At 46.9% G+C, this 70399-nt stretch overlaps 4 protein-coding genes across 7 annotated transcripts; all 4 read left to right on the top strand.

Moving 5' to 3' along the window:
* The first annotated feature begins 24774 nt into the window (after positions 1 to 24774).
* LOC109779550 (protease Do-like 7) lies at positions 24775 to 39072 on the top strand. The gene is made up of 24 exons (XM_020338174.4): positions 24775 to 25276; positions 25412 to 25482; positions 25588 to 25722; positions 26776 to 26834; positions 26980 to 27016; positions 27176 to 27301; positions 27840 to 27929; positions 29196 to 29261; positions 29532 to 29588; positions 29708 to 29773; positions 30872 to 30979; positions 31138 to 31218; positions 32520 to 32569; positions 32991 to 33156; positions 33256 to 33753; positions 34345 to 34527; positions 34614 to 34716; positions 34873 to 35043; positions 35128 to 35207; positions 35606 to 35833; positions 35980 to 36195; positions 36285 to 36442; positions 38401 to 38512; positions 38635 to 39072. Exons 1-24 carry the CDS (start codon positions 25039 to 25041, stop codon positions 38809 to 38811), a joined length of 3276 nt encoding a protein of 1091 aa, XP_020193763.1. The 5' UTR covers positions 24775 to 25038; the 3' UTR covers positions 38812 to 39072.
* Positions 39073 to 39646: 574 nt separating this feature from the next.
* On the top strand, positions 39647 to 41443 carry LOC123494366 (uncharacterized). 3 transcript variants are annotated; one of them, XM_045229990.2, is made up of 3 exons: positions 39647 to 39701; positions 39818 to 40006; positions 40464 to 41443. In XM_045229990.2, the coding sequence occupies exons 2-3, from the start codon at positions 39952 to 39954 to the stop codon at positions 41114 to 41116; spliced, it is 708 nt and encodes a 235-aa protein (XP_045085925.1). In that variant the 5' UTR covers positions 39647 to 39701; positions 39818 to 39951; the 3' UTR covers positions 41117 to 41443. The 3 variants fall into 3 exon arrangements, with proteins under 3 accessions (XP_045085925.1, XP_045085924.1, XP_073358108.1); XM_073502007.1 differs by lacking the exon at positions 39647 to 39701 and adding an exon at positions 40178 to 40277 and having other exon boundaries at positions 39833 to 40006; XM_045229989.2 differs by lacking the exon at positions 39647 to 39701 and having other exon boundaries at positions 39735 to 40006.
* Positions 41444 to 43016: 1573 nt separating this feature from the next.
* Positions 43017 to 50227, top strand: LOC109779544 (GDSL esterase/lipase At1g28600). 2 transcript variants are annotated; one of them, XM_020338164.4, is made up of 6 exons: positions 43017 to 44309; positions 44344 to 48765; positions 48856 to 49071; positions 49201 to 49352; positions 49448 to 49724; positions 49836 to 50227. In XM_020338164.4, exons 2-6 carry the CDS (start codon positions 48504 to 48506, stop codon positions 50027 to 50029), a joined length of 1101 nt encoding a protein of 366 aa, XP_020193753.1. In that variant the 5' UTR covers positions 43017 to 44309; positions 44344 to 48503; the 3' UTR covers positions 50030 to 50227. The 2 variants fall into 2 exon arrangements, with proteins under 2 accessions (XP_020193753.1, XP_073358107.1); XM_073502006.1 differs by lacking the exon at positions 43017 to 44309 and having other exon boundaries at positions 48379 to 48765; positions 49448 to 50227.
* A 3098-nt stretch (positions 50228 to 53325) lies between these two features.
* Positions 53326 to 63127, top strand: LOC141026106 (uncharacterized). Its single transcript, XM_073502073.1, has 3 exons — positions 53326 to 53521; positions 61834 to 62100; positions 62196 to 63127. The coding sequence occupies exons 1-3, from the start codon at positions 53326 to 53328 to the stop codon at positions 62906 to 62908; spliced, it is 1176 nt and encodes a 391-aa protein (XP_073358174.1). The 3' UTR covers positions 62909 to 63127.
* The last annotated feature ends 7272 nt before the right edge of the window (positions 63128 to 70399 follow it).

Below are 70399 nucleotides of genomic sequence, written 5' to 3'. Positions count from 1 at the left end.
CAGATATGGATTGTATGAGTATACCGTTATGTCATTTGGACTGACCAACGCACCGGCCTATTTCATGAACCTGATGAACAAAGTGTTTATGGAGTTTTTGGATAAGTTTGTCGTGGTGTTCATTGATGATATTTTAATCTTTTCCAAGGATGAAGAAGAGCATGAGAAGCATTTACGATTGGTACTTGAGAAGCTCAGAGAACATCAGTTATATGCCAAGTTCAGCAAATGTGAGTTTTGGCTGAAGGAAGTTGGATTCCTTGGACATGTTATTTCTGGAGAAGGAATAGCAGTAGACCCTGCCAAGGTAGACACAGTGACCAGTTGGGAATCACCCACTACAGTTGGAGAACTCCGGAGTTTCCTTGGACTTGCAGGATACTACCGGAGATTCATCGAGAATTTCTCAAGGATTGCTAAGCCCATGACTGAGCTATTGAAGAAGGACACCAAATTTAATTGGACTGAGGAGTGTGAAGCTAGTTTCCAAGAGTTGAAGAAACGATTGGTTACATCACCAGTGTTGATTCTGCCAGATCAACGCAAGGACTATGAAGTTTATTGCGACGCTTCTCGTCGAGGACTTGGAGCAGTGCTTATGCAGGAAGGAAGAGTTGTTTCGTATGCTTCACGACAACTTAAACCCCATGAGAAGAATTATGCTACGCATGATTTGGAATTAGCAGCCGTGGTACATGCATTGAAGACATGGAGACATTTTCTCATCAGAAACCATTGTGAGGTGTACACGGATCACAAGAGTTTGAAGTACATTTTCACGCAGAAGGAGTTAAATCTCAGACAGAGGAGATGGTTGGAGCTCATCAAAGATTATGATATGAGATTGCATTATCACCCTGGAAAGGCTAACGTAGTAGCAGACGCGTTGAGCCGCAAGAGTCATGTCAACACCCTCATGACAGGAGAGTTACCTCAGGAGATAGCCGAGGACCTACGCGAGCTATGTTTGGAGATAGTCCCTAGAGGCTATTTAGCGACATTGGAGATTCAGTCTACCTTGATGGAAAAGATTAGAGAAGCTCAGAAGACAGACAAGGAGATTGAAGAGATAAAGGAGAAGATGAGCAAAGGAAAAGCCAAAGGATTTCGTGAGGATGAGCACGATACCTTATGGTTCGAGGACCGTGTATATGTGCCAAATGATCCGGAGATCAGGAAGTTGATTTTGCAAGAAGCCCATGATTCACCGTACTCAATTCACCCAGGAAATACCAAGATGTATTTGGATTTGAAGAATATTTTCTGGTGGACCGGAATGAAGAAGGATATTGCGGAGTTTGTAGCAGTTTGTGATGTATGTCAGAGAGTGAAGGCAGAGCATCAGAAGCCAGCAGGATTGCTACAGCCATTGCCGATACCCGAATGGAAGTGGGATAAAATAGGCATGGATTTTATCACGGGATTACCCAGGACTCGTTCAGGCTATGACTCGATATGGGTTGTAGTCGACCGTTTGATGAAAGTGGCTCATTTCATTCCAGTGAAGACCACTTACACCAGTGCTAAATTGGCAAAGATATACATGACCAGGATAATATGTTTGCATGGAGTTCCGAGGACCATTGTATCAGACAGAGGAACCCAATTTACCTCTAAGTTTTGGAAGCAGTTACATGAAACATTGGGAACAAGGCTGGAATTTAGTACAGCATTTCACCCGCAGACAGATGGACAGACCGAGAGAGTCAACCAGATTTTGGAGGACATGTTGAGAGCATGTGCACTAGATTATGGATCTAGTTGGGACGACAATTTGCCATATGCAGAGTTTTCATATAATAACAGTTATCAAACCAGTTTGAAGATGGCCCCTTTCGAAGCTTTGTACGGAAGGAGGTGTAGAACACCGTTGTTATGGGACGAAGTTGGAGACCGTCAGTTGTTTGGACCAGATTTGATTAAGGAGTCTGAACAGAAAGTAAGGTTGATTCGCGATAGGCTCAAGGTAGCCCAGTCCAGGCAGAAGAGTTATGCTGATTCTAAACGCAAGGAGACAGTTCATGAAGTCGGAGACAGAGTATATCTTCGAGTATCACCACTTCGAGGAGTAAAGCGCTTTGGAGTTAAAGGAAAGTTAGCACCTCGTTTTATCGGACCATACAGAGTGTTGGAACGTATGGGAGAGGTTGCCTACAAGCTGGAATTGCCCGAAGGATTGTCTGGAGTACATGATGTATTTCATGTTTCGCAGTTGAAGAAGTGCCACGCAGAGATGGCTGAGATACCACTAAGAGATACTGTGCCACTGGAAGCGATTCAGTTGGAAAGTGATTTGACCTATGAGGAGAAGCCAGTTAAGATTCTCGAGTATGCCAGCCGAGTTACCCGCAGCAAGGTTATCAAGTTTTGCAAAGTTTAGTGGAGTCACCACACAGAAGATAAGGCCACCTGGGAGCGAGAGGAAGATCTACGGAAAAACCACTCCCACCTGTTTTCTAGCCAACCCGAATCTCGAGGGCGAGATTCATCTTAAGGGGGGTAGGTTTGTAACATCCCAAATTTTCAATTTGGAATGTTATACATAGATCATCATTGCATATCATGTTTTGTTGCATTTTGACAAATCCTCGATAAATCCTAAGCAACTCAAGGACCCTCGGAGAGAGTTGGGGATTTTCTCGAATTTTTAAATTTGATTTTTCAAACGAGGATTGGAGTTTTAATTATTTTTCTCTCCGAAAAATATTTCATTTTAAATAAACGAGAGGAGAGAATATGACTTCTCCAAAACAATTGAAATACTGGAGGAAAAATGTTAAAATCATTATTTGGAATTTATTTGGATTTTATTTGCAATTTTTATTGCATTTAAAAAAATATGCATGTTTTCAAAACATTTATTTTTGATTTTAAAAATGTTCACCCTATTCTAGATTTTCTAACTAGACAGGGAAAATTTAGTTCATATTTTTCCGATTTTTATTTATTTTTCTATGCAATATTTTCCGCGGAACTCATTTTTTTTAAAAAAAACACGCGCCCGCGCCGGTTGGGCCGAGCCCAAGCCGACGGCCCGCCCCGTCGCCCCTCTCCTCTCTCCCCACGTCGCCGCCGCCGGAGTCCGTCCCAGACACGTCGTCGCCGCCGCCTCGGATGCCCCTTCCCCAAGCCTCCCTAGCCCCCCCTTCCATAAATAGCACCCCCCTCTCCGTTTTCTCTCACCGCCGCCGCCGTTAGCCCCGCCGCCGCCGCCGCCGTTTGCCTCATCGCCGCCGTCGCCTGGAGCGCCGGAGCCGCCGCCCCCTCGTCGCCGGAGCACCCCCCCCCGAGCCCCGCACCCCTCGCGCCCGAGCCCCTCGCCACCGGAGCCCTCGCCGGAGCCCGCCCCGTCGAGGTACTGCCGCCGGCCGTTTTTGCTGTTGACCGGTTTTCTGAAAAAAAAACCTTTTGTTTAAAAAAAACCCTAGATCGGTTTTTTTCGGTTTTCTTATTTCGCGAGCGTTCACCGAACCGTTCGTTTTAACGAACGCGTTCATCGGTTTTTTTCTGTTAACGAACGTCCGTTATTTAACCGTTCGTCCGTTTTTCTTTTTCATCGGATTTTCCCGTTTTTTTTCTCAGATTCGATTTCTGATCGAATTTTCGAATCTGTTTAACTTTTCGCTCGTTTATCGGAATCAGGCGATTCAAGCGCCTAGAGTTTTGTCTCGAAATTCTCTTTCCGTTTAACCTACTCAAACAAGTTTTTGCTACAGTAAAATTTGACCTAGATCCAGATTAGCAAACGAAGTTTCTTTCTTTCGCCGTTTGACTTTCGTTGCTTCTTTCGAGTTGATTCTTTTTGCAAACCGGAGTTCTTAAGTTGAACTTTCTGGTTGGATCTTTCATTCGAGTTTTACCTGTGCATTAGTTGAGTACTGATTGTATGCTTGTTTGTTTGCGATAGAGTACCCGGAGTGTGCCGCTTGTTACTTCGACTCGTTAGGTTTTGCGGATCATCAGCAAGGCAAGTAACACTTTGATCATACCGTTCATACCCAGTTTTATTGCATTAGATCTTTTTCCTCAAACACATTGCATGATTAGGATCTAAATAAACTGTGGGTATTGGGAAGTAGTTGAGGTAGTACCTATTACCTGCTTTACTATATCAAACCCTTGGGAGTTACTTCTACGTTGCTTTTATTATTGCCATGCTATGCGTAGACGTGGATTGGGTTTGAGTGATATCCATGACAGATGTGAGATGTTAATTAATGGTTCAACTTAAGGTGGCAACTAAAACTCACATCTGGGTGGATTGAGGCACCTGGAGAACCCAGTGTTGTCTGTATGTATAAGGACCGCCACCCAGGCTCAAAGGGATCATAAGATTATTCATGCTAGAAACTTCCGTGTGCAGCCACAAGCTATTATGGGCTCTAGCATAGCTGAGTAGGTTACAGGATCTCTTGAAGAGGTGGACTAGCAGATGTAGGGGAAAGTAGGTGTACCGGTCCATCCAGAGTAAAGAGTGACTGTTTCTGAAAGACTGTGTCTCGGTCATCCGTTTCTCAAACATCATGCAGTGCGAGAATCAAGCGGAGGCGATCGAGTCTTGTGGGGAAAAGTGCGCAAACCTCTGCAGAGTGTACAAACTGATCATGATTAGCCGTGTCCCCAGTTATGGACAACTTGAGTATCTAGTATCTGGATTATCATTTGAATCTCATCACTGTGATACGTATAATTAACTTTGTTGGGTTGATGAAGTTACTTAATTGGGATTGAGTTGGAGGTACCTTCTCAATGTTTCAACCACCATGATAGTTAATAAAATTTATTCCTTTGCAGTAGGATAAAATTGGCTTTTCGCAAAACTGTAACCATAGAGCCTTTCCACCAGCCATATATGCATATAGTATAGCATTATTATTGTTCATTGCTCTCTATGTGTTACTTTGCCAGCATATTCTATGTGCTGACCCATTTTCGGGCTGCAACGTTTCATGTTGCAGACTTTTCAGACGACGATTAAGGTGCCTTAAGTCGTGGTCTTATACTCAGTGATGCCGCTGGAGTTGATGGACTCACTTATCTTCCAGGTCTTCCGCTGTTATCGTTATTAGATGGCCTTAAGCCATGTTATTCATACTTAATCTCTTCGGAGGTATTCGATGTAATAAGTGTGTGATTGCCACTCTGTTATAAATCCTCCATTTGTATTGTGCGTGTCAGCATTACTGATCCAGGGATGACACTGGTGCACAGCAGCACAGGCCATTTGAGGTCTGGTCGCTACACTTTAGATCTTGCAATCGAATCTTTTAGTTTCTTGTTTTATCACTAGTTTAGTTTACAAAAGAAAACTACAAAAAAATGGAATTGAGGTTACCTCATATGCTTCATCTTTTTAATGTCTTTCGTGAAAATGATGGAAAGGAAAATTGTGCTCAATTGCTAGAGGAAGAATGCATTAGAATGTATGGCACTAAATCTTTGAATGATGAGCATGATTGTAATGTTGTTAGTACGAATTCCTTGAATATCCATGATGCTAATGATATGCAAAGCCACAAGCTTGGGGATGCTATGTTTGACGAAGATGATATTTTTTGTCCCCCAAGTTTTGATGAGCAAATTTATTATGATGATAGCATGCCTCCTATTTATGATGATTATATTGATGAAAGTGAGTTTGGAAGAGTGTCAACTTTAGGAAGTAATGATCCCACTATTTTGGAGGGTGTGGAAGATTATTGTGATAATTATGAAAGTGGATTTGGAGAGGTCATGACTTTATTTAGTGATGGATCCACTATTTTGGAAGAGGTTCCAATTGATTATGAGAACAAAGTTGCTATCTATGATTATTATTGTGATAACTTGTATGCTATTAATAATAATGATAACCATGAAACTTGTCATCATGATTTTAGTTTTCAATTGGATTATGCCTCACATGATAATTATTTTGTTGAGTTTGCTCCCACTATTATTCATGAGAAGAAATTTGCTTATGTGGAGAGTAGTAAATTTTCTATGCTTGTAGATCATGAAAAGAATGCTTTATGTGATAGTTATATTGTTGAATTCATTCATGATTCTACTGAAAATTATTATGAGGAACATATGCTTGTAGGAATTGCAATAATATCAAGTTTCCTCTCTATGTGCTTAAATTTTTTAAGTTATGCTTGTTTTGCCTTCCTATGATAGTTGATTATTGTTTCCATAAGTTGTTTGCTCATAAAATCCCTATGCATAGGAAGTGGGTTAGACTTAAATGTGCTAGTCATATTCTTCATGATGCTCTCTTTATGTTTCAATTCTTATCTTTTATGTGAGCATCATTGAAATCATCATGCCTAGCTAGGGGCGTTAAACGTTAGCGCTTGCTGGGAGGCAACCCAGTTTTATTTTTGTTCCTTGCTTTTTGCTGATGTTTAGTAATAAGTAATACATCTAGCTTCTGGTTAGATGTGGTTTTATGTTTTAATTAGTGTTTGTGCCAAGTAGAACCTTTGGAAAGACTTGGGTGAAGTCTTTTTGATCTTGCTGTAAAAAAACAGAAACTTTAGCGCTCATGAGATTAGCTACAACTTTTTACTGGAGAGTGCTATTTAGTTGATTCTTTTTGAAGATGATTAATAGATAAATTCCTCACGTCCAGAAATTTATTTTAGAATTTTTGGAGTTCCAGAAGTATGCGTTTGATACAGATTACTACAGACTGTTCTGTTTTTGACAGATTCTATTTTCATTGTGTTGTTTGCTTATTTTGATGAATCTATGAGTAGTATCGGAGGGTATGAACCATAGAGAAGTTGGAATACAGTAGATATTACACCAATATGAATTTATAATGAGTTCACAACAGTACCTAAGTGGTGGTTTTATTTTCTTATACTAACGGAGCTTACGAGTTTTCTGTTGAGTTTTGTGTTGTGAAGTTTTCAAGTTTTGGGTAAAGATTCGATGGACTATGGAATAAGGAGTGGCAAGAGCCTAAGCTTGGAGATGCCCAAGGCACCCCAAGGTAATATTCAAGGACAACCAAGAGCCTAAGCTTGGGGATGCCTTCCGGGCATCCCCTCTTTCGTCTTCGTTCATCGGTAACTTTACTTGGAGCTACATTTTTATATACCACATGATATGTATTTTGCTTGGAGTGTCATTTTATTTTGTTTTGCTTGATGTTTGAATAAAATACCAAGATCTGAAATTCTTAAATGAGATAGAGTCCTCACATAGCTAAATAATTATTCGACTACTCATTGATCTTCAATTATATCTTTTTGGAGTAGTTTGTCATTTGCTCTAGTGCTTCACTTATATCCTTGTAGAGCACGGCGGTAGTTTTATTTTGAAGAAATATATGAACTCTCATCCTTCACTTATATTATTTTGGGAGTATTTAGAACAGCATGGTAATTTGCTTTGGTTATGAATTTAGTCCTAATATGATGGGCATCCAAGAGGGATATAATAAAAACTTTCATATAAAGTGCATTGAATACTATGAGAAGTTTGATTCCTTATGATTGTTTTGAGATATGAAGATGGTGATATTAGAGTCATGCTAGTTGAGTAGTTGTGAATTTGAGAGATACTTGTGTTAAAGTTTGTGATTCCTGTAGCATGCACGTATGGTGAACCGTTATGTGATGAAGTTGGAGCATGATTTATTTATTGATTGTCTTCCTTATGAGTGGCGGTCGGGGACGAGCAATGGTCTTTTCCTACCAGTCTATCCCCCTAGGAGCATGCGCGTAGTACTTTGTTTCGATAACTAATAGATTTTTGCAATAAGTATGTGAGTTCTTTATGACTAATGTTGAGTCCATGGATTATACGCACTCTCACCCTTCCATCATTGCTAGCCTCTCTAATACCGCACACCTTTCGCCGGTATCATACACCCACCATATACCTTCCTCAAAACAGCCACCATACCTACCTATTATGGCATTTCCATAGCCATTCCGAGATATATTGCCATGCAACTTACCACCGTTCCGTTTGTTATAACACGTTTCATCATTGTCATATTACTTTGCATGATCATGTAGTTGACATCGTATTTGTGGCAAAGCCACCTCTATAATTCTTTCATACATGTCACTCTTGATTCATTGCACATCCCAGTACACCGCCGGAGGCATTCATATAGAATCATACTTGTTCTAAGTATTGAGTTGTAAGTAAATAAAAGTGTGATGATCATCATTATTAGAGCATTGTCCCAGTGAGGAAAGATGATGGAGACTATGATTCCCCCACAAGTCGGGATGAGACTCCGGACGAAATAAATAAATAAAAGAGGCCAAAGAAGCCCAAATAAAAAAGAGAGAAAGAGGCCATAAAAAAGAGAAAAGGCCCAAATAATAAAATAATAAAATAATAAAAAAATGAGAGAAAAAGAGAGAAGGGGCGATGCTACTATCCTTTTACCACACTTGTGTTTCAAAGTAGCACCATGATCTTCATGATAGAGAGTCTCCTATGTGGTCACTTTCATATACTAGTGGGAATTTTACATTATAGAACTTGGCTTGTATATTCCAATGATGGGCTTCCTCAAAATGCCCTAGGTCTTCGTGAGCACGCAAGTTGGATGCACACCCACTTAGTTTCTTTTGTTGAGCTTTCATACACTTATAGCTCAAGTGCATCCGTTGCATGGCAATCCCTACTCACTCACATTGATATCTATCGATGGGCATCTACATAGCCCGTTGATACGCCTAATTGATGTGAGACTATCTTCTCCTTTTTGTCTTCTCCACAACCACCACTCTATCCCACCTATAATGCTATGTCCATGGCTCATGCTCATGTATTGCGTGAAGATTGAAAAAGTTTGAGAACATCAAAAGTATGAAACAATTGCTTGGCTTGTCATCGGGGTTGTGCATGATTTAAATATTTTGCGTGCTGAAGATAGAGCATAGTCAGACTATATGATTTTGTAGGGATAGCTTTCTTTGGCCATGTTATTCTAAGAAGACATGATTTCTTTGTTAGTATGCTTGAAGTAGTATTGTTTTCATGTCAATATTAAACTTCTGTCTTGAATCTTATGGATCTGAATATTCTTGCCACAATAAAGAAGATTATATTGATGATTATGTTAGGTAGCATTCCACATCAAAAATTCTATTTTTATCATTTACCTACTCGAGGACGAGCAGGAATTAAGCTTGGGGATGGTTGATACGTCTCCAACGTATCTATAATTTTTGATTTATCCATGCTATTATATATATTATGTTTTGGATGTTTAATGGGCTTATTTATACACTTTTATATTATTTTTGGGACTAACCTATTAACCGGAGGCCCAGCCCAAATTGTTGTTTTCTTGCCTATTTTAGTGTTTCGAAGAAAAGGAATATCAAACGGAGTCCAAACGGAATGAAACCTTCGGGAGAGTTATTTTTGGAACGGAAGCAAACCAGGAGACTTGGAGTAGACGTCAGGGAAGCTTCAAGGTGGCCACGAGGCAGGAAGGCGCGCCTGCCCCCCTGGGGGCGCCCCCCACCCTCGTGGGCCCCTCGTGGCTCCCCTGACCGACTTCTTTCACCTATATATATATATCCATATACCCTAAAAACATCGGGGAGCAGAATAGATCGGGAGTTCCGCCGCCGCAAGCCTCTGTAGCCACCAAAAACCAATCGGGACCCTGTTCTGGCACCCTGCCAGAGGGGGGAATCCCTCACCGGTGGCCATCTTCATCATCCTGGCGCTCTCCATGACGAGGAGGGAGTAGTTCACCCTCGGGGCTGAGGGTATGTACCAGTAGCTATGTGTTTGATCTCTCTCTCTCGTGTTCTTGAGGTGATACAATCTTGATGTATCGCGAGCTTTGCTATTATAGTTGGATCTTATGATGCTTCTCCCCCTCTACTCTCTTGTAATGGATTGAGTTTTCCCTTTGAAGTTATCTTATCGGATTGAGTCTTTAAGGATTTGAGAACACTTGATGTATGTCTTGCATGTGCGTATCTGTGGTGACAATGGGATATCACGTGATTCACTTGATGTATGTTTTGGTGATCAACTTGCGGGTTCCGTGACCTCGTGAACTTATGCATAGGGGTTGGCACACGTTTTGTCTTGACTCTCCGGTAGAAACTTTGGGGCACTCTTTGAAGTTCTCCGTGTTGGTTGAATAGATGAATCTGAGATTGTGTGATGCATATCGTATAATCATACCCACGGATACTTGAGGTGCCATTGGAGTATCTAGGTGATATTAGGGTTTTGGTTGATTTGTGTCTGAAGGTGTTATTCTAGTACGAACTCTATGATAGATCGAACGAAAAGAATAGCTTCGTGTTATTTTACTATGGACTCTTGAATAGATCGATCAGAAAGAATAACTTTGAGGTGGTTTCGTACCCCACCATAATCTCTTCGTTTGTTCTCCGCTATTAGTGACTTTGGAGTGACTCTTTGTTGCATGTTGAGGGATAGTTATATGATCCAATTATGTTATTATTGTTGAGAGAACTTGCACTAGTGAAAGTATGAACCCTAGGCCTTGTTTCAACGCATTGCAATACCGTTTGTGCTCACTTTTATCATTAGTTCCCTTGCTATTTTATATTTTCAGATTACAAAAACCTATATCTACCATCCATATTACACTTGTATCACCATCTCTTCGCCGAACTAGTGCACCTATACAATTTACCATTGTATTGGGTGTGTTGGGGACACAAGAGACTCTTTGTTATTTGGTTGCAGGGTTGTTTGAGAGAGACCATCTTCATCCTACGCCTCCCACGGATTGGTAAACCTTAGGTCATCCACTTGAGGGAAATTTGCTACTGTCCTACAAACCTCTGCACTTGGAGGCCCAACAACGTCTACAAGAAGAAGGTTGCGTAGTAGACATCATAGTCACACTCGATTCAACTAAACTTGGAGAAACTGACACACGCCAGCCACCTGTGTGCGAAGCACGTCGGTAGAACCAGTCTCGCGTAAGCGTACGCGTAATGTCGGTCCGGGCCGGCTTCATCCAACAATACCGCCGAATCAAAGTATGACATGCTGGTAAGCAGTATGACTATTATCGCCCACAACTCACTTACGTTCTACTCGTGTATATAACATCTACGCATAAACCTGGCTCGAATGCCACTGTTGGGAACGTAGTAATTTCAAAATAAATCCTACGCACACGCAAGATCATGGTGATGCATAGAAACGAGAGGGGAGAGTGTAGTCCACGTACCCTCGTAGACCATAAGCGGAAGCGTTATGACAACGCGGTTGTTGTAGTCGTACGTCTTCACGATCGACCGATCCTAGCACCGAAAGTACGACACCTCCGCGATCTGCACACGTTCGGCTCGGTGACGTCCCACAAACTCACGATCCAGCAGAGTGTCAAGGGAGAGCTTTGTCAGCACGACGGCGTGATGACGGTGATGATGAAGCTACCGGCGCAGGGCTTCGCCTAAGCACTGCAACGATATGACCAAGGTAGATTATGGTGGAGGGGGCACCGCACACGGCTAAGAGATCAATGATCAACTTGTGTGTCTATGGGGTGCCCCCCTCCCCCGTACATAAAGGAGTGGAGGAGGGGGAGAGGGCCGGCCTCCTAGGCGCGCCCAAGGGGGGAGTCCTACTCCCGATGGGAGTAGGATTCCCCTTTCCCTATTTGGAGTAGGAGAGGGAAGGAAGGGGGAGAAGAAGAAAACGAAAGGGGGACTGGCCCCCCTCCCAATTCGGATTGGGCTTGGGGGGAGGCGCGCCCCCACCTTGGCTGCCTCCTCCTCCTTTTCACTATGGCCCATTAAGGCCATTGACTCACCGGGGGGTTCCGGTAACCCCCCGGTACTCTGGTATATGCCCGAACTCTCTCGAAACATTTCCGATGTCCAAACATAGTCATCCAATATACCGATCTTTATGTCTCGACCATTTCGATACTCCTCGTCATGTACGTGATCATATCCGGGACTCCGAACTATATTCGGTACATCAAAACACATAAACTCATAATACCGATCGTCACCGAACGTTAAGCGTGCGGACCCTACGGGTTCGAGAACTATGTAGACATGACCGAGACACTTCTCCGGTCAATAACCAATAGCAAAACCTAGATGCTCATATTGGCTCCCACATATTCTACGAAGATCTTTATCGGTCAAACCGCATAACAACATACGTTGTTCCCTTTGTCATTGGTATGTTACTTGCCCGAGATTCGATCGTCGGTACCTAGTTCAATCTCATTACCGGCAAGTCTCTTTACTCGTTCCGTAATGCATCATCTCGCAACTAACTCATTAGTCACATTGCTTGCAAGGTTTATAGTGATGTGCATTACCGAGAGGGCCCAGAGATACCTCTCCGACAATCGGAGTGATAAAACCTAATCTCGATCTATGCCAACTCAACAAGTACCATCGGAGACACCTATAGAGCACCTTTATAATCACCCAGTTATGTTGTGACGTTTGGTAGCACACAAAGTGTTCCTCCGGTATTCTGGAGTTGCATAATCTCATAGTCATAGGAACATGTATAAGTCATGAAGAAAGCAATAGCAATATACTAAACGATCAAGTGCTAAGCTAACGGAATGAGTCAAGTCAATCACATCATTCTCTAATGATGTGATCCCGTTAATCAAATGACAACTCATGTCTATGGCTACGAAACTTAACCATCTTTGATTCAACGAGCTAGTCAAGTAGAGGCATACTAGTGACACTCTGTTTGTCTATGTATTCACACATGTACTAAGTTTCCGGTTAATACAATTCTAGCATGAATAATAAACATTTATCATGATATAAGGAAATATAAATAACAACTTTATTATTGCCTCTAGGGCATATTTCCTTCACATATCATATCACAGCAAGCCCTGCAAAAACAAGTTAGACGTCCTCTACTTTGTTGTTGCAAGTTTTACGTGGCTGCTACGGGCTTAGCAAGAACCGTTCTTACCTACGCATCAAAAACCACAACGATTTTTCATCAAGTGTGCTGTTTTAACCTTCAACAAGGACCGGGCGTAGTCACACTCGATTCAACTAAAGTTGGAGAAACAGACACCCACTAGCCACCTGTGTGCGAAGCACGTCGGTAGAACCAGTCTCGCGTACGCGTAATGTCGGTCTGAGCCGCTTCATCAAACAATACCGCCGAATCAAAGTATGACATGCTGGTAAGCAGTATGACTATTATCGCCCACAACTCTTTGTGTTCTACTCGTGCATATAACATCTACGCATAGACCTGGCTCGGATGCCACTGTTGGGGAACGCAGTAATTTCAAAAAAAAATCCTACGCACACGCAAGATCCATCTAGGTGATGCATAGCGACGAGAGGGGAGAGTGTTGTCCATGTACCCTCGTAGACCGAAAGCAGAAGCGTTATGACAACGCGGTTGATGTAGTCGTACGTCTTCACGATCCGACCGATCCTCGCACCGAAAGTACGACACCTCCGCGATCTGCACACGTTCAGCTCGGTGACGTCCCGCGAACTCTAGATCCAGCTGAGTGTCGAGGGAGAGCTTCATCCGCACGACAGCGTGTTGACGGTGATGATGAAGTTACCGGCGCAGGGCTTCGCCTAAGCACTACGACGATATGACCGAGGTGGATTATGGTGGAGGGGGCACCGCACACGGCTAAGACAATTGTCAACTTGTGTGTCTTTGGGGTGCCTGATACGTCTCCGCCGTATCTACTTTTCCAAACACTTTTGCCCTTGTTTTGGACTCTAACTTGCATGATTTGAATGGAACTAACCCGGACTGGCGCTGTTTTCAGCAGAATTGCCATGGTGTTATTTATGTGCAGAAACAAAAGTTCTCAGAATGACCTGAAACTTCACGGAGATTATTTTTGGAAAATATAAAAAATACTGGTGAAAGAATCAAGGCCAGGGGCCCACACCCTTGCCACGAGGGTGGGGGGCACGCCTGCCCCCCTGGGCGCGCCCCCTATCTCGTGGCCCCCCTAGTGCTCCACCGACCTCGACTCCAACTCCATATATTCACGTTCGGGGAGAAAAAAATCAGAGAGAAGGATTCATCATGTTTTACGATACGGAGCCGCCACCAAGCCCTAAACTCTCTCGGGAGGGCTGATCTGGAGTCCGTTCGGGGCTCCGGAGAGGGGAATCCGTCACCATCATCATCGTCAACCATCCTCCATCACCAATTTCATGATGCTCACCACCGTGGTTGAGTAATTCCATCGTAGGCTTGCTGGACAGTGAGGGGTTGGATGAGATTTATCATGTAATCGAGTTAGTTTTGTTAGGGTTTGATCCCTAGTATCCACTATGTTCTGAGATTGATGTTGCTATGACTTTGCTATGCTTAATGCTTGTCACTAGGGCCCGAGTGCCATGATTTCAGATCTGAACCTATTACATTTTCATGAATATATGTGAGTTCTTGATCCTATCTTGCAAGTCTATAGTCACCTACTATGTGTTATGATCCGGCAACCCCGAAGTGACAATAATCGGGACCACTCCCGGTGATGACCGTAGTTTGAGGAGTTCATGTATTCACTATGTGTTAATGCTTTGGTTCGGTACTCTATTAAAAGGAGGCCTTAATATCCGTTAGTTTCCATTAGGACCCCGCTGCCACGGGAGGGTAGGACAAAAGATGTCATGCAAGTTCTTTTCCATAAGCACGTATGACTATATTCGGAATACATGCCTACATTACATTGATGAATTGGAGCTAGTTCTGTGTCACCCTATGTTATGATTGTTACATGATGAACCGCATCCGGCATAATTCTCCATCACCGATCCAATGCCTACGAGCTTTTCACATACTGTTCTTCGCTTATTTACTTTTCCGTTGCTACTGTTACAATCACTACAAAACCCAAAAATATTACTTTTCCTATCGTTACCGTTACTTCCATATTACTTTGCTACTAAATACTTTGCTGCAGATACTAAGTTATCCAGGTGTGGTTGAATTGACAACACAACTGCGAATACTTGAGAATATTCTTTGGCTCCCCTTGTGTCGAATCAATAAATTTGGGTTGAATACTCTACCCTCGAAAACTGTTGCGACCCCCTATACTTGTGGGTTATCAAGACTATTTTCTGGCGCCGTTGCCGGGGAGCATAGCTCTATTCTTTGAGTCACTTGGGATTTATATCTTCTGGTCACTATGAAGAACTTGAAAGACGCGAAAACAAAACTTTATCCCTCAACTACGAGGGGAGGTAAGGAACTGCCATCTAGCTCTGCACTTGATTCACCTTCTGTTTTGAGTAAGCTTGCGACACCTAAACCTGCTTCTGCTATTAATTATGATATGTCGCATGTTATTGATGACGCCACTTCTGCTATGCATGATACTTATGATGAAACTACTTCTATGCTTGATACTACTGTGCCACTTGGTGAATTTCTTGATGGACAACTTGCTAGGGCTAGAGAGAATGAAATTATTGAAACTGATAATATCGATGAAAGTGATGATGAAGATTCTCCCCCTAAATATGAATAGCCTGTTGTGCCTGAGGGCTATGTTATGGATGAAGAAACTGCTAGATATTTTCTTGCTTGCAATGATAGAAGTGATCTTAAGAAATTATTAGCTAAGCTGAAACAAAAAACTTTGAATGCTAGAATGAAATATGATCCTCCTTATGCTACTTCACCTATCTTTGTTACTGATAAGGATTATGAATTCTCTGTTGATCCTGATATAATTACTTTGGTTGAATCTGATCCTTTCTATGGCTATGAATCTGAAACTGTTGTGGCACATCTTACTAAATTAAATGATATAGCCACTCTGTTCACTAATGATGAGAAATCTCGCTACTATTATATCCTTAAGATATTCCCGTTCTCATTAAAGGGTGATGCTAAGATATGGTTTCATTCTCTTGATCCTGGTTGTGTGCGTAGTCCCCAGGATATGATTTATTACTTCTCTGCTAAATATTTCCCTGCTCATAAGAAACAAGCTGCCTTAAGGGATATATATAATTTTGTGCAAATTGAAGAAGAGGGTCTCCCACAAGCTTGGGGGAGGCTTCTCCAATTACTTAATGCTTTGCATGATCATCCTCTCAAGAAAAATGAAATACTTGATATCTTTTATAATGGACTAACCGATGCTTCCAGAGACCACCTGGATAGTTGTGCTGTTTCTGTTTTCAGGGAAAGAACACCAGATGAAGCTGAAATTCTATTGAATAATATGTTGACCAATGAAAATAATTGGACACTCCCTGAGCCTATTCTTAAACCAACTCCGAAGAAAAGGGGCGTCCTATTTCTCAGTCCTGAAGATATGCAAGAGGCAAAGAAATCTATGAAAGAGAAGGGTATAAAAGCTGAAGATGTTAAGAATTTACCTCCTATTGAAGAAATACATGGTCTTAATTTACCGCCTGTTGAAGAAATATATGATCTTAATTCATCACCTATTGAAGAAACACATGGTCTTGATAACCCGACACAGGTAGTAAAGGTAAATTCTCTATATAGATTTGATGAAGGTGATATCCCTCGTTATAAGTCTGCTAGCCAATGCTTAGATGAGTTTGATAATTTTATTGTCAAACAAGAAAACTTCAATGCTTATTTTGGTAGACAATTAAAACAAAATGCTTATATGATTGAACACTTGAGTGACTATATGTCTAGAATTAAAAGGTGAACTTAAACTCATTAGTAAACATGCTTCTATGGTTACCACTCAAGTAGAACAAGTACTTAAAGCTCAGAATGTTTTGCTCAATGAATTAAATAGTAAGAATAATGACTATGATGTTAGAGTTGCAACTAGAGGGGGTAAAGTAACTCAGGAACCTTTGTATCCTGAGGGCCATCCTAAGAGAATTGAGCAGGATTCTCAGAGAAATATTTTAGATGCACCTAGTCCTTCTAAAAAGAAGAAAAAGAAAAATGATAGGACTTTGCATGCTTCTAGTGAACCTGTTATTGACACACCTGAGAATCCAAACGATATTTCTATTTCTGATGCTGAAACACAATCTGGTAATGAACATGAACCTAGTGATAATGTTAATGATGATGTTCATGTTGATGCTCAACCTAGTAATAACAAAGATGTAGAGATTGAACCTGCTGTTGATCTTGATAACCCACAATCAAAGAATCAACGTTATGATAAGAGAGACTTTGTTGTTAGGAAACATGGTAAAGAAAGAGAGCCATGGGTTCAGAAACCCATGCCTTTTCCTCCCAAACCATCCAAGAAAAAGGATGATGAGGATTTTGAGCGCTTTGCTGAAATGATTAGACCTGTCTTCTTGCGTATGCGATTAACTGATATGCTCAAAATGAATCCTTATGCTAAGTACATGAAAGAAATTGTTACTAATAAAAGAAAGATACCGGAAGCTGAAATTTCCACCATGCTTGCTAATTATACTTTTAAGGGTGGAATACCAAAGAAACTTGGAGATCCAGGAGTACCCACTATACCATGCTCCATTAAAAGAAATTATGTTAGAACTGCTTTATGTGATCTTGGAGCCGGTGTTAGTGTTATGCCTCTCTCTTTATATTGTAGACTTGATTTGAATAAGTTGACACCTACTGAAATATCTTTGCAAATGGCTGATACATCAACTGCTATACCTATCGGTATTTGTGAGGATGTGCCTGTTGTGGTTGCAAATGTTACTATTTTAACGGACTTTGTTATTCTTGATATTCCCGAGGACGATAGTATGCCTATTATTCTTGGAAGACCCTTTTTGAATACTGCAGGGCCTGTTATTGATTGCAACAAAGGCAATGTCACTTTTCATGTTAATGGTAATGAGCATACAGTACACTTTCCGAGGAAACAACCTCAAGTCCACAGTATCAATTCTATTGGAAAATTTCATCGATTATTATTGGAGGTTTTGAATTTCCTCTTCCTACTGTCAAAAAGAAATATGATATTCTTATTGTCGGGGATGTGCATATCCCCGTTAAGGTAACATAGTGTTATTCGAAATTTCTCCGGTTCCATGTTATTTGGAATGAGTTTGTTAACAAGACCTGATCAACCTTGTTAGTGGATTCCTTTTTGATGAGCATGAGATGGATGAATCTAGAAAGCACAACTTTCTATACCCTTCTTTTACTTTCTGTTATTTAGTTGAAATAAAGTAAAAATAGTATTTTTTCTGTCTGTTTTCTGAATTATCCGTGCAATAAAAAATACCCCGAAAATAAAAGTTCTCCAAATGCCCTGCCAATTTAATACGATTTTTTCTGGAATATTTGAGAATATTTGGCACTAAGAACACAATAGGGGGAGCTGGCACCTGGCCACAAGGGTCCAGGGTGTGCCCCCTGCCTCGTGGGCCCATGGTGGCTCCCCTCCACTTATTCCTACACCCACACACTTCTTCTTCCTTCCAAAAAATCACCAACCAGCCCAAGCACAAGTTCTAGCTCATTTTGTTGTGATTTTCGATCTCCATGCTCAAAGCACCTCTCACAAAACTGCTTTGGGGGATTGTTCCTTGGTATGTGACTCCTCCATTGGTCCAATTAGTTATTGTTCTAGTGCTTTATTCGTTGCAAATTTGTGCTGCCTAGGTGACCATTTTCTTGAGCTTGCATGTCAAATTTATATGGTTCCAAGTAGTTCTAAAGCATGATATAGGTTCTAGGCACTTGTAGGAGTAGTTACTATCAACTTTATTGAGTTTGGTTCACTTCTATTTGAAGTTACTAAATTTTTTAGAAATTTTTCAGAGGAAGAAATATGTTTAGGAAAATGTACCAAGGTGGTTCTTCAAGGAAGCAAGGACCCAGGCTTGCAATGCGCGATGCTGACGATGAACCACCAAGGGACGCTCCAGTGCGGGCTTGTGAATGGCCTTCCGAAGACTTCATGGATCAGGCAGGAATCAAGGAATAATTTAACGCATATGTGCGTAACGCTGATCTTGTGAGCTTCGAGGCAAATAAATGCCGTCAGTACCACTATCTCACTAGTTCCTTTGTGAGGAGGTTTGAATTTTCATCTTCACGCAATTCTCAAACTGTCCTGTTTGATCTTTATGAAAATTCTTATACTATGGACTTAGAGGACTTTATCACTGCTTGCAAACTTCCACAATGGGGTAGTACTAGTGAACCTCTCAAATCTGAATTTAGAGATTTTCTTGCTAGTATAACTGTGGGGGAATCTAGAGACATAGCACAAGCTACCATAGGGAGCATTCATTTTCCTGCTATACATTATTTTGCTCTCTTCATAGGTAGGTGCACAAATGGTAAGGATGAAGCATGTCACATGTGCGTCCCTGACCTCAGTGTTCTCAGGAGTGTTGTGTTAGGAGATAAACATTATAATTTGGGAGCCATTGTTGCACGTAGGTTGCATAATAATAGATTTAATGGAGATTTCTTTGGTGGAATTTATGCAACCCGTTTAGCTAATTTTCTTGGTGTAACCATACATGAGGATGATATTGAGTTGCCTTCAGCTTATTTAGATTATGAGGCTATGGTTCGTCATCGTTTTGTTGAGAGGAACGATCAGTTCCTTCAGTACCGGCTAATCTTTGACAGACGACGCACCTATCACGTCGCTCTCCCTGCTTCTACCTTCTTTGACTTTCAGGCAAATGGGAGATATTTCATAACGAGGGAGGAGGCGATCGAGCACGAGAGGAGGGCTGAGATAGCTCGCCTCCAAGCTGCAGCCCACAATGCAATTACTGCTGCATCTCAGTACGACCCCAACTATAACTTTGGATATCCGCCAGGCCAGCCGTGGCCATAGATCAACTTAGGCCAAAAGGCTAAGCTCGGGGGAGTACGTATCTCTCACCGACATTACATTTATGTTTACACACTCATTGCTAAATGTCGGTGCTCATACTTTTTCACTGTAATATCCATGCTAGTTTATTTTCCTTTTTATGCTTTCTTCTTGTGTTTTTAATAAACCTTAAGAAAAACAAAAAAAATACTTGTAGCTTTTAGCTAGTTTACTTTCTTGCTTGTAGTAAAAATTAAAAAAAAATCAAAAAATATTTTCCGTTCTTCTTTTGCTTGTTGGGAGCTTTCCCGTGTAAATAGTTTTATTTTTTTCTTTTCTTTGGGGGTCGATAGGAGAAGACCATAATTAAAATGTTGAAGTGGCTCTTATATGCATTATTGTTGATTTAACCAAGAGCCCATATTGCCTTGTCTTCTCCTGTTTATTGAATGCTCGCAGATTCCAGCTTAGTCCAATGCACGTGCACTATTATTATTATTCACATCGTTCGGTCGTGCAAGTGCAAGGCAATTATGACGATATATGATGGACTGATTGAGATGGGAGAAGCTGGTATGAACTCGACCTCTCTTGTTTTTGTAAATATAATTAGTTCATCGTTCCTGATTCAGCCTATTATGAATAAACATGTTTGCAATGACAATTAAAGATTATAGTTGCTTATGCCATGCTTAATTAGCTATGAGTTATAATGGTTTACCTTGCGTGCCAACATGCTATTAAAATGATTGTGATGTGGTATGATGGGGTGGTATCCTCCTTTGAATGATACAAGTGACTTGACTTGGCACATGTTCACGCATGTAGTTGAAACAAAATCAGCATAGCCTTCATGATATTTATGTTCATGGTGGATTATATCCTACTCATGCTTGCACTCAGTGTATATTAATTTTAATGCATGTTCATGACTGTTGTCGCTCTCTGGTTGGTCGCTTCCCAGTCTTTTGCTAGCCTTCACTTGTACTAAGCGGGAATACTGCTTGTGCATCCAATCCCTTAAACCCCAAAAGTTATTCCATATGAGTCCACTATACCTTCCTATATGCGGTATCTACCTGCCGTTCCAAGTAAATTTGTATGTGCCAAACTCTAAACCTTCAAATAAAATTCTGTTTTGTATGCTCGAATAGCTCATGTATCAACTAGGGCTGGTTGTATCTTCCATGTTAGGCGGGTTATTCTCAAGAGGAGTGGACTCTGCTCCTCACTCACGAGAAAATGGCTGGTCACCGGGATGCCCAGTCCCATGCTTTATGCAAATCAAATCAAAATAATTGCAAACAAAACTCCCCCAGGGTTGTTGCTAGTTGGACGGTACCCCGTTGTTTCGGATGGCCGTGGAGTGTGCTTGTTGGTGGTGGGGGAGTATAAACTTTACCATTATGTTTGGGAACCGCCTATAATGTGAGTAGCATGGAAGATATCGCCATCTCTTGGTTGTTATGTTGACAATGAAAGTATGCCGCTCAAAATATTATTTATCTTTGCTTTAAAATCGAGCTCTGGCACCTCTACAAATCTCTGCTTCCCTCTGCGAAGGGCCTATCTATTTACTTTTATGTTGAGTCATCACCCTCTTATTAAAAAGCACCAGCTGGAGAGCACCTCATTTGTATCCATTACTATTAATTTATATTGGGTATGACTGAATATCTTTTACCATGAATTACAATGTTTAGTCAGTCCTTGATCTTTAAAGGTGCTCTGCATTTATGTTTTGCGGTCTCAGAAAGGGCTAGTGAGATACCATCTTGTTATATCATATCATGATTGTTTTGAGAAAGTGTTGTCATCCGAGATTTGTTATTATTGCTCGCTAGTTGATTATGCCATTGACATTAGTAAACATGAGACCTAAGTGTTATTGTGAATATGGTTGTTCATAATCTTTGCTGAAAACTTGAATGCTGGCTTTACATATTTACAACAACAAGAGCAAACAGAGTTTGTAAAAGTTTTTCTTTATCACTTTCAGTTTATCAACTGAATTTCTTGAGGACAAGCAAAGGTTTAAGCTTGGGGGAGTTGATACGTCTCCGTCGTATCTACTTTTACAAACACTTTTGCCCTTGTTTTGGACTCTAACTTGCATGATTTGAATGGAACTAACCCAGACTGACGCTGTTTTCAGCAGAATTGCCATGGTGTTATTTATGTGCAGAAATAAAAGTTCTCGGAATGACCTGAAACTTCACGGAGATTATTTTTGGAAAATATAAAAAATACTGGCGAAAGAATCAAGGCCAGGGGGCCCACACCCTTGCCACGAGGGTGGGGGGTGCGCCCCCTGCCTCGTGGCCCCCCTGGTGCTCCACCGACCTCAACTCCAACTTCATATATTCACGTTCGGGGAGAAAAAAAATCAGAGAGAAGGATTCATCGCGTTTTACGATACGGAGCTGCCGCCAAGCCCTAAACTCTCTCGGGAGGGCTGATCTGGAGTCCGTTCGGGGCTCCGGAGAGGGGAATCCGTCGCCAGTGCCCCCTGGCCACGTATATAAAGGAGCAAGGGGAGGGGGCCGATGGCCTCATAGGATGCGCCCCAAGGGGGGAAGGAAAGAGGGGGCCGGCCCCCAAAACCAATTCGGTTTGGGCCTAGGGGGGCGCACCCCACACTTCCTTGCTGCCCTCTATTTCCACTAAGGCCCATGAAGGCCCATTGACCCCCCCCCCCCGCGAATTCCCGTAACTCTCCGGTACTCCGAAAAATACCCGAATCACTCGGAACCTTTCCGATGTCCGAATATAGCCTTCCAATATATCGATCTTTACGTCTCGACCATTTCGAGACTCCTCATCATGTCCGCGATCTCATCCGGGACTCCGAACAACCTTCGGTACATCAAATCACATAACTCATAATACAAATCGTCATCGAACGTTAAGCGTGTGGACCCTACGGGTTCGAGAACTATGTAGACATGACCGAGACACATCTCCGGTCAATAACCAAAAGCGGAACCTGGATGCTCATATTGGCTCCTACATATTCTACGAAGATCTTTATCGGTCAAACCGCATAACAACGTACGTTGTTCCCTTTGTCATCGGTATGTTACTTGCCCGAGATTCGATCGTCGGTATCACCATACCTAGTTCAATCTCGTTACCGGCAAGTCTTTTACTCGTTCCGTAATGCATCATCCCGCAACTAACTCATTAGTCACATTGCCTGCAAGGCTTATACTGATGTGCACTACCGAGAGGGCCCAGAGATACCTCTCCGACAATCGGAGTGACAAATCCTAATCTTGATCTATGCCAACTCAACAAACACCATCGGAAACACCTGCAGAGCATCTTTATAATCACCCAGTTACGTTGTGATGTTTGATAGCACACTAAGTGTTTCTTCGGTATTCGGGAGTTGCATAATCTCATAGTCATAGGAATATGTATAAGTCATGAAGAAAGCAATAGCAATAAACTAAACGATCATAGTGCTAAGCTAACGGATGAGTCTTGTCCATCACATCATTCTCCTAATGATGTGACCCCGTTCATCAAATGACAACACATATCCATGGTTAGGAAACTTAACCATCTTTGATTAACGAGTTATTCAAGTAGAGACATATTAGGGACACTTTGTTTTGTCTATGTATTCACACATGTATCAAGTTTTCGGTTAAAACAATTCTAGCATGAATAATAAACATTTATCATGATATAAGGAAATATAAAATAACAACTTTATTATTGCCTCTAGGGCATATTTCCTTCAATAGGTGCCTCCTCGTCGGAGTGGATCTGGTGCGCCGGGGCAATTGGTGCTACCGGGGCATCGGATCCTGTTGCGCATTCAAAAGTGTTCAAAGAATCTGAAAAAATTAGTGCATTGACACAACATCAAGTTATGTTGGCACAAAAATTCAAATTAAAATTCAAAATATTGCTCGAGATACAAAAATGACAAATTTGACATCAATGTGCTAATGGGCCAAAACTAAAGCCCAACTTGTTTTATGTACTCCCTCCGTCCGAAAAAGCTTGTCTCAAGTTAGTGTTAGATACACCCATTTGAGGGACAAGCTTGTGAGGGAAAAGCTTTTTTGGATGGAGGGAGTACTATTTAGTGTCAAATTTGAGACTTTTGTATCTCGAACAATGTTTCAAATTTTAATCTGAATTTTTTTGACAACATATATTAATGTTGTGTTAATGTAGTATTTTTTCTTCAATTTTTTTTGAACATTTTTGAATGGGCAATGGGTGACCGGTGCACTGGTAGCACCAATTGCCCCGGTGCACCAGATACATCCCTGCCTCCTCGTGGGAGTACAGTTGTGCTTCACCCATGTGGGACCACATGTTCGTTTAGTTGAAAGCGGTACGTTTTCGAAGCACATAATAAGGAATTCAAAAATGTTCATGAACTAAAAAATGTTAGCAAATTTCAGAAATTATTTCCAAATTTCCAAAAATATTCATCTATTAGGAAATGTTTGCAATTTGTTTCCAAAAGTTTAAAAATGTCGTCCATTCAAAAAATGTTCACAAATTTAAAAATTTGTCTCCAAAATTCTAAAAATGTTAATGAATTCATTTTTTTCATTTTTAAAAAATATTCTAAACTTTTGAAAATGTTTGTGAAATTCAAAAAATCGCGAATTTAAAAATATTCCTAATTTCAAACAAAAGAAAAATAAATAAAGGAAAAGTAAAAATAAACCTAAAAAGAAAAAAGTAAAACAGAAAAAAGTAAAAAAATAAGAAAGAACGAAAATGAAAAAAGCAGGGAAAAACTAAAAAGAAAAAACACAAAAAACCCAAGTCTGGAGAAAGGGAGCTAGTTGACCGTACTTAGCTGTAGCACAGAGAGAGGGTGCGCGGTACCTCGTTATTCCCTGACCTAGGCGCTAAATTAAATAGGATCTCCAGTGTTCTATAATAAAGAAAAGAAAAACTTATCGCAGACCAACAAGGCCTAATCCAGATCCAGTGACTCAGCAAGGAAAAAGAATATCCCACTCAAAAAAGGCGAGGAAAAAGAAACTCTATTTTTTAGTTAATAACGCCCACGGCCACGGGAGCGTGACTCAGGGTGGTCTCCCCCTCTAAAATCTCGTGGGAGCAGTCCAAAATCCTTGTTTACCAGCTCCACTCCCAACCTCCCACCCCCGGTGATCTCATTCCCACCCCTCCTCATCACATCGCCCGCGTGAGCGATTGTTGTTGATAAAAAAATAAAAATCCTCCCTCCCTCCCTCTGAAACTGGAACTGGAGCTCCTCTCTCTCTCTGGCCGTGGGGAGCTCTAAACCCTAGCGGCAGCGGCAGGGGAGCCAGATCGCCGCCGCGATGGAGAGCCCCGTGAAGGAGGAGGTCGGCGGGGAGCTGGCGATGGAGATCGAGTCCAGCGTCACGGCCGAGGACTGGCGCCGCGCGCTCTCCCGCGTCGTGCCCGCCGTCGCCGTCCTCCGCACCACCGCGCCGCGCGCCTTCGACACCGAGGTCGCCGGCGCCAGCTACGCCACCGGCTTCGTCGTCGACAAGGCCCGCGGCATCATCCTCACCAACCGTCACGTCGTCAAGCCTGGTGCGCGCCTCCCTCCCTCCACCTATCCGCCGATCCGATGCCTCCTCCTCCTCCTCCTCCTCGTCGTCGTCGTCGTGTAATACGTTCATTCATGTGTTCCGCGAATGACTCGTTTCTGTTGCTGTGTGCTCGTAGGCCCTGTGGTCTCGGAGGCGATGTTCGTGAACCGGGAGGAGATCCCTGTGTACCCCCTGTACCGAGACCCTGTTAGTGTTTGTTCCATTCCAGTCCGATTCTGTTCTGTTTTATTTTGTTTAACCCTGTGCCAATGGCGTATTGTTAATCCAACTTTCCCCTTCTTCTCAACACAGGTACATGATTTTGGTTTTTTTCGCTATGACCCAGGTGCCATAAAGTTCCTCAAGTATGAGGAGATCCCTCTAGACCCTGAAGCAGCATCTGTTGGGCTAGAAATCCGAGTTGTCGGCAATGACAGTGGCGAAAAGGTTTCCTTATACGCTAGTTCATTCGCTCCCTGGTTGCTGTTTATGAACCATAGTATCCCGTAAAGTGATGCAGCACGAGGAATTCAGTGTTGGATTATGGGAATGAAGCATGTTTAATTGCTTCTACCAGACCTTTTATTTCTTCTTCTGCCATCCTGTAAAACAAATCATTTCCACTTCAAAATTCATAGGCTCAGTTCCTTGAAACCACACTAGTAAAATGTCACATCATGCCATTTCAGCAAGATAATGATATCTTAACTGTATGGAATACTAAGCATTTGTTTCGTTCTCTTCTCAAAAAATTAGGAGTGACCCTACCTGAATCTCTTTCTCCTTACTGCTATTAGCAATCATATTCCACAGCGCAAATGTGATGAAATGCTTGTGAGGGTTTTGCATGTTAGAAAAATAATGATGCGCACACCATCTTTCTTTGTGTCTAACTCAGCAGAACTATTTACGTTTCAGTTAGATGAATGTGGTGCTTAATTAGGAGCTTTTGATCTCCAACCTTTCCATACTTAAGACCATAAGCTTACTAGTAGTTGGAATTGATATTCCTTGACCTGGAATGCACTTATTCAACTACTCCCTCAGTTTCTAAATATAAGCCATTTTAGGGATTTTAATGCGGACTACATACGGATGTATATAGACATATTGTAGATTCACTCATTTTGCTCCGCATGTAGTCCTTATTGAAATCTCTAAAAAGACTTATATTTAGGAACAGAGGGAGTAGTTAATACAGAAACAGTAGACATGTGCTAAACAGCGCTAGTGACGACATTTGGTATGATAGATGATAGCTAGAAAAGGAATTTGGAACAAATTGTTTATGTCAGCATTGAAACAAAGTCCTATTAAGTTTGCAACTGAGATTGTGACATCTGTGTTATGCGGCATGCTGGATTTGATGTGGATTCCCCTAGATACGGGGGTTCCTACTTAACAAGGATACGTGTGAAAATAATAACTGATTAGCTGTGGGAAATTGTTTAAATTGTGTTGCATACTGTAAAATTTTCTGATTCATCTTCCTTGATTTAGGTTTCAATTTTGGCGGGAACACTTGCTCGACTGGATAGAGAAGCGCCTCACTACAAGAAGTACGCTTTACTTTTTTGCATTACAAGTTTATGATATGGGCTTATGATATTTTCTTTACGCTCCTAGCTGCCCCAAGCTTGTAGACAGTATATAAGATTATTACACCATGCATCGTATATATTCTAACCCTTAATTCTTTGACAGGGACGGGTACAATGATTTCAACACATTCTATATGCAGGTGCTTCTCTTTAGCTACTCAATATGACATGTGTACATGTTTGATTGAATTGCTGGATTTGTGCATCTGAAATGATCTTTTATTGCATTGATGCCATACAACTTGTTAATTGTCTTGTTGTTGATGCTCATAAGTTAACGTGATTGTTTGTTTCTTTAGGCTGCATCTGGAACTAAAGGTGGCTCTAGTGGTTCCCCAGTTGTTGATTGCCAAGGAAGAGCTGTTGCCCTGAATGCTGGAAGCAAATCTTCCAGTGCTTCTGCTTTTTTCCTTCCATTAGAACGTGTAAGTATCATTAGTACATTAGTAACATTACTACCTCCTCATACTATTTTGAGATGTACCGGAATTGTGGGTTAATATATTAATCATAAGGAAATGGGTTAATATATTAATCATAAGGAAATGATACTGCTAGTTAAACCAGTGTTAGGCATTCATAAATCATCCATATGTAATTAAAGTAACACATACTAAATTTAGTTGGCTTTACAGAAAATTTCATTTCAGCTAGAGGCGTCATGTGACCGATGTACTTCACTTCACCAAAAAAAGAACAGAAAACAGAAACAAATGCGAGTTTGACATTGTCTAGTTACATATAATTATAAACATCATTGTTTATAAGGCGGTAAGGCAACCTAAGGCGACACCACCCGCTCTAGCGCCTAGGCGATGCTTAAGTGCCTAAGGCGGGCATATTTGTAAGGCGTTGCCAGGGCGCCTTAAGGCAGGACGCCTTAAAAACACATCATGCTATTTAAGATTGATTGTTCATGACACTCTTATTTTTGTTAACATTGTTTGTTTAAACTATTTCCAGGTTGTTAGGGCACTGAATTTGATACGTGATTGTTGGGATGCATTTGGTATCAAGTCAGAATCTGTTTATATTCCTCGTGGTACACTGCAGGTGTGCATGCTGTCCGATGATACCATTTTTTAATTGTAGATTTTGTTTAAGTTGAGAGCTACTTATGACTTATGGTGAACAGTGAACTTTGTAGTCTTGTTAAATCTGCCTGTATGTAACCTTGAAGAACTTCAACAGTGTAGAATAGTCTTCTGGTCTTTCTGCTTATAGTTGTAGTATATATTGGATAACATGAGTGTAGAATGGTTCCACAAAATTCGCGCGTATGCTAGTGCAGTACTGCAGTGTCAAGTAGCTCTGAATCATATGAGCATGGCACATGGAAATGAAGCAATGCTTTCTTAATGACCTATATTTTTTCAACTCTTCCTTCTCTACAAATATTTCTAGTTTAGAATGCAATGAATATCTTACCTGTTATTTGCACTCAGCATCTAAATTGGCTATTATAACTGTTTACCATTCTTGTTCAACACCTAGAACTGAAGTTCACATAGCGTGTTGCAGAAGCATAGCACTAGAGTTCTGTATTGAGGATAATGGAAATGTGAGGATAATGGAAATGTAGTGGCATGACATGCTTGTTTATCAATAGGAAGTTGAACAACCAACACTGAAATGGAAAAAAGAGCTTATGTTGTATTATGACCAATGCTTTGCTTCTATTAAGTGTTCTGGGGTATGGATTCAAATTATAAGGGCATGTTGGTCTGGAAATAACTCACTTAGGCTGGTTTCACCATTTTGGCCAGTTGTTTGATTTGCTGCCACACTTGTGGTGTGCTCATAAGTCATAATTTCTTAGCATCATGCCCCACCTGTCATTGGCACTTTCTTTATGTGCAGAACTTCTACACTGATGGTGGATGATTTGCTCACCACGAAAGCGTGGGGCACCACACTTATGGCATTGTGTAGCTTCAAACCAAACACGCCCTTTAGGTTTCTATGATCAACATATGGATTGTATGAAATCCTGTAATGTATCTGGACTGAAGTGCTGCTACACACTGGATGGTATAGTGTATAATGTTCAGTGATGCCACAACTGTACAATTACAGAGCACTGCATAAGCCACTGTGTAGCGGTGTTGGTATTATGGCTCACTGCCTCACTATTAAAAATACTGCTTTAAACCATGACAATTCGCAAAATTTGCCCAAGAAAAAAAATATTTAGTTAGGTAATGCTATTGGTGTTTTTATTAGTTGTAATTTTTGTTTATCATCGATCACTGTTGCTTTACTCTGCCCTAGAGTCTGGACCTCACATTATTCCTATTCTATTTTTTGTCCTTCTTAAAGATGACCTTTCAACACAAAGGATTTGAAGAAACTCGGCGTCTTGGACTGAGGAATGAGACAGAGCAGGTATTTACACTGTTCATGGTTTGCTAATTGTCTAGAAAATATCTGCCTGCCCCGGATCAAATTTATTGCTGGAATCAAGTTCAATCTGTTTACATTTTATGAACATAACTTTATCTATACCTGCTACTAGTTATGAATATTAGTTGTTCTACTTCTACTTGTTTATATCGGTAAACATCTACATTTTTCTTTCCATTGGAATACATTTTTGAATGTTAACCCTCATGCTCTGTGATTAAGTGCCGGAACTTGTCATTTTTGTTTGTACAGATGGTACGCCTTGTTTCTCCAGCAGGCGAAACTGGAATGCTAGTTGTTGACTCTGTGGTAATTTGCCTTTATTAGTTCTAACTTCTAAACATGATTGTACGTTGTTACTTGGCTTGCTGCTTCTTGTATTATGCCATTCTATGTCTTGCTGAAACTGGAGAGCTCTGTCCTTGCAGGTGCCAGAAGGACCTGCACATAAACATTTGGAACCTGGTGATGTGCTAGTTCACATCAATGGGGAGGTAATCATCGCTTTAAAGTGGCTTGCTATATTTGTTAGTGTACTCTGTAGCCTGATAACTTCAGACAGCAGTAGCAAATTAGCAAAACGTTGGTACCCACTGTTCTCTATTCCTATTCACCTAATACTGAAAACTGAAGATAATATATGTGACATGATGAATTTGTGATGATATCTTCTTTTTTCAAAAGTACCAAAACACAAACAACTCTAGGTTGTGAACCATTGGTTCAAAAGGATATACCCCTAACATTATCCGCGAACAATAATCTAACAATTGTCAGTTATCTGTACCATGCCAGTAATTAACTGCTATGTCATTTCATGTATGTTACAATCTTGCTGTTTGTTACTCCCTTCATATTACAAATACATGTCATTTTGGATGTCTACGGTCAAACTTTGAAAACTTTGTCTATAAATACTGTTTCAAATTTTTAGGTTGAGAACTTACCAATCATATGCTTAGATTTGTCTCAAAAAGTATATTCATAAGAGAGGTTGGGGTAGACCAAACTTGATATGGGAGGAGTCCGTTAAGACAGATCTGAAGGACTGATATCACCAAAGAACTGGCCATGGACAGGGGTGCATGGAAGGTAGCCATCCACGTGCCAACAATGAGTTGGTTTCAATATCTTATGGGTTTCAGCTCTAGCGTACCCCAACTTGTTTGGGACTAAAGGCTATAGTAAAAATTAGTGGGCGAAGGGTAAATCTTGAAGACCGTGTCAATATACAAAACGACATGTATTTGTGATATGGGGGGAGCATCCATAAATCCTGGTCAAGGCTTATGGTCTAACAATGTACCAGATCTGCAAATTCTAGGAAAAGTTCGCCAGTGTATATTGATCCAGAACGTTTTAAGCAAGTTTCCAGTTTCTTTTTAGTACCCAACCTCAAGGAAATCACATTTCTCCTTTCCATTTTACCTGTCCTGATATCATGTGGCATCGTTGATTGTACTACATTTTATCCTTTCCTTTTCCGACTCATTTTTGCACCAAGCATGTTACTAAACTAATTGCAGTTTCATATCTCATAAGTTTCTGACTGAAGCATGTTCTCACCAAGCATTTTACTTGACTAATTGCAGGTTGTAACCCAGTTTCTCGCAATGGAGACTTTACTTGATGACAGCGTCGGCAAGGAGGTAAATTTGCAGATTGAAAGAGGTGGAGTGCCTTTGACAGTAAAGTTAGAGGTAATTTCTAATTTTGACGCATCTTATTTAATATCTTCAGCAGAAAAGAACTTGTATATACTATTAATGTTTACTTCCTTTCACACCGATACAGCTGTTGCAACTATCTTTTTTAAAATAAAATCAGCAACCATATTTATGCCACTGTAACTCTTCAGGTTGAGGATTTGCACTCTATAACTCCAAATCATTTCTTGGAAGTCAGTGGTGCTGTCATCCATCCACTTTCATACCAGCAGGTAAGTTCCCCTCATTCCTTTTCAAGCTGATGCTCTCTTTGCTCTTTCAAGGAACGAGTACACATTTGTTTTTGTGGTACACTGCTTCAAAGAATAGTTGATGCAAATAAAATTTAAGAGTAAGTGAAATCTATTCTGGGGCTGTCAACAAGCCGACCTTGAGTGAGCCAAGGTTGGTTCAGCTCAAGCTATATACAAAATTCAAGTTCGAGTTGAACTCGAGCGAGCCTGACCAGTGAGTCTTTTCTTTGAACTTACATCCTTACTCAATTAGGCTTGGGATCAGCTTGACCAAGCTTGGTAATATAATGCCCCGCTTGATAAAAAGGCCAGCAACAAAACTGAGATTCAGAAACAAACTGCATGTATGACCTAATGAATAACCAAACAGGAAACTTGTGTTCTCAAAGGCTCAACACGCTATTAATCGCAACACATCCAAACCATGTGAAAAAGCTCACATTCCGAGAATATTGCCGGAAGAGGAGGTTGGCACTGGATTCAAGGCACCTGCCGACGCTTGGAGACGTATTCTATGGTGGTGGCGGAAGGTGTTCGAAGTAGTGGGAGGAGGCAGTGGCTGGAGCTGAGTTGGGCGGCGGCGGTAGGCTTTCTGTCGCGGTGGATGATATGACATTTGGAGTTTAGCTAGGGTTGCGAGATTGGAGTTCTGTCTGTTGTTGGGATGGGCCTTTATGGGCTGTTAGGCTCTTGTGTTGGGGTGAAACTAACATTAACACATAGGCTTTGGACAGAACAACGGAGGACTAGTGTTATCATTGGAGATTTTTTGGGGGGACAGAGTATGGTACGAGCTGTTATTGAGAATAGTATGAGCTCAGGCCAGGCCTGAATTGTGCTTCCAGTAGCTGGGCTCGAGTAGCTTGTTGAAGCCAAGTTTTCTTGACAGCGATACTATATTCCTTATTTCATGCTTATGTTGTTTGTGAGACCATAATTTGTATACAACTTAAACCATACGAGTATAGCAGAGTTGTTATGCAATGTTTAATTTATTGACTGGCTGCACTTTGGTTTCTGAAGTGTTGAGCTTTCTGCCCTATTGCATCTGTAAATCACAATTAGTCCACTTGAGTCAAACGCCGAATGGACACATGTTTAACTTCTCTGCTAGAAATGTTAATCTCGCCACTGTGGCCACATGTGTTCAGTAAACGAAATTGGACTGATGATAACATCATCATCCTATTCAAACTTATATTAAACTATATGAATGTATGTTGTTACAGTATATGTTTAAGTTTCACGCTGGTACTAATGTTGTTCATATTGCGTTTCAGGCTAGAAACTTCCGGTTCAAATGTGGTCTTGTATATGTTGCTGAGGCAGGGTAAGACAACTAGCCATAATTGCTGACATTACATTTCCTGAAAGAACTATTGATGTGAAGTGGTGATTCTAGCCAGTCCTTTATCAATCTTAGTCAGTGGACATCACTTTGCAATAGACTAGTAGAATTGCCTTGCATTTAAATTCTAACAAGGTGCCATTTTGCCAACTAAATCTGAATATCACAATGTTCCTAAAGAGTGTAAGCTGCAACGTATGTTTATTTGCTCCTCTCGTCTCCATCATTTTACTTGAAGATTATACCTTCCCAATTGTCTTATTTTCAAGTCTCCAGGGTCACTTTACTTCAAGTTTCAGTGATTTTCACCATGCGTTTCTTAGTTGTTTTTTTGTCCAAATATGTATATCAATATCAAAGCAATCATCCTTTTCTGTGACTTATTCAACACCGTGCAATGTAGGTACATGCTCTCTCGGGCATCGGTTCCACGCCATTCAATTATCAAAAAGTTTGCGGGAGAGGATATTGAAAATTTGGATGACCTTATTGCAGTTATTTCAAAGCTGTCTAGGGGAGCACGAGTGCCTCTCGAATATGTAAAGTACACTGACCGTTATCGGAACAAGGTACAAAAATGTTCCTTAGGAGCTTTATCATGATAAACCTTCCTTAGTAAATGTTGAGTTTTATATACAACTAAGCCCTCGCCTTATTTATGTGTTCAGTCTGTACTGGTGACAATTGATCAACACGGTTGGTATGCGCCTCCTCAGTTATACACTCGAAATGACGCAACTGGTCTGTGGAATGCAAAGTTGGCTATACCGCTCGAATCTCCCTTTGTAGTTTCTCATCGTGCCGGACATATGGATGCAAACTTAAATTCTGTTTCACCTTTGACTGAATCAAGTCCTATGGATCTCAAATGCCAGCACGAGTCTGAAAATACGGCAGATGGATGCGTAAAAATGCAAACAGATGAGGAGATTGCCGTAGATGGATCCCACTCTGGCGAAGATTCCATCATTGAGAAAAAAAGGCGCCGGGTGGATGAGGAGATAGCTGCTGAGGGAACTATATCATCTTTTGGAGATTTAGATGACATAAAAGATGGCGCATTGAGGCATCCTTCCAGTGTGGAAGGCTCTGACCTTGCTCGGACAATATCAAGTAATGCTTCATTGGCAGAACAAGTAATTGAGCCAGCTCTTGTAATGTTTGAGGTGAGTGCTATTCTCAAATCTAAAATTTGAGGAGCTATCACGGTTATGCTTATTTCGTTGTTTTAGTTTATTTGAATATTTGATGACGACAATGTTTGGTATATTCAGTACTCCCTCCGATAGTCCGATCCATGTTAATTGATGCTGCTTTAGGACAACTTTAGTGGATCGGAGGAAGTAGTTTATTTTCGTTTTTGAAGGTTACTTATGGCTTCATCATCTCTACCACCCCCTACTCCCTCTCTCTCTCTCTCTGATCCAACGGTGTCAACATTCAGAACAAGTGGCATCATTTCCTTAGAAATTCCGCAAACGATCTTAATATATTGATGATAGTGAACCAATGACACCTATACCTGTATGACAAATCTGTATCTTGTACAAATGTCCTGTTTTCGTTTCCTGTATGAAGTCATTTTTATTCTCTCATTTACTTGCATATCTACTGTTTTGCTCTTTACTCTTGGACCGGTGAATGAACTACTGCTATGTGTTTTACAGTACATCGTAACCAGCAATTGTTGGTTTCAGCTGTTTTGTGATTTGTGCTTATTCAAAACCTGACTCACCTGTACCTCTACTATTTTATAGGTGCATGTGCCACCAATATGCATGCTTGATGGAGTGCATTCTCAACATTTCTTTGGAACCGGTGTGATAATATATCATTCTGACTGCCTAGGTCTGGTTGCCGTTGATAGGAATACAGTTGCTGTATCTATCTCTGATATAATGCTCTCTTTTGCTGCATATCCCATTGAAATACCTGCAGAGGTAATGAGCTGAGCACCCATTTTGTTGACTAAATCCATGTCATATTGAATTTCAATTAATAGTAGCTTCCAAATTTTGGTTTTCAGGTTGTTTTTCTGCATCCTGTTCATAATTTTGCATTGGTTGCCTATGATCCTTCTGCACTGGGAGCTGGTGCATCTGTTATTCGAGCTGCTAAGCTTCTTCCTGGTTTGTTTCATTTTAGCGCCCCTTCTATTAATTTCCTAAAAGTATATTGTTTGGTCAAAGAAAGAGACTAAATTGCACAAGTATCAAGTAATATGGTCAGCGACTTAACAACCTTTTTGTACCGGTTTGTTTTTGCCATTTTGGATGTATATGTAGAACCTGCCTTGCGCCGAGGAGATTCTGTCTACCTAGTTGGGCTAAGTAGAAGCTTACAGGCTACATCAAGGAAATCAACCATAACTAATCCTTGCACGGCTGTTAATATTGGCTCAGCTGACTGCCCACGATATCGTGCAATAAATATGGAGGTCATTGAGCTTGATACTGGTACTTCCTATGCACATTTCAACTAACCTTCGTCGGTCTCATGTCTTGATTGTTTGTAATTGTACTGAAAACTGTTTTTTATAGATTTCGGTAGCTCATTTTCGGGTATATTGACGGATGAGCAAGGAAGAGTTCAAGCGTTATGGGCAAGCTTTTCCACCCAGGTTAGTTTGTGTTGGGAGTTGTTAACCTTGGTCTGTTTTTGTAAGTAATGACGCTCCCATGTTCTCAGGAGCATTTCTTGAAAAGATCAAAAGAAAAAAGAAAAGCACAAAACGGCAGCTTACGCCCAAGGTTAGCCGCTTGATATTTCCAACATCAAGTAAATGGGCAATGGAATAAAAATACATATTCAGTATGTAAAGATCCTAAATTGCGTTTAAGAATCTAAATGTTATACTGTATTAAGTAAAGCAGCCGATTTTCTTAGCCTTTTGCCTGACATCATGAGTCATAACCTGTAGTCCTAATGCTTGTAAAAAACCATGTAATGGTACTGTCCCTAGTTGTTACCTCGCATATACTTGACGGTGTAATTAACAACATAATTTTTTCTCTCCAGCTCAAATATGGTTGTAGCAGTTCAGAGGACCATCAGTTTGTTAGAGGTATACCAATATATGCAATAAGTCAAGTCCTTGAGAAGATAATCTCGGGTACTCCTGGACCATTTCGGCTTATCAATGGAATTCGAAGGCCAATGCCACTTGTCAGACTTCTGGAGGTGGAACTTTATCCAACTTTGCTCTCGAAAGCAAGAAGCTATGGATTGAGCGATAACTGGGTGCAGGTAATTAGCTTTCACTTAATCTCCCCAAAATTGTTTTTCCTGACCTGGCAAACGTGATTATATCGTTCCTCTGTGGCTTCTGGGCCTGAATATTGTGCGAGTATATCAATTGAGGCATTTATTGTAATATTTGATTATCTTTGTAGGCTCTCGCTAAGAAGGACCCTGTGCGCAGACAAGTCTTGCGGGTCAAAGGTTGTTTGGCTGGATCAAAAGCGGAAAAGCTTCTGGAACAGGGAGATATGATTCTGGCTATCAACAAGGAACCAATAACATGCTTTCTTGACATCGAGAATGCTTGCCAAAAGTTGGACCAATCTATCGATTCAGATGGCGTGCTTAACATGACAATATTTCGTCAGGTGAGGAAGGTTTATTACCTTTTTCTTGTACAGTTACAATATGAATCTAAAATATCTATATATATCATTATTACAACTGTTTCATGCAGGGAAAAGAAATTGACCTTATTGTTGGAACCGATGTAAGAGATGGTAATGGTTCAACAAGGATGGTGAATTGGTGTGGATCCATAATTCAGGATCCTCATTCAGCAGTGCGTGCACTTGGTTTCTTGCCCAAGGAAGGTCATGGAGTTTATGTTGCTAGGTGAGGAACATGTTTTTTTTTTAACAAATATTTATGCGCAAATATTAGCACCAACTCTGATGAGTTTTGACCACAGTATTTAGTTAAAAGTTATAATAAGCCTGTAGCAGCCACTATAGGTTTAAACTTTAAAGTGATCGGATTTGAGTGACTAGCATTAATTTGCTTAAGGGAGTGCTTTATTCAGTTGTTTTGGTGTACTAACACATTTAGGCCATGCTTGGTGCACCGGATTGGGACTCAAAACCGGAATATTTTACGAGCCCAGAAACACGCTTGGTTCGCCGTTTCACTATTTTTTTCTCCCCCGGTTTGGGTCCATTACACCCGAAAAACATTACAGAGCATGGGAGGCCACATTTTCTTTCCGTCGGCGAGAACCGAGAGAGAGAGAGAGAGAGAGAGAGAGAGAGAGAGAGAGAGAGAGAGGTGGCCCGATCCCGAGTTCCCTCGCCCACCCCCCTTTTGTGCTTCCCTGCCATCCATGACATTGACCTAGGGTTTCAGCGATGCGAGGTTAGTCGTTGTTGCCTGTTGATATTTTGGTCCAGCCAGGCATGGAAGGGACTGGAATTACACCTGTATGCAATCTTTCCAAAGAGCGGCCGGAAGGGGAATGGAAATACGGCTGTGTTCCACCAGATTACTTGTGACATGTACTTATATTACAGGTGTAAAGTATCTACTGGTGTAAATTTATTCCATGCTCCCAAGAGGGCAATTTTTTCGGAGTTATAAGCATGCAGCAGCCACTATAGGTTTAGGACCTCTTTGATTCAAAGGATTCTCATAGGAATTTTAGAGGATTAGAATCCTTAGAAATTTTTCCGACGTTGGTCGTTTGATTCATAGGATTGAACCCTATAGGATTTTTTCTTAAGTATCTTTTGTTTTTTTCCTGTAATGCTATCAAACAAACCAAAATCCTGTAGGATTCAAATGGTCATGACATTACAATGGCTCCTTGGATTCAAAGTATTTTCGTAGGAATTTTGGAGGATTAGAATCCATAGAATTTTTTCCTATGTTGGTTGTTTGATTCGTAGGATTGAATCCTGCAGGAATTTTTCCTAAGGATTTCTTTGTACTACTTCCCATAGGATTTCTAGCATCCACTCAAACCTCTTTGAAAGAATCCTTTGTTTTTCCTATGATGCAACCAAATAAACCAAAATCCTGTAGGGTTGAGATGAGCATGACATTCCAATCCTATATTTTTCCCATTCCTGTGTTTTCGAAATCCTTCGAATCAAAGAGATTTGAATCACTAGCAATAATTTGCTCAAGGGAGTGCTATTTTTCAGTTGTTTTGGTGTACTAACCACATTTAGGAGATTTGACTTGAGTATTTAGTTGCAGTTATAAACCTGTAGCAGCCATATAGGTTTTTAAGTGATCAGATTTGAATAGATTAGCAATGATTTGCTCAAGGGAATGCTATTTTTCACTTCAACACAGTTTTCAAGTCGTTCTGCTCTCTGGCTGTATACGACTTCACATGGAATTAGAAACGTGACGTGCCAATTAATACAAGAATGCGACCCATAGGAACTGTAGTTTTGTTAGGCAAATATGTGAACCAAGTAATGGATTTCCTGAAAATAAGAAAGAGAGAATAGTGATCAATGGATGCCTTTTTCCTCTTGTGTCATGCTTCGTGAGTTCATCTATATCAATGAAAATGTATTGTGGTTTCTCCCGATATCAGCATATCTTGCGAAATCTCATCCTGTAATGGATGTCTTATCTGCATATTTTTCGATACTGCTTGGGTGGTGCTACCTCTAAATGCTAGGCATAGTTCAAGCCCACGCTTGGTCTGGATCCATCTGTCCTCCTTTCATTGTGATTGGCAAGGCAGGGTACCTATAATATGAGTATAATTTTTACATAATTATATAGATGTCAGGCGTGCAGTTTATAAGGGTTTAGGATTGAGCAGCAAGTTTGTTATGCAGATGGTGCCATGGAAGCCCCGTACATAGATATGGTCTTTATGCTCTCCAGTGGATAGTTGAAGTTAACGGGCAACCAACTCCAGATCTGGAGTCCTTTATTGAAGTGGTGAAGGTATGCATTGTCAATAGCAGTCTTCTTTTGGTATATTCCAGTCTACATTTTGTATTGATGGTGAACATGGTTCACATTTCATTTGATTCGAGTTAATATGGCTGGAATAATACTTTCCTCAGGGATTGGAAGATCGTGAGTTCGTTAGGGTGAAGACTGTCCACTTGAACGGAAAACCACGTGTGCTCACTCTGAAGCAGGACCTTCACTACTGGCCGACCTGGGAGCTCACTTTTGAACCGGAGACCGACACATGGAAGAGGAGAACAATAAAGGCGTTGCAGCCAACCGGGGCTTGATTTATTCTGCTTTGTTGTGATATTTTCAGCGGGCCTCGGCCTTGTCTAGGAAGGCCAAGCATGGAGAGGTGAGGAACTCTGAAATGCTTGTCGATGCCGGTGAGCTAGAATCAGGGTGGGCACTAGGAGGATATAGTGTAGTTCATAGATGACATATGGATTGCCTGTGGATAATTGGACTGCGAGGTGTGTCCTTTCTGTACCTATTGGATATATTTGTTATTCTCCTGTAGTAGAAGCAATAAACCATTTAGCGATTTAGCTCTCGTCTCAAACTATTTTATCCGTGGAGCACTTAGTTTGCAGTTTTTGGATATGGTGGAGCTGATACTCGGTCATTCAGTGTTTGGACCAAGCTATTCTGTATGCGAAGCTTCCCTTTGAGATTTGGACCTTGTGCCACCGATGTCGTGTTCGTCACACAGTGCATGGGCACTTTGGATGCGTAGCACGATATTCCTAAACCCAATCCTCAAAAGCATCGAGCATAGCCAAACCAAAGCCACTATCCGTCTTGAGAAAGTAGGAATCCCATTCACACCTGCGTAAATTCAGGCAAATCAACACGCAAGCAGGCAGAAGAGAGCAGCCGAAGCATCGAAACAACCTCATAGTCATCGTGTCCCTTTTGTGCGACGTGTTGACAAATGTAAACCATGCGCAGGCACCCACCTCTAGCATCATATATCTATGTAAGCCCGGGCGTACGTTCTACTAATTTCCTCTCCTCTGGAGCGCATATCTCCGGAGGAATATATTCCGCCACTACTACTACCAGTCGGCTCCGGGTCTAACAATTATCCGCGAAAACGAGGGCCGTCCCTTTAGATGCCTCCTGTTCTGTGCCACTCCGGTGGATGCCTTCCGCCGAGAGGAAAAGAAGCGCTTAGGTAGGCGCTCGTTGTTGTTGTTGGATTCCTTCTTTCTTTCGAGCGCTAGCATGCACGGTAGCACTAGCACCAACCGAACAATTGCTCAGTCTCTCCTTCTTTAAATGGTCCATCAGTTCCATTTCGTTGCCGCGAACTGAAGGAGAGCTAGCATGTATCCCGCGCCCAGACCCGCGCCGCGACGGGCACACGCGAGCCAGCAGCAGCAAGGCCAGCACCGTGCGAGATAGGGAGGGTGGGAAGGAAGGAGATGGGTTGCTATCCCCTGCGCGTGATCGTCTCCAAAGCGCTTGGGAAATGCAACGGTACGATGCGTCCCCTTGTTTTCTTTTCTCCTGCTTTTTCTCTGATGATTGATGATAGATAGTCCTGGGTCTAGAGAGCTCGCGCCTGGTTCACGGATGCCTTTCTTCTTTCGAACCATTCTCAAGCAGGAGGCAGCTTTGACCTTCCTTCTGCGCTGTTCTTTCTGGCAGAGTGTCGTTATGCACCAGTGCTAGAGACCTCTTGTCTTTCTCAAGATAGGTTTCCGTCGCTACAATTCAGTTCTACCTCTGCTACTAGTTTTTTCTTTGCGTAAGTTTCTGTACCATAGCTCATGCCGGAATATGTTCAGTTGATAGCCGAGCTTTGCTAGGAGTAGTATTCATTATTGTTTAACTCATGTCACGTGATCATATACTGTGTAGTCTCAGAGCTCCAACGTTTGTCACACAAACAAAGCAGCTAGCTGATGTTTGTGAGCTCCGGCGACATATGCAGGGCGCGAACGATGGATGGAGGACCAGAGGATGGACTACGCCATGGCATACCCTCCCGGCCCACACCCAGAGACGCTCTACATGCGGCCCGTGGCGCGCACCGTCACCTTCAGCGGCACCAACTCCGTGCACATGATCCCGCCAAACCCGCCACCACAGCAGCAGCAACACCCAGAGCCCCAAGCGCCACCGCCCCAGCACGAGCCCCAGCCGCAGCCCGAGCAGCCCGCTCCCGCGCCGGAGCAAGGCGCGCCGCCGCCCGAGCAGCAGCCGAGGCAGCCGAAGCGAGGCAAGAAGAAGCCGCCGCGCCGCGTCCGGTTCGGTCCCGAGCCACCGCCACCGCAGCAGCAGCAAGAAGAACACCAGGAGCAACAGCAGCAGCAGCCGGAGCACGCGCCGAGCAGCAACCCGGGCAACGGCGCGCCGGGCCACCACGGCCAGCAGGGCCGCGGGCCGCCGGGGTACCTGAGGTACACGCCGTCGCCGCTGCCGAGGTGGGAGGCGACGCCGAGGCGGCACGAGTACTTCTCCGGGGAGTACCGGTACAGCTACCCGACGCCGGTGCGCGAGGGCATCTACAGCATGGCCACCGACGCCAACCGCCTCACCACCATCTTCAGCGAGGAGAACCCCAACGCCTGCGCCATCGTCTGACTCTGACCCTGAGCGCTTGAAGTCGGCCGGCCGGCCGGCGAGGAATGAGGTTCTCCATCGCGCCGTATTTCCATTAGCTCTTTGCACCGCCTGATTGGAGGGAGGAGAATCCGGTTCCCTTCTCGTAGGCGTATGTTGTGCAGGCGAAAGAAAGGGGGAATAGTTGGGTGGTATGACACGATGAGATGAACATTCGCGTTGTCTGGATTCGGTTCGTAGGATATTACTTTCATGATGCTCTTTTCGCGCGCTTCTCTTGGAAAGCTAAGAAGAGATTTGTCAATGACTGTTGGCCACCAAAGACAGATTAATTAAGCATAATGTGTCTAAGAGGTGTATGCGATGGGAATGCATTGAACAGCGACCGTCTCCTTTCGCTGTCCTTCGGCCTAGAATTTACGTGATCAAATCATTGCAAAAATAGATGGAGAGCTCTCTCCGTTCTAAAATAAGTGTCTTAATCTTAGTATAATTTTATATTAAAATTAGTACTCCCTCCATTCCAAAATATAGTGCGCCCGCGCTTCCCGAGGTCGAACTTTGACCATAAATTTAACGAACGAGACCGATTGCGGCGGGAGCAAAAGTTATATCAATGAATTCGTATTCGAAAGAAGTTTTTAATTATGTAACTTTTGCTCCCGCCGCAGTCGGTCTCGTTCGTTAAATTTATGGTCAAAGTTCGACCTCGGGAAGCGCGGGCGCACTACATTGTGGAATGGAGGGAGTACAAAGTTGAGACATTTATTTTGAGACGAAGGAAGTACTTACTTATTACTAAGGTTCATTGAACATTGTTTGTCCCGAGACATGACTATTAACGCTACTTTCATGTACTAAATTGTCATAGTACGGATCAACCAAAGCCCCGCTAAGACCAGGTGCATCTCGACCATCCTACTATGGTTCCTTCTAGATCTTGTATCTAGTCTACCATCTTCGTCTAGCCATTTTGCCTACCCCACAACGTCTTATGGACTACACGTATTTGACTCAAACACTTAACTCTCCGCATACACCAAGTCTTATAGATCTATACACTCATTCAACAAACTTCACCATAGCGTCCTTTGCCATCTTGAAATCACCATTTTGCTTGAAAACACATGCATGGTTAGACTCGGGTCTTCTCTTGTTTGCTCACTCGCATGAGCCGGTTGCCAAGCTCTTGATTGATAATATATCACCACACCTGGCTTCTCCTCAACTCTCAACGATGGTTGCTCGCACCTTGTACAGGTTGTTCTTGGTCCTCTTTCCCATCCACAAGCTTCTTGTCCTTCTTGATCCTCATGGTCTTCTTGTCCCTGTCCACCTTTGGACATAACCATTTCGATGGAGTTCGTCGATTGAACTTAGATCCCTCCGAGCCTTCCACACATCTCTAACATCATTGAGCACATGTCAACACCGTATTCAATCTCGATCTTGATATCTCCAATGCACCATGGCACATCGTCGTCTTGATAGACATATCTAAGATCACCAAACTTGCAGGAAGTTAAGCACACTTTTGTTAGGTGTGACATGATAAGAGCTTAGTGTATCCAAAATCCAGGCTTCATCGGATTACTCGTTTGATACGGTAAATAGGTCACCATCAGAATCACCGCTTTCTTTAGATGCTGGCGGTTCCTTCGGTCTTCTTCCACATTCAACACCCCCTCCTTAGGTGACCACTCGTTACAATGTGTCAAGGGGAAGTGGTTTTCATTATGTTCTTGTGCCGCACGTAATATATTTTCTTGCAATGCAGCTTTGCGCGCTACATAGTCGGTCATCCAAGTTGTGTCTAACTTCTATCTGCCACGCTGAAAGAATATGCGGTGCCCCCATGTTTGGTTTTGATAATTGATGGCAATCTCTATGGACTAATGGTTGGCTCGAGTTATATTTGAAGAGTTGGTCCATAGGATTTTCTTGAAGTCCATGTGTAGGTTTCAAGGAGTTTATGTGATGACCAAAGTGCTATTCAAGGAATTATCCAAAGATGGTCATGTAGAAGACATGATACAAGGTTGATCAAGACTAAGTACAAAGAGTGATTCAACTTGATCAACACACAAAGCGTACAAGATGTACCGAGATGGATCAAGTGATCCCATGGTATGGTAAGCATTGTCCATCACGCTTTATGTACTAACTCATGGTCTATGTGAGAGTGTTTGTGGGGTTAGGTATGTTTCCATGGGCTTGCGTCAAGAGAAAGATTTCATACAACCCACAGAGGATGACATCAAGTGGTGATCGTCATCAAGATTGCGGTGTGCAAGTTCAAGTGGTGCATCATGAAGAGATCAAGTGCTTGAAGCGTGCTGTCCATTGTAGTGACAATGGACTTGTGAAGATGTGCCGAAGAGTGGCTCACCCATAGTGGAGTATGGGAGAGCTATCAACTAGTCTTCATCGAGCCAACACAATCAAGAAATGTGGTCCAACTTGAGGAAGTCAAGATCTACATCATCTATCTCAAGTGGACTTTGTGCAAGGCAAAGGTTTTCCCTTGATAGTTTTTATATTTTACCGGTCTCATGGTGGTAGTTGGGAGACCGGGTTATAGGATCGATTGCCGTACTATCAAGGGGGGCTCTCAGTTGGTAGCTTGATCGTATCGTTCGTAGAGAGCTTAAACCATTGCATCCTTGCATCATTTTTCTTGGTTCTTGTTTGGTGTTTCTCCTTGTGAGATTTGGAGCTTATGGTCATCTTCATGACAAGCTCGAATTCATCGAAAATGGAGTTCATTTGTGCATCTTCTATGATGTTTTCGACGTTGGAGTTTTCGCCGGTTCTTCATTCATAGAGATTTGAAGCCTTAGATCATCGCTGTTGGATAGTTCTTGTCGCCCTCTATCCAACAAGCTTGAGTTTGCTCAATTCAGAGCTCATATGTAGAAGTTATGGCAGTTCAGGTTTTATTGTTTCCATCTGTTTGCTTGGGCTTCATTGTAGCACCCCAAGCGGTAGTACCGCTTAGCTGAGCGGTAGTACCGCTTATGGGCGGCAGTGCCGTGCGTGGTACCGCTGCTTTTGGGGTTGCGATTTTTCGTGTCAGCTTGCACGGCAGTGGGACGGTAGCACGAGCGGTATACCGCTTTCAAGCGGTAGTACCGCCCCTGCACTTCCGCTTCCCTTTCTGGATGCTGCGTGTTCTCAGCGGTAGTAGAGCGGCTGTGGTGGACAGCACTACCGCGTGTAGGCGGTAGTACCGCTGGCTCCAGCGGTAGTGCCGCTGGCTCCAGCCGTAGTGCCGCTGATGCGGCTCTGCCTCGCCCCCTGTTTTGCTCTGCCTCCTTAGTGCCCTGTGCTGCAACCCCAGCGGTAGTACCGCTCCGGTGGCACTACCGGCTTGTGGTCTTGCATTGTTGCACCGCACTACGTGCACTACCGCTCCTCTGAGCGGTAGTACCGCTTGTATGCGGGCTGAACACATAACGGTTGGATTCGGGAGTGCCTATAAAAGGGGATCTTCTTCCCCATTGAACCTTATCCTTTGATCATGTGTTCTTTCCCCATTGTTGACCTTCTTCGAGCTTTCTATCTCTCAATCCCTCCATCGATTCTTGCTAGTTTTTGGGGGAAAAGAGAGAGGAGATCTAGATCCACATTTCCAGCAATCACTTTCTCCTCTTTGTGAGGGGAACCCCTTGGATCTAGATCTTGGAGTTCTTGGTGTTCTCCTTCTTGTTCTTCCTCTCTTTTTCCTCCATAGCTTGCCACTGCATTAGTTGTATCGGTTTGAGTTCTCCATGGTGATACGTGGAAGTGAAAAGTTGAGAAGCTTATTACTCTTGGATGCTTGGTACTCTAGAGCTTATTCCTCCTGGGTGCTTGGGTGTCCTAGACGGTTGGTGGTGCCTCGAAGCTCAATCATTGTGGTGGAAAGCTCCGGGCAAGCATTGGGGTCTCCAATTAGGTTGCGCAGATCGCCCCGAGCAATTTGACGGGTACCGGTGACCGCCCCCAAGGGTTGCCAAAGTGTACGGGTTCAATGACCGTCCCCAAGGGTTGCCATTTGTACGGGTTCGGTGACCGCCCTCAAGGGTCCCTTAGTGGAATCACGGCATCTTGCATTGTGTGAGGGCGTGAGGAGATCACGGTGGCCCTAGTGGCTTCTTGGGGAGCATTGTGCCTCCACACCGCTCCAAACGGAGATTAGCATCTGCAAGGGTGTGAACTTCGGAATACCTCGCCGTCTCCGCGTGCCTTGGTTGTTATCTCTTACCCGAGCCATTTACTTATGCACTTTACTTTGTGATAGCCATAATTTTTCATGTTATATATCTTGCTATCACTTAGTTGTTTATCTTACTTACATAAGTTGTTGGTGCACATATGTGAGCCTAGTTGTTGTAGGTTTTGTGCTTGACAAAATAACCGCTAGGTTTATTCCGCATTTGTTCAAGCCTAAACTATAATTATTTTAAAGCGTCTATTCACCCCCTTCTCTAGGCGACATCCACGATCTTTCACACGCACTGTAGGGAATGTGCTTGGTCACTGGCTTCATGGTATACCATGCAAGTTTAGCGTGTTCATAAGGGTGAGAGCATAAACGTAGATTTGGCCATTATGACAATGTAGTATTGATATGATTTTTAATTATACAAATTCATCTCCATTGCAAGATTATCTATCGGTATACACACTAGCTTCGTTCGTGGTCTATTCTACAATGATACGAACACCGACATTTGTTTACAACAATGTGTATGTGTTTGGAGCAGGTGTCCAAGAATGTTTTAACCCCTTATGGGTGGCAGCATAGTCTTCATACATGCCTTTCCCCTCTCCTCGTTAGGAATTGCTTTGTTTTTGTGTGATTGTACCCTTTGTTGACGTGTTGCCTAAGTTTGTGCATTTTTGGTTGTACATCTTATTTAAGCAGAGGTCGGGTATATACTCTGTTATATTCATATATCCTTGATACAACATTATTATTCAATAAAAAGGAAACCACTTCCTTTCAGCCGGTTGATTTTGTCGCTCGCATCGCTCGCCTCCCTTGGCTATCACGCGTCCCCTATGGACCCCACATACAATGTGTCCTAGAAATACCTAGGGCAACCCCATTCCCATTCTCTTGTATTTTGTCCCTCATTTTCCTACTCATTCTCGACCTGCATGGGGCGCTGCTATACACATGTTGTCGCCAACATGAACCAAGCACCGCGCACCCCATCATGCTGCTCGCTGCAAGGGATGATGTGGTCGTGCGCCACCGCCATCGTTTTTGCTGCAGGGACACTACACCGCCGCTGCTGGAGAAGGCTGCCGACTGACATGCGAAGGGGCGACTGACACCTCTGCCGCGAAGCCACTAGGTGATGCTGTGACGTGTATGCAGTGATGCTGAGAGAGAGCATTGGAGCTGCTACTGTCGGAGATGTTGGAGGCGATGCTGTGATAGTCGTCAGGATGCATGCTACTGTTGTGACGGCCACCAGAGATGCCACGAGGCAATGCCGTGACGGTTTTTGGGATGCTGCGAGGTGATGTTGCAAGGCGATGCCACGGCGCGGCTGGTGATGCTGCGAAGGAGTGCCAGAGTTGCTGCTGCGACGGCCACCCACGACGCGGGGAGGCAATGTGTCGATGCGATGTTGCAACGGCCACCGGCGATGCTGCGAGGGAAGGGATGAAGTTGTTGCTGTGAGGCGATGTTCCGACAGCCTTGGCAATGCTGTGGCGGCTGGATGGAGGATCCGACGAGCGTGCTGTGAGGTGATAGTCAATGCGATTAGGGGGTGATATGCTGCGAGGGATGTGGCAAGGAAATGGTTATGCACTATAAGGTCACGCGAAGGTTGCTGATAATTTCCTATCCACAGTCGTGCCTAGCGCTGGCCTTAAACAAAAATACCCTTTACATAAAAAAGGCACAAGGTCAAGACTGAATCCCTTGGCTCCTGAGTTAATTGCAAGAACCCACCATATTGAGGGGCGAGTTTGCAGAAATAACGGTCCTATGATTTTGTGTGTGAAAAAAACACAATATCTATAGTATTTTTTTTGCGTAAACCATGAATCAGTGAGTTAGATCACTTTGAGCACATTTATAATATATGGGTCCCGCTCATCAGAAGCTGACTTGGTAGAAAAATGCCACATGGGCAATTTGATTGGTCTTCTGTAGCCAAAACCCTAGCACAACCCACTCTCTCTTCTTCCTCTCGCCCGTCGCCCTCGACTCCTTCTGTGTCGGTCTCTGCCGCAGCCAGTGCCCATCTCCCCCACCGCCGCCTCCACCATCCCTACCCTCAACTTCCCTCCCTAATTTGTGTTTGGAAAGTACCGCCACGCTATGGACACCTTGTGGAGGTGCCCCATCGCCGCGCCTCCCCTCTAGCAGGGAAAGAAGGGCCGCCCGAGGCACATCCCCAGGAGCTCCTTGTGCCACCTGCGCTTCCTCTGTGAGCGCCTCCACACCGATGGCGCTAACAACGGTTGCTCCCCATTGTGAACAACATAGCGGCGGTGAGGCACCTGCGCCACCCGCGATTCCTCTACGAGCGCTGCCACGCATGTACCGCGTCCACCGCAGCGAGTTTCATGAGGGGGGGGGGGGTTGGAGGTGAGTAGGGCAGTTGTTGTCTCCCCGCACGCATTGGTCAATGCTGCAGGCTCTGCTGCTGATCGTCATAGTGAGGCAGAGAAGAGGACAGGGTCGGCGGCACCACATGACGGCTGGCTTGTGGATGCTCGGATCCGTCGACCAGAACCGGGGCGGTGGAAGAAGGCGGGGCACGTCGGCGCGGAGGAAGGTGGAGTGGGGCCATGGCACGACACCGACGGCAGAAGATGGAGGTGATGGTCGCCGGCAAGGGAGATGGGAGGTGATCATGCATTTTCATAGAGTGGGCTAGGCTAGGCTCGGGGTTTGGCCAGAAAAGACCAATCAAAATGTCCATGTGGCCTTTTTTTCCAGCTAAGCCAGCTCCTCTGGAGGGAGACCCATCTGTCATAAACGTGTTTAAAGCGCTCTTGTTCGTCGATCAAAGGTTTACGTAAAAAAAACTTATCATAGACATTGTATTTTTTGTAAAGAAAAACAAATCATAGAACCATTCTTTCGGCAAACCCGTCCCTCGACGTGGTGGGTTTCTGTAATTCCTAGATCTGCAGAAGTTGGAGGCAGAGCATATGCGCATGTTATGTTTGCTCTTTGGCCTACGAGAACCCGCCATTTCTGACCTCTTGCTACGCTCGTCGCATCATCACCATGCTGGAGCTGACTTCGGCAATTAAAAACTAACAGAGGCCAGTGGAACTGATACTCGAACTAATCAACGAGCAGGCATCGCCATCGGGCAATCACAAGAGTCAAAACATCGAGTCGGCACACCCGCGCGGAAGCAGCATCGGATCGCACGCTACGTAGCTCCCAATGGCGCTACTTCCTCGTCTCCTTCTGGTGGCCCTTCTCCTCGTCGCCGTCACCGGCGAGGCGGACGCCGGCGGCGCTGGCCACGGCCAGGCGCGCTACGACCGCGTCTTCAGCTTCGGCGACTCGCTCACCGACACCGGCAACTCGGCCATCCTCCCGGTCACCGCCGGGGGGCCCTTCACCAACCCGCCGTACGGGCAGACCCACTTTGGCCGGCCCAACGGCAGGGCCTCCGACGGCCGCCTCGTCATCGACTTCATCGGTAAAGATCCTTTAATCACCGATCGGATCATGCGTTGACCTGCACTACTGTGATGATACAAGCTCACAATTATGTGTTGTGGGGATGCAGTGGAGTCTCTGGGGTTGCCGCCGCCAACTCCGTACCTCGCCGGCAAGACCGCGGTCGACTTCCTGCACGGCGCCAACTTCGCGGTGGGCGGCGCGACGGCGCTTGACCCGGCGTTCCTGCAGAGCAGAGGGATCACATCGTTCGTGCCGGTCTCTCTCAGCAACCAGACGAGCTGGTTCAACGGTGTTTTGCAGCTTCTCGACTCCACAGGCAACGGTATGTATCACGATTCTTGATTCATGAGATCCGCCATTTCACATTTTAATAAGGTCCATGGCGAGTTCACCTTTCGCAACGAGTCCTCAAAAACTTCGTTGCTGATTAGGGGAGGGCTGTATATTACAGGGCAGCGCAAGATCATGGCGAGCTCCCTCCTGTACCTGGGCGAGATCGGATTCAACGACTACTCTTTCGTCGCCGTCTTCGGCAACGGCACCGTGGGCCTGGCGCAGAGTCTGGTGCCGCACATCGTCGGTGCCATCCGTTCAGTCCTGACCGTGAGTAGAGTACTCTGGCCGGTCAACTCAGCTGACCACACCCACCCTAGCTAACTACTTCAATTTTACCGTATTTGTCTCGTTCCACGATGCAGGACGCGATCGGTGTTGGAGCGCGGACGATGGTGGTGGCGGGGATGATACCGATGGGGTGCGAGCCGGAGCTGCTCGCCCTCCTACCCGGCGGCGCGGGCGACTACTACGACCGGGCGTCCGGCTGCATCGCGCGGTTCAACCAGCTCGCCCAGCTGCACAACCGCGCGCTGAAGCGCATGCTCTGCCAGCTCCGGCGAGACCACCCCGGCGCGGCCATCCACTACGCCGATCTGTACCGCCTCATCGCCGCAGTCGTCTCCTCGCCCAGAAAATACGGTGCTGCATGTCACAGCCTTTCCTCTCTCCAGTTGATCCGCATGCCATCGGTTTCGGTTCTAACTAATGTATGGTTTTTCTTGGCGCGCATCGCGTGTGTATCTGTGGCAGGCTTCGGCGACATGCCCTTGGCAGCGTGCTGCGGCGGCGGCGGCGGGCCGTACAACTTCAACTTCACCTTCTTCTGCGGCACTCCGGCGGCGACCGCGTGCGCCGATCCGTCGGAATCCGTTTCGTGGGATGGGATCCATTACACGGAGGCTGCAAATAGGTTCGTTGCACACGCCATACTGAGGGGATTGTAATGAGCCATCAACGAACAAAACGCAAACAAGGCCTGGACAGCAAATATTGAGTTTTTGGTGTTGTAGATGTAACGGGAAAAAAATATACGAGTAGTTCGTAAAGTATACTTACATTTGTTTTTTTTTCTAAAAAAGGCAAAAGATTTGCCTTGTTCATGGATTATAAGATGGGAAAAGAGTTTAAGGTTTATGTGATAACCCCTAAAGTGTACAGCCCAAAATATAAAGACCTACTCCCGCCACATGATGGAATGCACTACACTAGTGCAGAGCGGTTCTGTTAAGGCCTCCTTATCGCACACCCAAACGATAAACTGTGTGTGATTATGACATTAAGAACGGTGCAAAAATTAAAATGTGTCCTTGGAAATAAATCGTGTGCACTCGCCAGCACATCTCGCATGATTGGGGGAAGAAAACTGTACAATTCCATGCACAAAGTTCAATTGAAAGAAGCGTGTGCGATAAACTGAACTATCACACATGGTTGTGGAAAGAAAACTCTGTGCAATTAATGTATACAGTTTTATAGATGGGCGCGTGCGGTGAACTAAACCATCACATATATTTTGGCTAAATGAACCGTGTGTGCTACACAACACACGGTTATATTGAAACAATTATACGTGATGACGTGAACCATCTCACAAAAACTTTTGAACGTACCATGTGCAATTTACAATAGACCGTGTGAGATATATTTATCATCACAAAAAGTTACATCTAAGAAGTCGTGTGTGATGATGTTCACACGATTTCAATAGTAGAAAGTTTTTCAGGCTGCACATTGACCTCTACCCGTAGCATGAAATATTCAAAACATACATAAAGACAGTAAATAATAAAGGAACATATGTTCATAGGTTCTTAATTAACAAAATATTAAAACGTTATTTACATAGGTAAAATGTGATAGAACTACATAGTGCTAGGCATCGCCTTCTGCTTCAACGCTAGCTAAGAACGCGCGTGCGACATCCATGCGGTCAACTGCCACGTCCACTGCTTCGATTTACTACACCATGGGGGCTTCGGGGTAGCGACAATGTCGACTACTGCAATGAAATGGTGTGCAATGGGGAATGGTCGGGCCCAACAATTGCGCAGGCCTCATATTCTACACAGTTAATGTCACGAGGGGGGCGTCAGCCAACTCTGCCAACTCATCCAGGCAGGCATCATACCGGCCCCGGAGTTCCTCAACTCCATCATCCAGAGATGGAGGGTCGTCGACCTCCAACTCAAACCCGAAGAGTCATGGCTCAGGAACAGTCCCTAGGGCAATGGGGGTGGGCGGCACGTGCTCTGGCACGACGGGGCCGGGCGCAGGCTGTAGGGTGATGAGGGCAGGCTCTAGCACGACGGTGCTGGATGACGCAGGCTCCGGCGCAAGGTAGGTGGGCGCTGGGACGATTGCCATTACAAGTGGGAGTAGCACATGCGCATGTTGATCAACCTCACCGGTTTGCTGGGGTATATATGGTACTTCTCATCGGGAATGGGTGTCTCATAGCCGAACAAGCACCTTGGGAATGGCTCTACCGCAACTGGTTGATAAAAAATGTGCGTGCACACATTGTCCCATCGTGTTTCCTGCACGTCATCACTGTCGTACCCAGGGGGTGTGCCAGGTGTGCCATGGCACACTCAGATTTTTGAAAAACATTTTTCATCATGTAAAAATTAGCTTATTTTTAAGGCCTATGCAAGCGAATTGAAATAGACTTCAATTTTTTTAAAGTATGCACACCCTCCATTTTATTTCTAGATCCGCCACCGCACGTCATGTTGGTGTGTTTCTACCGGTGGCTTCAATGCACGCCTTCCCACCACACGCGCGTCTCCGACGGCCACACGTCAACCCCAAGAGGTGCCGATAAAGCGCCGGCAAGCCCGTTCCAGCACAGCTAGCTCCAATTCTCTTCGTTCAGCTATATAAATACCCCCAATATCATGGTGACTCACACATCACACGTACCTAAGGTCGCCACCGCTCCACATAGGTCTCTCCGCTTAGCTCGTCTTCTCCCTCGATTACAGATTGCACAAATGCACCTTCGCCCAATGGCCCCTTCGACAGAGGCCATGTCCTGCTTGAAAGAGGCACCGCGGGGCGACACAGCGTCGACCGCGTGGTCCAAAGGCAGGAGGAGCATTCGGTGGCTGGAGCCCAGCAGGCCAGCATTGGAGGCATGTCGGCCGCTACAAGAAGTCTTTGAAATTCAGCAGCCCCCGACGGCGGTTGATCCCGCACGTACAATACTTCATAGCCCGACATGAAGCGAACGACCATGCCCCCGCGCGTACCCAGTCGGGCGAACGAAATATGCCGTCTTCGCCGCGAGCGGAACAACCAGGCACATGGCAAACGATAAGACAGTTGGGGTCCGCGTGTGTAACAGGTGAGAGTAACCATAATCATCATATTTTTCTATTATTATTATGGGAAACGTTTTACTGCCGGGACGCCGGCCGAAGCGTTGCGCCCGACGCACGTGGGCCTCGCGATCGCTCGATCCTGCGATGGGAGCACCCCTAAAAACCAACGGGGCCACTCTTTTTCCAATAGTTTTTTTTCCTCATCTCCTTTCCCACGAACACGGACGCCATGTGCACCTGCACCACCAGGCACCATGAACCAGTCCCCGCCCACGCCACCAGCATACACGTCTCCGGCCGCGACCCGCGACACCCTCCGCCATGCGTGTGCCCCCTCGCCCCCAATCGCAGCTCCCATTCGTCTCATGCTGGAAGCATCTCATGTTTCTGACGGTTGAAGCTTTTTCCACCAAGGTTGAAGCTGTTTTCCGCAACGTTTGCAGCATCTGCGTGATGGATCACGCCGGTTCCAACGTTCGTCGTCGAGGTAGCAGCTCCCCGTCGCTGCACCGCTCGTAGCACACGGTCACCAGGGTGGTAGCAAAAAAGCGCACCGGTGGTAGCAAATCCTAGGCGCCTTGGTCATCCATGTCACCGCTCGTCGCACCACCGCACGCCGGTTGCACCACCGCACACCAGTTGCAGCAAATTCGGTCGCTGGTAGCTTTCTCCAACCCGTCGTCGCCAGTCACACTTCGTCGTCTTCCTGGTTGTAGCAAAAACGACCACTAGTTGTAGCTCTTCTCGTGCCGTTTTGTAGCAAAAATTATGGATAAAAGCTTCAACCGCGAAAAATACCTTTGAGCGGCACGGGAAAAAGCTTCCACCGATGTGTGAAAAAGCTTCAACCGATCTGTGAAAAGCTTCAACCTTGAAAAAAAGCTTCAATGCCCATGGAAAAAAAGCTTCAACCCGGCATGGCCCTTGACGGCATGACGGTGCTGCATCACCACCGAGCTACAGCCATCGCTACACGGAGCTGCAACCAGAGGATGCAGCTGCTGCATGTGCGGAGCCGGAGGCGAGGAGATGCAGATGGCAACGGCAGGCGAGGGTGCCGGCCGACGATGAGGATGCCGCGGTGTAGCTTCAAGCTCCGTTTTTCTCGCGTAGGTATGGTGAGGTGTCGGCGGAGCTCGAGGCCGTTGCAATTTTTATCCCGGAGAGGAGGGGAGGGTGGGTGTGTGGAACGACTGCAAGGAGGACGAAGCGGGGTCGCTGTATCGGGCGGCAAGGGCTCGACCGGCCCAATTGCTGGGCCGGCGCGCCGGCGCCCATCAGCCCCCTATTATTATCGCATCAATCTCATTCCATCGGCAACAACTTGTTCGTACGCAAGCGTCAAACAGATGAGCAGACACACAGGGCGAGCGCAAATGGGCCGGCCCATTAAGAAGTTATAGTAGCGACCGAAATAGTGAACGAAACATTGTAGCGGACCGACTATTGTCGCAGCCCGTTTCACTATACTGAAGCAGTTTTGATTGGGCTTTTACTTTCAAAACTATCAACAAATTTCAAAAAAGTGAATAATTTTTCAAAAACCTGGACCAAAATTTTGAAATTTCAAACAATTTTTTACAACTGCGAGCAACATTTCTACTTTGTGAACATTTAGAAAATTGTGCCAATGTTCGAATCTCACCCAATTTTTCTAAAACGTGGAATAAAATAAAATACAGAATACTTTATTTTTTAAAACATTTACTAAAAATTTGTCTAAATTTTCTGGAAAATGTAAAACAATAATTTAATTCCATTTTTCGACATAGTGAATAATTTAAAAATTCTGGACATTTTTAAAATTATATGAACGAAATAGTAACAAAAAAAGAAGAGAAAACAAAAATAAACCATTGAAAATGGAAAAAACAGTGGAAAAAATAGCTAGCAGAGAAAGAAAAGAAAACAAAAACTAATACCAGCAATAGAAAGCAACAACGAAGAAAATATCACATGAAACCCATAAGTCAGCGAGTCAACTAGCTCCTCTGCTGGCGTAGCCTCGAAAATTTATCAGCCGTGGGCAATAAATAAAATCTACCTATTTAAGCAGGATCCCCTTTCAATAAAAAAACCCGATGCTGGAGTAGCCGCGAAGATTTATCAGTCGTGAGCAATAAATAAAATCTACCTATTTAAGCAGCATTCCTTTCAATCAAAAATAACCGCGGTTGACGTAGCCTCGAAGATTTATCAGCCGTGGGTAGTAAATAAAATCTACCTAATTAAACAGCATCCCGTTTCAATCAAAAAATAAAAACGTAGTCGTCAAATCCTTCGCCTACCTATTTAAGCAGCCACCCCTTCGTGCTTAATTTTCGCACCAACCCAACCAGCCCCCTCCATCTCTCACCTCCACACAGTCCCCATGCGATTCGAGCCGCCGATCTGAGATGTGGCTCCCGAGCGTCCCCTCCTCCAACCACCAGCAGCAGCCCATGCGAGCCTGAGGCAGGCCCTCCCGCGGCCCGTTTCGCCTCCAACCACTTGGATCCTCCTCCCAAGCTTCCTTGGCTCCCCACCGGCAGCGCTCGCCCTTCCGGCCACGGGGAAGACCTCCTCCACAGCCCTGCCACTTCTTCCTCCTTCTCGTCTCTCTCTCTCTCACCGCGACCTCCTTTGTCCCTATCCCTAGGAGATCAACCGCAGCCATCCTCGCAGGAGAGGCCATGGCGCCGCGCCATCAACAGCTGGCTTTGCCGCCGTCGGCCAGATCTGTGCGAGATCCAGTGTCGCGCGGTCCCGCCTAGATGCCTCGCCAAAGGCTGCTTCCTGGCGCCGATCCAAAGATCGCCGACGAGGTCCCGTGCAGAGGCCGACACGACGAACACCTGGGCAGCCTTGAGCGCACGCGCAACCCCGTGTTGACCCGATCATGGGCCGCGCCACCGACAGCCGGCATGCCCGTCAAGCCAGCCGAATATCGAGCCACCACCAAGCTCGACTAAAGCCCACTAGGTGAGCCTCAGCTCCTTGCCCTGCCTCATGGGCTTGGCCCAAGAGCACTCGGTAGATAGGCCCCGGCCTATGCGCTGTTTAGTTGTCCAGCACCCATCCGTTTAGGCCCAGTTTGCTGCAGTTTCGGCCCGTTTATAATCTGAACTATTAATAATTATAGGATAGCATTGCTCATTTCTTTTACAGGAAAACAACGAAATTTGCATCGCATATATATATAACAAAATAACCATAACTTGGATCACAAAACTTTACATATGGTTTTAGACCAGAAAATGTGATGAATCTGATTATGCTAGTACGTGTAGTATGTAGTATATATACTACTTTTTGGGTAGTATATATCATATTTTGAGCATACTCCTTTTTACGTACAAATATGAAAGTATTTCACAAATATAACAAAAACTATGGGCTCATATGCAATTTTTCATCTAATTTTATTTGAAATATCTTAGATATAGTACATAAACATATTTAGAATTATAAATTAGTATATATAGTACCACATGGTAATATATGAAACATGTGGGGTAACTAACCCTAGGTGGTAGGATATATATTTATTTGGATTTATATATTTGGCCAAGCCCAAATATTCTAACAGTTTATAGAAGTTATGATGTTAAATTATCTATGTGTAAGCATTAATTTCGCCAACTGATTTCATTGTGTTTGTTACTATAACTAGTAAATGCGTACTTCCAATACACATTGAAATTATGGAGAAAATTTAATTGCATGTTGATATTAAATAAGTTACCAATTACATGTTAGTTACATAGTGTGGACATTGATATTTAGTATGACATTAATTGCACACTAAACATGTTGAGGGCTCACTATTGAAGCAATATAGGTCGTTGGATTGATAAGGTTTGATCGCCAAGATTTGTTTGATCTGCCCTTTTCGGTTTTTTATATTGATATTGATACTACCCTCACGCTTGCATGCCACCTGTCTCCTCGTTGAGACCACGACCATGGTAGTTTTCTTTTGTATAAATTGTTGCATTGAACATTGTACAACCACCATAAGGACAACTTAGGCCTAGTGACAGGAGGTGAGGCGGAAGGAATCCAAGCCAATAACCGTGTCAACAAGGTAGGAAAAGGTAAAACTAGCTAGATTAAATTAGTTGATTCTTTAGATCATCTGTATGAAGTTTTTGGTTTTTGCAGTTGTGTTGTTCAAATATATTACTAATCCGTGAATATCGATGAAGAAGTTATTTCAAATATCGACTCATCCTTTGTTGTTTCCTCCGCAATTTAAGACCCTCTTTGTTTCAAATAATTATCATTTTACAATTCTAATCTAGAATAATTCGTTATACTTATACAAATAGAAGTTTTAAAAATAAGTTGCACAACGATTCTAGAGAAAAATCCCCATTTATGATTTTAATATACAATATTTTTCATTATATGGCTCGTGGATTCGTATATTCTCTAGTGTAATCAAATACATCTCATCACCAATTTTTATGGTCTTCAATCATTGCCATCATGCCTTAGTTCTACTCCCATCTTTTTTATGAAATCTTGTGAATCATGGAAACCATGCATATAGTCGTTCGTGGCCACTTTGAGTTGGTATGAGACTTTTTAGATTGCAGGTATGAAACAGTATAGAGTTAAATTTTGCTAGATTTTCTTAGATCACATATCTGTTATAAAATGTTGTTGGATATTTTATTCTTAGATCTCTCAATTCATTATATGGCTCGTGGATTCGTATATTCTCTAGTGTAATCAAATACATCTCATCACCAATTTTTATGGTCTTCAATCATTGCCATCATGCCTTAGTTCTACTCCCATCTTTTTTATGAAATCTTGTGAATCATGGAAACCATGCATATAGTCGTTCGTGGCCACTTTGAGTTGGTATGAGACTTTTTAGATTGCAGGTATGAAACAGTATAGAGTTAAATTTTGCTAGATTTTCTTAGATCACATATCTGTTATAAAATGTTGTTGGATATTTTATTCTTAGATCTCTCAACCTGGTTAGATAGTGTATCTGTCGGGTGGTTGGTGCGACATATGCCAAGGGATGGCTTATCATTGTGGGAGCCAATAAAACATCGCCGGTGCCCGGAAACGGGATGAGGCGAAGACATGCACGCCGGCGAATCTTACCCAGGTTCGGGGCTCTCCGAGGAGATAACACCCCTAGTCCTGCTCTGCGGGGTCTCCGCATGATCACTAGATCGATAAGGGGTAGCTACAATCGCTCCTAGAGCTATTGAGATCAAGGGAGAAGAAGAACAAGGCTAGCTCTTGCTTCTCTCTATCTATGGTGTGTGTGCTATGCGTGGGTGTTAACCTAGAAGCCAACTATGCTCAGAGGCCAACCCAGAAGCGAACCCTTTGCATGGGTGCTCCGGGGGGTTTATATAGGCCTACCCCCCGGGGGTACAATGGTAATCCGACTGGGATCTGGTCCCAGCCGTCAGTGTCTACGCTCGCCGGCTTCTTCGCCGGCTGCTGGGTCCCGCCGGCTGCCGGCTACTTGGTCGACAGGCCGGTCCCACCGCCTAGGGTCTTGTCGGCGGCTGCTTACTGTAGCCGCGCCTCTGATGATGAGGGCTTTGTCGAGGTGAGCGTGGCTACAGTGGGCCGCCTCGGGGGCTATCACTGTAGCCTCACCTCGTCTTGTCTCCTTAATGGGGCTCCTGCTTCGAGGAAGGGAGTGGCCGGCTTCTGGAGGCCGGCTATGCTCCTGGCCGACTAGGAAAGGCCGGGCCGCCTTCACGCCTCTCTCTGGCTGAAGGGGCCCGCAACCCTTGGGCCGTACAGGAGTGGGTCGTGGATGACGTCGAGGCTAGCGTGGCTACAGTGCCGAGCCGCACGGGAGACGTCCCTCCCGTACGGCCTCCTGTAGCCATGCCCGCATCGGGCTTCGGGGGTCGTGGGCCGCACTGTGGCCACACCCCGTCACGTCGCCGTTATGTAGGAGTGGTTGTGGTCTTGGCCGGCTTCTAGAAGTCGGCATCCTTCTTGGTCGGCTTCTTGGAGTCGGTGAGGCTGGGTCGCCTTCCGGAAGTCGGCTTTAGTGGTAGCCGGCCGGGGAAGGCGGCCCAAATGCTTGGAGTGCTTGAAGGCCCAAAGGCCTGATAAATTTTCTGAAGAGCCAGGGGTAGTCGGTTAGGCTACCCGTGGCCATTTACTCCGACAGTAGTCCCCGAAGCTGATTGGGCTTCGAGGTGGAGTGGAGTTCGAGAAGCTCGATCAGCTTCCTATCGTGACAAGCCGGCAGCTGGGAGCCGGCCTTGGTCAGGCGTGCCGCCTTAGTCGAATTCTTCTGGAGTCGGGGGGCGGGAACCCGCAGGTACGTGCACCGGGCCGCGGGCCGGCCTCGGGCCGTTGGCGTGCCACGTGGCCGGAAAGCCTGCCAGCCCACGCGCGCGACGGGACGTCGCCGCAGGGAGGGCGCCCGCCACGTCCGCGCCCCGGCCCCGGCGCGGATCTTTTGTATCCCGAAACCGCCCGCACGTTCCGTGTGGCAGTTTCGGCTCGCACTTATGCGTAATAAACGCGAGACGTGGGGGGAGTGGGCACAGTTAATCCCACGTCTCCCCCCACGTCCGGCCTCTTCGGCCGCGTGAGGCTATAAGTAGGGGGAGGTGGAGGGCGGCAGGCCCTCGCACGCTCCTCCTACTTCCACCGTCTTCTTGCCTTGCTCGTTCTCGCGACAACGCCTCGCCGCCGCGCTCTTCCTCCGCACGCTCCTCCGCCGCCGTGCTAGCTTCCGCTATGCCTCCTCACGTAGAGCAGCTTGGCGGGGATTGGGATGGCTCCATCGTTCATAACGACCACATCGACTTCCTCCGCGACACCCGACGTCTGCCCAGCGGGGACAAAGTGGAGGTCCGCCTTGCGCCGGAGAAGGAAGTCAGGCCGGCGCCGCGGGAGGGCGAGCGGGTGGTCTTCCGCTCGCACTTCCTGCGCGGCTTCGGCCTGCCAGTGAGCGCCTTCTTCCGCTCCTGGCTGGAATTCTATCAGCTCCAGCCGCACCACCTCACCCCCAACGCGGTGGTGCTGCTATCGGCCTTCGTCACCCTGTGCGAGGGCTATCTTGGCGTCCTCCCCACCCTCGAGCTCTGGGGGGAGTTCTTCCACTCGAAGCTGGGCACGCGCGTGCGGGGCGTGCCGGCTCAGACCGACGCCTTCATCGCGTCGCGGAGATCAGGCGCCGACAACCCCTTCCCCGTCATCACGCTGATCCAATCGGTGAAGAAGTGGCAGAAGTCATACTTCTACGTGCGGAGTATCGCTCCCCGGGGCGACTACCTCAACCTGCCGGCCTACGTAGCCGGCCCACCGGCGGGCAGGCTGCCCGAGTGGTCCTTCCGGGCCGTGACGCTGTCACAGGGAGGAAACGCCGCCATCGCCCGCCTGCGGGTGATGGTCCAGTCGGAGGGCCTGACGGGGCCCGACCTCCTGGCCGCGTTCGTCACGCGCCGGGTCCTTCCGCTCCAGAGCCGGCCTCATCTGATCTGTCAGATGAGCGGCCAGCTCGATCCGAGCCGGATGTGCACCATGGAGATGCCGCAGCCCGACGCCGCCGACATGGTGAATTACCTCGCCAACTGCCAGCTTTCCGAAGACTGGCAATTCGGCAAGGAGCCATACAGCCGCGCCAATCCTCCGCCTACGGTACGCTCCCCTCGTCTCTTTTTCTCTCTCTCCCTCAGCTTTGTCGCCGAGTTCCTCTGGGCCGACATTAACTCAGTCGGCTTGCTCTTTTGACAGAGTCCTCTGCTCCGGCCGGCCGGCGGGGCAGACGTGGAGCGCCGCTTCGTCCCCGACCGGACCGAACACGACCAGGAGGACCCCGACCTGGGGGCGGTCCATATGGAGGATGCCGCCGAGCCGGCCGGCGGCCAAGCCGGCGGCGAAGCAGGCGGCTCCGGGTTCACCACTACCTTCGACGACTGGCCGGACGAGGACGAAGCCGAAGCCGTCCCGCATCGCCAGCCGGCGTCCGGACGTGGCGCGGGCTCCTCCGGCGCGCAGCCTGCTCGGGGTAGAGGCCAGAAACGTCGCGCCACCCAGGGCATGTTCGGTAGCCGGACGAAGAAGCCCAGGGGTGGGGCGGCAGCCACCAGGCGGGAAGAGGCGGCCGCGAAGGCGGCTCGCTTCCGCAAAGTGGTGAAGCAGCCGCAGACTGTGTCAGCGTAAGTTCTCTCTTTCTACGTACTGTCCTTCTTCCTTTCCTTTGGTGGTTCTTGAATCCTCGTCTTCTTTTTCAATGGTCAGAGCTCCGCTATCACTTGAGCGGGCGGCCGCCGGCTCCGTCGTCGAGTCGCCAGGGGGCTCTGGGAGCACCACCCGCCGCGTAGATCCCCGCGCCGCCCTCCTGGAGGCGACGGAAAGGAACGCGCGGGAGGCGCGGGAGGAGCAGGAAGCGCGGGAGGCGGAGGCACGGAGGGCAGCCGCCGCCCAGGCAGCTCGGGAGGAGGAGGCGGCGAAGGCGCTCGCCGAGGCCGCAGCCAAGGCCCAGGCAGAGGCCGAGGCCGAAGCGGCGGCAGGGGAGGCTTTGATGGTCACCCCCCTGCGCACCATGGCGCCCGGGGACGTGGATCCCTCGCCAGGGGGAGCCAGCGGTTCCCAGCCGGGGCTGGGAGGAAGCGGCGACGACGTCGTCATCTTGAGGGAGGCGCCGGGGCCGACTCCTCCGACTAGGGCGACCCAAGGCCGCCAGCCTGAGCCTGCGCCCGCACAGTCGGCGGAGGGCGAGCCGGCCGCGGGGGCTGAGGTGGCGGTCCGGGTTCCGCCAAGCCGGCGTGCAGGGAAGGCCGCGTCTGAACCGCAGAAAGCTGCGTCGGAGCCACAGCCGGCCGTGGGCTCCAGCTCGTCGGCCCGAGACGCGGAGGCGGCCAGCGCTACCTCGGGGTGGACGCCGGTCGGAGGGACAGCCGTGGTGAACGTCGCTGCACAAGACGTCCGGACCCGGCTGCAAAGCCAAGCCGCGGCGCTGAGGCAGTTCACCGACGAATTCCTCGCCACGCGGGCAGCCATCCGGGTTAGTATTCTCATCTTGTTCTTTCTTGGTCTTGACTTCTCTTCTTGATCTTGATTTCTCTCGTGGGGGCGCGTCAGCGCACCCATTGGATGTAGTCCCCGAGTTCCGAGTCGGCTGCTGAGCAGGCGGCTTGGAACTTCTTGGAGATTTTGTCTTTGCTGCTTTTGTTCTCACTTCGGTCTTCTGTCCGTCTTGCAGGACTACCACAACCTCCGAGCGGCCGCCTTCAACTCCCAGGCTCGGGAGCTGACTCAGAAGACCGCCGATCTCACTGAAAGCCGAGGTATGTGACTTGATCTTTATCCCATGTGGGGGCGCGTCAGCGCACCCACTGGGTGTAGTCCCCGAGATTCGGGCCGACTGCTGAGCAGTCGGCTCGGATCTTCCTTGATGATTTCTCATTGTTCTTCTTCTTCTTCTATCTCTGCAGCGGCCAACGCCAGTCTGAGGGCACAGCTGGGGGAGTCCCAGACTGCTCTTCGTGCCAAGGACGCAGAGCTCGCCGCCTTGGTGCAGGAGCGCGACCGCCTGGTCAAGAAGCTGGCCGACCAGGAGGAAGGCCACAAGGCTGCGCTGAAGGCTGCGCAGGATCGCGAAGCCACCCTCCAGGCCGAGTTCAAGACGGAGGCGGCCGGCTGGGCAGAGGCCAGGCAGACTCTGGTCTCCGGCTATGGCCAGATTGAGGACCTGGTTGACGGTAAGTCGTCTACCCCTTCATCCTTTCTTGCCATCTGCCACTTCGGCTTGTTTTTCTGATTTTGGTGCTTTTCTTTCCTTTTCTTCTTCGCGCAGAGTACTTCCCCGGCTATTCCACTGCCGCCAACCAGGCCATCGAAGCCCGTCGCCAGGCGAAGAGGCAAGCCGGCTTCGAGATCTCGCCAACCGCCGGCCGCTCGCTGGAGGAACAGCTCCTGGCGATCCAGGCTCGCATCCAGCCGGCTCACAGGCTGCTCCGCCGGCTTCAGCGCGCGGGATCGCAGGTCTTGGCCGCCCTCTGGCCCGGCCAAGTGGTCCCTCGCACCCCCAGTCGGACCGCCGACTGGCTGGAGGTGGCAGTCGGCCGCTTCGAGGCTTGGAAGGCGTCAGCGGCTCGCTCCGGCGCCAGACGGGCGCTGGAGTTCGTCAAGGCCTGGTATCCCGGCCTGAACCTGGACCAGCTGTCGACCTGGCGGCAGCAAGCCGACACGGAGCTGGAGCCGGCGCGGCCGGCCATCATTCGGCGGGCTTCAGCGATCACCGACTACACCGACACCAACGTCTTCGCCCCCGAGGTGGACGACAATGGAGTCGCCCAGCCGGAAGATTGGTTCGGGCTGGACCCGGCGTACGGCAAGGACTCGGCGGAGGAGATCAACTCTAGCAACGAGGGCGAAGAGGAGGAGGAGGAAGGTGAAGACGCCGAGCCGGCTGGTGGAGTAGCCGGCCAGCCTGACCGCGCCTCCAGCACTACGTCGCGTGCGAGTGCGTCTCCTGCCGCGGGAGGTGGTCAAGCCGGAACCAGCTAGGCGGCCACTCCTTCAGCCGGCGAGCTGCCTTCACCGACTAGCTCGGCCTCCAAGTCGCGCCTTAGTCTTCTTTCTTTTGTTTTCCTGTCTTGTTACTTTTGAACAATGTTTGGTTAAGTCTGCACAATTCCACCCACTGGGTGTATTCAAACTTAAGTCTGTTGCCGGCCTGTGGGCGGCTTATATGTATATAAGTTATGCAATCGGTCTTTCCTTGCACTTTCGCTTTTTGTCCTTCTGCTTTTTTCCTTTGCCGCCCTCCCTTGGTTGCCGCCTCCCCAGTCAAACAGTTGCTCTGCAATCTGTAGCCGGGGGGTGCCTAGCCGATTGGGGAGGGGGAAGTACTTTTAGCTTTGCCGGACTTAAGCTAAGTTTTCTAGGAAGCCGGCCAGCCGGCTGCTTTGACAGCCGGCAGGCATATATGGAGGCCGTCTCTTTGCTATATAGGTTAGTTGTTCCTTAGCCGTTTTTCGTGTGGGCGTCCTTTCTGTCTTTCCTCTTGCTAGTCGGACAGTCAGTTCTTTGAGCTGCGACTTTCAACAAGGGAGGACTCGGGAGCCGGCGCACTACTTTGCTGACTTTAGGAAGGACTTTCGATATAGCTCAAGGCGGTCAGTCCCCGGGCCGACTAGTCGGACCCGGTGCCGGACAAGAATTCAAAATGTAATAACACATTCATGGACATGATACTCGTCATTCATAGATAAATAAAAGGCAGTCCCCGAGTACTGTTCGGGGGGCCTGTTGGTTTGTACTTAATACAAAAAGGGGTAGCGTGATACATACTGCTTTTCAGCTGTAAAATCGTCTTAGGAGGTTTGCGTTCCATGGTCGCTCCGACTCCTTGCCGGAGTCGTCTCTCTTGCGTGCTCTTGGCTTTTGCGCGTCGATCAAGTAGTAGGAGTCGTTGCCGAGTGCCTTGCTGACGACGAAGGGGCATTCCCAAGGGGCCGAGAGCTTGTGCTGGCCGGCTGTTCGCTGGATCAGCCGGAGCACAAGGTCGCCCTCTTGGAAGGATCTTGGCTTGACCTTGCGGTTGTAGTAGCGGCGCAGGCCTTGCTGGTAGATGGCGGACCGGCTGAGGGCTAACAGCCGGCCTTCTTCCAGTAGGTCGACGCCGTCTTCTCTTGCTTCTTTGGCTTCCTCCTCCGTGTACATGGTGACCCGAGGCGAGTCGAACTCGATGTCTGTTGGGACGACAGCCTCGGCACCGTACACAAGGAAGAATGGAGTGAAGCCGGTTGACTTGTTGGGTGTAGTGCGCAGACTCCAGAGGACAGCCGGCAGCTCTTCGAGCCAGCAGCCGGCCGATCGCTCCAGTGGTACAACCAGTCGGGGCTTGATGCCGGAGAGGATAAGTCCATTTGCTCGCTCGACCTGGCCGTTTGACTGCGGGTGGGCAACGGACGCTAAGTCCAGTCGGATGCCCTGCGTCGCGCAGAAACGTGCCAGTGCACCTTTGGCGAAGTTCGTGCCGTTGTCGGTGATGATGCTGTGCGGCACGCCGTACCGAGTAGTGATGTCGGTGATGAATGTCACGGCAGTCGGCCCATTGAGCTTCTTGATTGGCTTTGCTTCAATCCACTTTGTGAACTTGTCCACAGCAACAAGTAGATGTGTCAGGCCACCGCGGGCTGTCTTGAAAGGGCCCACCATGTCCAGTCCCCAGACGGCAAAAGGCCAGGTGAGGGGAATGGTCTTGAGGGCAGAAGCCGGCAGGTATTGTTTGGAACTGAAGACTTGACATCCTCTGCAGCTCTTGACTATTTCTTTGGCATCCTCCAAGGCAGTCGGCCAGAAGAACCCATAGCGGAAAGCCTTGGCCACGAGGGATCTTGAGGCGGCGTGGTGGCCGCATTCGCCTTGGTGGATGTCTTTGAGGATTGCCACTCCTTTTTCTGGCTCGACGCAACGCTGGAAGACTCCAGTGACGCTGCGCTTCACAAGCTCCCTGTTGATTATTGTGTATGCTGCGGCTCGTCGTTGCACTAGTCTTGCTGCGATCTCATCAGCCGGCAGCTCTCTGCTGACTAGGAACTTGAGGATGGGCTGGGCCCATGAGGGAGCTGTGACTTCTTCTGCTGTTAATGTGGCCACCATGACTCGGGTGGGTGGGTTGGGTGTTGCATTGGAGTCGACCACCGCTTCTTGTGTCGTTGCAGTCCCTGGGCCGACTGCTGCAGTCCCCGGGCCGGGTTCTGAAGTCCCTGGGCCGGGTGCGACTACGTCAGTCCCCGGGGCAGTCGTCAAAGTCCCCGTGCCGCCTGCGGGATTTCTTGAGCCGGATCCGGCTGTTTCTGGCGCAGGTGGTACGAAGATGGAATCCGACTCTGGAGACGGCTTGATGGACGGCTTGAGGAGGCGCTGGAGGGAGACGCCAGTCGGTATGGCTTGTCGGGTGGAGCCGATCCGTGCTAGGGCATCTGCTTGGTCGTTGTCGGCCCTTGGCACGTGAAGGAACTCGCACCCTTCGAAGTATCCGCTCATCTGCTGGACGAGGAAACGGTAGCTTGCCATGTTTGCGTCCTTGGCGTCCCAGTCGCCAGATGATTGCTGGACCACCAAGTCTGAGTCGCCGTAGCACAGGATCCGGCGTATGCCGAGTTCTTCGGCTAGCCGGAGCCCATGTACGAGCGCCTCGTACTCGGCCACGTTGTTGGAGGCGGCGAAGTGGATCTGCAGCGTGTACTTGAGCTTGTCACCTTTGGGAGAGGTGAGAACGATGCCGGCTCCCAAGCCGGTGCGCATCTTGGACCCGTCAAAGTGCATCCGCCAATGGGTAGAGTCGGGAGCCGGCGGTAAGTACTGGGTCTCGGCCCAGTCGACGAGGAAGTCGGCCAATGCTTGCGACTTGATGGCGGTGCGGGGTTGATAGAAAATCGTGTAGGGCGCCAAGGCAATGGCCCATTTGGCCACCCGGCTGGATGCATCCCGGCTGCCTATGATCTCGGCGAGCGGGGCAGTGCACACGACCGTGATGGGGTGCTCTTGGAAGTAGGGCTTCAATTTCTTGGCAGCGAAGTACACCCCATAGCACATCTTCTGGTAGTGCGGGTAGTTTTGCTTTGAGCTGGACAGTACTTTGCTGAGATAGTAGACCGACCTCTGGACCAGCTGGGCTCGGCCTTCTTCCGGGCGCTGGACCACAACAACAGTGCTGACGACTCGGCTTGTCGCGGCGATGTAGAGGAGCATGGGCTCCTTCTCAGTCGGCGCAGCCAGGACAGGCGGAGTGGTCAACATTTTCTTCAACTCATGGAAGGCTTGGTCGGCTTGATCATTCCACTCAAAGTGAGTGGACTTCTTCATGAGTCGGTACAGGGGGAGAGCCTTCTCTCCTAGTCGGCTGATAAAACGGTTCAGGGAGGCTAAGCAGCCAGTGAACTTCTGCACATCTCGCAGCTTGGTGGGAATCTCCATCCTCTCGATGGCTTTGATCTTGACAGGGTTGCACTCAATGCCGCGTTCGGAGACCAGGAAGCCTAGCAGCTGGCCGGCTGGCACTCCGAACACGCACTTCTCGGGGTTGAGCTTGATCTGGAATCGGCGCAAGTTGGCAAATATTTCCTTCAGGTCTTCCAGCAAGGTACCGCGCTTCTCTGTCTTCACCACAATGTCGTCTACGTAGACGTGGGCATTTCTGCCGAGTTGTTTCAAGAGACATTTCTGCATGCAACGCTGAAAAGTGGCACCGGCGTTTCTCAAGCCGAATGTCATCGTCAGGTAGCAGAAAGCTCCAAAGGGTGTGATGAAGGCAGTCTTCAGGCGGTCAGCCGGGTCCAACTTGATCTGATGATACCCTGAGTATGCATCCAAAAAACTTAACAGCTCGCATCCGGCTGTGGAGTCTATCACTTGGTCAATCCGTGGCAAAGCAAACGGATCCTTTGGGCAGGCCTTATTCAAACTTGTGTAGTCTATACACATGCGCCACTTGTTATTCTTCTTCAAAACTAGAACTGGATTGGCAAGCCATTCTGGAAAGAACACTTCCATGATGAAGCCGGCTGCAAGGAGCCGGGCTATCTCTTCTCCCACGATTCTTCGCTTCTCTTCTGATAGTCGGCGGAGGGGTTGCCTGACCGGCTTCGCATCAGCTCGGACATGTAATTTGTGCTCGGCGAAATCCTTCGGGACACCCGGCATGTCCTTTGGGGACCATGCAAAGATGTCTCGATTCTCACGGAGGAAGTCGGCGAGCTCGCCTTCCTATTTACTGTCCAAGTTCGCCCCAATCACGGCGAACCTCTCCGGGTGCTCCGGGTCTAGAGGTATCTTCTTCGTCTCTTTGGCAGGCTGGAAGGAGCCCTGCGCATCACAGTCCTTGGGGCTGGGGGACAAGGCCGGCTGCTTGCCGGCCATGGCCACAACCCGTTCCAACATCTTCTTCTCTTCTGCCACCACGAGGGACTCGGCCAGCCGGCTGCTGGCCATGGCACACTCGGTGGACTTCTTGTAGTCGCCGGCTACCGTGATGATCCCCTTCGAGCTAGGCATCTTCATCTTCAGGTAGGCATAGTGGGGCACAGCCATGAACTTGGCCAAAGCAGGTCGGCCAAGTAGTGCATGATAGGGGCTCTTCAAATCTACCACCTCGAACCATATTGCTTCCCGGCGAAAGTGATCTTTGTCTCCGAAGAGAACATCCATTTTGATCTTGCCGATTGGAGAGCAAGATAGGCCGGGTACGATACCATGGAAGACGGTGCGGCTCGGCATGAGCTGCTTTGCTTTGATGTTTAGCTTGTCCATGGTATCGCGGTACAGTATGTTGATACTGCTTCCGCCGTCTATCAGGACGCGGGAAAATCTGGCAGCTCGCCTCTCCGTCGCAAGGGTGACGTCCAAGACCATAGCATAGGAGCCAGGCGGCATCACCTCTGGGTGGTCAACCTGGCTCCAGCTGATGGGCTTTTCCGACCAGTGCATGAACTCGGCGGTGCTAGAGGCGACTGCGTTTACTTCTTGGTGCTGCCGGCGTCGGCTGCGCTTGTCGTCGACTTGACTTGTGAAGACGACATAGGCGTCGTGCGCTTCGGGGAACTCGTCTTGGATGGCGCCGACTGTCGGCCGGGCCGCCGACTGCCGGCCGGGCCGCCGGCTGCTGGGGAGCTGGAGGCGGCGGGCCGGGAGGCGGAGGCGGCACCATCCCTTCGCCCTTGGTGATGCGGGTGAGCCAGTGGCATTTCCGTGTTGTATGGTTGGACGGCTTCGCGCCGCTGTGGAACTTGCAGGGAGCATCGAGTGCTTGTTCGTAGGAGAAGGACGGCTACCAGGGCGGCCGACCACCCTTCTTCTTGGGAGCGGGCCGCTCCTCGGGCTGCTCGTCTTCAATGGTGGCCACCTGCCGACTGGAGGAAGTCGGCATGGGGCCCTTGCGCTTGTGGTCGTTCTGGTAGGGGCGCCGGTTAGGGTCGCCAGCCGGCGTCTTGGGAGCTGGAGCAACTACTTTCCCCGAGGCGTCCACTCGGAGCTCGGTCTTCATGGAGTGAGTCGGCAGTGGCATACTTGTCGGCGGTGATCAGCAACTCATCGAGGGTAGCCGGCTCGTCGCAGAGGAGTCGGTGCTTGAGGAGGGTGCCCTCTCGGCACCCGACGGTGAAATACTCGATGGCCTGGACCTCGTGCACTCCCTCGCAGGAGTTGCGGAGCTCGGCCCATCGCGTGAGGTAGTCGCGGGTCGACTCGTTGGGCCCTTGGACGCAGAGGGAGAGCTGGCGAGGCTTGGGAGGCCGCTTGTAGGTGCTGGTGAAGTTGCGGACGAAAACTTCGGTGAAGTCCAGCCAGCTGTTGATGCTGTAGGGCTTGAGGCTGTTGAGCCATGTGCGCGCCGTGCCTTGCAGCATCAAGGGGACATACTTCACGGCGACGCGCCGATTGCCGTTGGCGATGCTGACGGCTGTGGAGTAGTCGATGAGCCAATCTTCCGGCTTCACCGAGTCGTTGTACTTAGGTGTGTCTCGGGGGAGCGAGAACCCTTTGGGGAAGGGCTCGTCGCGGATGCGGGGGCCAAAGCATGGCGGGCCGACATCGTCTTCTTCTTCTAACGCCAAGGATCGAGCAAGGCGGTCGATCCTGTGGCGGGCGTCACTCTCGCCGACTCCTTCTCGGCGGCCGAGTCGGTCGCCAAGAGTCGGATGTGTGATGGACGGCGGAGTGAGGCGTCTTTCTCTTTGAGGCGGGGGAGGAGGCAGGTTTCCTTGGTGTTCAACCGCCTGAGGGCGGCCATCCGCGTCGCGCTCGATAGTGATGCGAGTCCGGCTGCGGCTGGCAGCCGGCTCCTTGTCTTTCTTCTGGCGCACGTCGCTCACAGTCGGCGAGCGGGACGTCGCTGCGTGCTCCCGGCGCGGGGGATGACTATCAGCACGGGCGCCGGCTTCGTGCCGTTCTGCAGCCGCGTCGATCAGCTGCTGGATCCGTCTTGTCATGTAGGGGAGCTCATCGGCTCCCAGCCCATTGAGCTCCTCTGCAGCCGCCTGAGCGGCTCGCAGATTCTCGAGCGGGGTGGCGTAGACGGGGCGATCTGCGCCCAGCATGCTGGCAACGGCCGCGCCGCGCTTCTGGACGAAGCCGGCTCGGCTCGGGCCGCTAGGCGGTGGCGTACCGAAAGCGGCTCGGTCGACTTCGCGCTGGTGGGCCTCGGTGAGGCGTCTCATCGAGGCTATCTTCTGGCCCTCCGCGATGAGGGCAAGGCGGCGTGCCTCCAGGGTCTCGGCGTCGGCGTCGGCCGGGATGGGGACGGAGAGGTCGTGCATCGCCGCTTGCTGAGCGTCGCGGGCATTCTCGCCCGAGTTGGAGACGTGGTTGATGACCAGCACTTCGGTGACAGCGCTGCTGCCGATGTCAGCTTGAGGGAGGGGGTCGTCGAAGACCACCACGCCGGAGGGGTAGGCATCAAGCGACGCGGTGTCGGAGTCGATGAGCATCGGATCGGTGGAGCCGACCGACTCCACATCTGCAGCAGGCTCGCTGGAGACGTGAAGCTGGTCGAGGAGGCTGACGAGGCAGCTCTCGGGGTAGTCGGTGCCTGCGTCGGACGCAGGCTCGTCGGAGATGCGAGTCTCGCCAAGCAGATCGGCGAGGCGGCTCGCTGCGCAGGCGTCGTCGACGCCTTGTAGCGCGTCGGGGCAAACGCCATCGGGCGCAGCAGGCTGACTGCGCTCGCGGGAAAGGAAGAGGGTTCCCGTCCAGAACAGGTCTCCGGACGACGGTGCACCTGGCCCCATGGTGGGCGCCAAATGTCGGGTGGTTGGTGCGACATATGCCAAGGGATGGCTTATCATTGTGGGAGCCAATAAAACGTCGCCGGTGCCCGGAAACGGGATGAGGCGAAGACATGCACGCCAGCGAATCTTACCCAGGTTCGGGGCTCTCCGAGGAGATAACACCCCTAGTCCTGCTCTGCGGGGTCTCCGCATGATCACTAGATCGATAAGGGATAGCTACAATCGCTCCTAGAGCTGTTGAGATCAAGGGAGAAGAAGAACAAGG

This window comes from Aegilops tauschii, chromosome 6 (assembly GCF_002575655.3).
Source record: "Aegilops tauschii subsp. strangulata cultivar AL8/78 chromosome 6, Aet v6.0, whole genome shotgun sequence".
Lineage (NCBI taxonomy): Eukaryota > Viridiplantae > Streptophyta > Magnoliopsida > Poales > Poaceae > Aegilops > Aegilops tauschii.
Note: the sequence above shows the minus strand (reverse complement) of the source record. Positions and strands in the feature narration are given on the sequence as shown.

Excerpts from the sequence above, each read along its gene's own strand:
- LOC109779544 (XM_073502006.1), top strand. The coding sequence starts at position 48,504 with ATGGCGCTACTTCCTCGTCTCCTTCTGGTGGCCCTTCTCCTCGTCGCC. Across the intron at positions 49,072-49,200 it reads TCTCGACTCCACAGGCAACG|GGCAGCGCAAGATCATGGCG; the intron begins GTATGTATCACG and ends TGTATATTACAG. Across the intron at positions 49,353-49,447 it reads CCATCCGTTCAGTCCTGACC|GACGCGATCGGTGTTGGAGC; the intron begins GTGAGTAGAGTA and ends TCCACGATGCAG.
- LOC141026106 (XM_073502073.1), top strand. The coding sequence starts at position 53,326 with ATGGCCCTTGACGGCATGACGGTGCTGCATCACCACCGAGCTACAGCC. Across the intron at positions 53,522-61,833 it reads GCTCCGTTTTTCTCGCGTAG|CGGCCAACGCCAGTCTGAGG; the intron begins GTATGGTGAGGT and ends CTATCTCTGCAG. Across the intron at positions 62,101-62,195 it reads GATTGAGGACCTGGTTGACG|AGTACTTCCCCGGCTATTCC; the intron begins GTAAGTCGTCTA and ends TTCTTCGCGCAG.
- LOC109779550 (XM_020338174.4), top strand. The coding sequence starts at position 25,039 with ATGGAGAGCCCCGTGAAGGAGGAGGTCGGCGGGGAGCTGGCGATGGAG. Across the intron at positions 25,723-26,775 it reads GCAATGACAGTGGCGAAAAG|GTTTCAATTTTGGCGGGAAC; the intron begins GTTTCCTTATAC and ends TCCTTGATTTAG. Across the intron at positions 29,774-30,871 it reads TAGTTCACATCAATGGGGAG|GTTGTAACCCAGTTTCTCGC; the intron begins GTAATCATCGCT and ends GACTAATTGCAG.
- LOC123494366 (XM_045229990.2), top strand. The coding sequence starts at position 39,952 with ATGGGTTGCTATCCCCTGCGCGTGATCGTCTCCAAAGCGCTTGGGAAA. Across the intron at positions 40,007-40,463 it reads AGCGCTTGGGAAATGCAACG|GGCGCGAACGATGGATGGAG; the intron begins GTACGATGCGTC and ends CGACATATGCAG.